The following is a 72089-nucleotide window of genomic DNA, read 5'->3' on the forward strand; positions in this document are numbered from 1 at the left end:
TGATGACATGAATATTCAATCTTTTGTTATAGTCCTGCATGTGTCTGAGGCTCTCTTTATTTTATTTTATTTTTTCAGTTTATTTCCTTTCTGTTGTTCAGATGGGTAATTCCTATTCTTCTACCCTCCAGTTCACTGTTACTTTGCTCTGTTCCCATTCTTTTGCGTGTGTGTGTGTGTGTGTGAGGAAGATCAGTCCTGAGCTAACATCCATGCTAATCCTCCTCTTTTTGCTGAGGAAGACTAGCTCTGAGCTAACATCTATTGCCGATCCTCCTCCTTTTTTTCCTCAAAGCCCCAGTAGATAGTTGTATGTCATAGCTGCACATCCTTCTAGTTGCTGTATGTGGGACACAGCCTCAGCATGGCTGGAGAAGTGATGTGTCGGTGCGCGCCCGGGATCCGAACCCGGGCCACCAGTAGCAGAGCGTGAGCACTTAACCGCTAAGCCAGGGTGCCGGCCCTGCTCTGTTCCCATTCTGCTGTTGAGCCCATCACTGCTCTTTCTTATTTCAGTTATTGTATTTTTCTGTTCTAAAATTTTTATTTGGTTCTTCTTCATACCTTCTATGTCTTTGTTGAGGTTTTCAATTTTTTCATCTGTTTCAAGCGTGTGCATAATTGCTCACGGAAGCATTTTAAATCTTTGTCAGATAATCTAACATCTGTGTCATCTCTGTGTTGACATGCATTGATTGTCTTTTTCCATTCAGTTTGAGATTTTCTGGTTCTTGGTACGATGAATGATTTTCTATTGAAACCTGGGCATTTTTGTATTGTTTGGAGATTCTGAATCTTATTTAAATCTTCTGTTATAGCTGGCTTTTTTTTTTTTTTTTTAAACACTGCTCTAACAGGGAAAAGGGGGAGAGCTGCCTGGGTACTGCCAGGTAGAGATAGAAGTCCAGGTTCTCCTCTTGGCCTTCATTGACCACTAAGGTGGGGTCAGTGGGCGAGGGTGAGAGTTTCAGTTTCTACTGACACCACAGTGTGGGTGGTTCTGTTACTACTCTACTATAGTGAAAGTATTGACTCTCTATTACAACTCTTCCTACACCACCTCAGTGGGGAAGGAGAGAACTGCCTCATTACGTCTGGGTTGGGGCAGAAGTCCAGGCTCCCCATGCGGTCTCCACTAACACTGTGGGAGGAGGGAGGTGCTCATTGTCAATTAGTGGGAATAAGATTCTCACTGTCCTTCTCTGACACCACCCTTAGTGGGGTGTTGGAGTACCTAGCTACAGCCTTGTGAGGGTGGAATTCTTGGGCCCCACTCAGACTTTGCTGGCATGGGTGGAAGTGGAGCCATGGTTTTATCTGTTGTGTTTGGCCAGAGTAGAGTGGTTATTGTCTGAAACTTTTCTGCCTTGTTAGGCTGTACCTTTCCTAGTCTTTTAGCTATGGAGAGTGGACTTTTGGTGGGCTTTTTTTTGTGTGTCTGGACCCAATGGCATTTCTGGCTTGCCATTCTTTAGCACCCAATTTGGGATTTATAAGGCAAAAAGAAAACCCAGGAAACTCACCACCATGCTGTTCCTTGGTTTCAGAAGTCCCTAACCAGTTTGTCTTCTTCTCTCTTCCTATCAGAATCTTCTTATGATTCTTTTATATATAATGCCTAGAGTTTTTAGTTGCACTAAGTGGGAAGAATAGGAAAAAGTACATCTACTCCATATTCCCCACTATTATTTATTTTGTTGCTCAAATTGTCTCACTGGAAGCCCCCTCAAATTGGCTTCTGTATACTTTTGACACATTACCATCATTCTTTAAGCATCTTTACTCTGGATTAACAAACTATTCCAGGCTCATCTTGTACTTTCCTTGTCCAATCCTGTAATCAGTCATTTCTCCAAGAAACTCGAGTTTCTTTTAGTGGAGAAAAGAAATTAGATATGGGTAGTAGATGTGCTTATTATTGGGGTTGCTGCTCCCAGGCCAGGACTTCTCAGTGGACAGAGCACACAAACACACATATTTATATCTGTGATGGTTAATTTTATGCGTCAGCTTGGCTGGGCCACAGTGCCCAGATATTTGGTCAAACATTATTCTGGATGTTTCTGTGAGAGTGTTTTTGTAAGATTTACATTTAAATCAGTGGACTTTGAGTAATGCAGATTGCCCCCCATAATGTAGGTGGGCCTCACCCTGTCAATTGAAGGTCTGACTAGAACAAAAGGCTCACCTCCCTTAAGAAAGAGGGAATTCTCTGGACTTTGGACTTGAATAAAACATCAGCTCTTCCTGTGTCTCCACCTGATGGCCTTTGGATTTGAACTGCAATATCAGCTCTTCCCTGGGTTTCCAGTCCGATGGTTCACCCTGCAGATTTTGGATTTGCCACCCTCCATAGTTGCATGAGCTAATTCCTTAAAATGAACCTCTCTCTCTACATATACACATCCTATTGGTTCTGTTTCTCTAGAGAACCCTAACTAATACAATATCTATAATTTTTCTATGTCTATCTCTATGTATTGAAAATCATGAGTTTACACTATTACTTAATTCCAATTGAGAGAAAATTCTAACTTTCTCTCTTTCCATATTTTAACTCCCTTCTTTGATAGAAACTTGGCTCCCACTATTCTTAATATATTTATTTATTTGCTCAATTCCCCTTATAACAACTTTTTGAGAGATGGTAGAATATGTTTTGTCAATTTCCCAACAGACAGAAGTAAGTGTCTTGAGGTTGGAGTCACTTCCCTTTCTAATTCTCATAAGGGGCTGTATAGACTTGGGGTGGTGCTGAGTCTGCCTCAAGGGAGATGTTCTAGGAGAGCAGATGGAAAGCTGCCAGGGCTGCCAGGGGCACAGCACATGTCATTGGGGTTTTAAAAGCTGAGTCATGGAAAGTGACAATAATGATTATAGCTTGCATTTGCATAACATTTTAAGGTGCTTTCACATATGTATTTTACTTATTCCTAACTCTAACCCTGTCAGATGATCAGGACATTAATTATTAGCCTATTGTGGTAACCTCGTTAATGGTCCTCTTAAAGATATCCAGGTCCTAATCCCCGGAGCCTGTGAATGTCACCTTATATGGCAAAAAGTACTTTGAAGATGTGATTAAACTAAGGATTTTAAGATGAGGAGATTATCTTGGATTATGGTGGACCCTAAATGTATATGCATCCTTATAAGAGAAAAGCAGAGATTTTTTTTTTAAAGGTCTTTATCTTCTTTATTTTTTTATTTTTTTTATTTTTTATTTTTCCCCAAAGCCCCAGTAGATAGTTGTATGTCATAGTTGCACATCCTTCTAGTTGCTGTATGTGGGACGCAGCCTCAGCATGGCTGGAGAAGCGGTGCGTTGGTGCGCGCCTGGGATCCGAACGCAGGCTGCCAGTAGTGGAACGCACGCACTTAACCACTAAGCCACGGGGCCCGCAGACAGAGATTTGACGCAGATAGAAGAGAAGGAGGCAGAGATTGGAATGAAGCAGCCCAGGCGAAGGATCTCCAGTAGCAACTAGAAGCTGGAAACGGCAAGGAACAGATTTTCCTCTAAAGCTTCCAGATGGAGCATGGCCTTGCTAACACCTTGAATTTGGCCCAGTGCTAACGATTTTGGACTTGTGGACTCCAGAACTGAAAGAGAGAATAAATTTCTGTTGTTTTAAAGCCACCAAGTTTGTGACAATTTATTACAGCAGCTATTGGAAATGAATACACTCATTATTACAAACGTGGAACCTGAAACTCAGATAGTACAAGCGACTTGCTTAAGACCATACAGCTGGCAGGTGGCGGAGCTGGAATTCAAATCTAGGTCTATTGACGTTAAATCCATAGTGGCTGCCTCCTCCCCTACTGAGCCCCTCCCCTGCAGAGAAGACAGAGAAGACAGAAGCAGCAAGAGCAAGACGGGGGTGGTTGTCATCCTTAGGTGCTTATTAGAAACACTTGGGGGACTTTTACAAAATACCTTTCTAGGTCCTATCCCAGACAATTGAATTAGACTCTTCAGGGGTGGGGCCCAAGCGAAGATATTTTTAAAAGCTCTCTAGGTGATTCTAGAGTGCAGCCAAGGTTGAGAACCAGTGGTGTAGTGATACCAAGTTCATTCCATGTATACATGTGTACGAGAAATATGACTATTTTTCTACATCTGAACTTGAATTCTCTTATTAACTGTTATTACATCAAATGCCAGAAAGTTAACCTCTGTTAAATCAGGATCTATCTCTCTCCCTCCTCCTTAAATCTAGGAGAAATATGCAGTGACAGATTAGCAGGGAACACCTATTCCTTGGTGTTGTCATCTAACTAAGCTGGCATCTGTTGATACGGCCCTCTTCCCATATGCTCTGAGTCATTGCTCCTTACAAGTCTATCCTTCCTTGTTCCCACCTGCTGGCTCCGTGCTTGTCTACATAACTCTCAAGCCTTCTGGAAATCCTTGCAGGCTTCCACAGCTCTGCTGGCGTGGGTACTAATGCTGGGAATATGATTCTGCTCCCTCTGCAGGGGTGCACTAGCCTGCCAGAGGTTTCCACTCCTGTGCTACCCCTGTGCTCAAGGGATTTTGGATCTCCCTCCAATGCTCCTTGTTTTAGATTCCCAACTCTTTTTGGAGGTGGAATTGTGCTTCACCCTGGACACAATGGCCTTGGAGAGTACACAGCACAGGGACCCTCCTCAAGAAACCACCAGACAGTGTCTGCTTCCCTTCCATTCTCCTCTTTCCATCTTCTCTAGGGACAAAGTAATTTCAATTCTATCTCTGAGGCGTAAACTTTCCTTGAGTCCTTCTGGACTTAGGCTTTTGAAACTCAAAATTCAGTCTCTTGCATTTGGAAGCCCTTGTATTTGGAACTCAAAACCTGTCCTCTGCTGGTCTGCACCATCATTCTTTCCTTTAAGTGATGAATACTAGTAACTAAATGGAGTGAAAGGTAAAGGGTTTGAGAAAATGATAAGAAGATATGAGTCTCAATTTATTATCCTAAATTCTCATCCTGCCACCCAGAATTGGGTTCAAATATTGTGCTGGAGCAACCAAGTAAAAGCTGTGACGCTGGGCAAGTTACTTATTGTTTCTGAGCCTCAGTTTTCTCTTCTATAAAATGAAGTATTATTGTGAGGATTAATAAGAAAATGTATGAGTTTCTCTTTCTCTGTTGCCACTGCCATTCTGTGGTGGTTTAGATGAGTGTTTCTCTTTCTACCATTTCTGAGACTTCAAGAAAACTAAGAGAAATCTTGTGTAAACATTTAGCTGTCCCATGTTGTCTTACTGATCTTCCTTCACTCCTAAACTTTAGTTCAAGAGACTATGGATCTTCTTTGATTTATGATGGGGTAACGTCCTGATAAACCCATTGTAAGTTGAAAATACTGTAAGTTGAAAATGTATTTAAAACACCTAGCCTACCTAACATCATAGCTTAGCCTAGCCTACCTTAAATGTGCTCAGAACACTTACATTAGCTTACAGTTGGGCAAAATCATCTAACACAAAGCTTATTTTATAATAAAGTGTTGAATATTTCATGTAATTTATTGAATACTGTACTGAAAGTGAAAAACTGAATGGTTGTATGGATACACAATGGTTGTAAGTGTATCCGGTTGTTCACCCTCATGATCACATGGCTGACTGGGAGCTGTGGCTCACTGCCTCTGCCCAGCATCACGAAAGAGTATCATACTACATATTGCCCAGGAAAGATCAAAATCCAAAATTGAAGTATGGTTTCTACTGAATGCGTATCACTTTCACACCATGGTAAAGTTGAAAAATTCTAAGTCTAACTATCGTAAGTCGGGGATATCTGTTAACTGTTTCTTTCTCTCGCAGAGGTTGGATGGGTAAAATGGAGTAAGATGAAAACCAGAGAATTCTGAAAATATCTCATGGCAAAATAAAGGATAGGAAAAAAAAAGAAAATGTATGTAAGAATCTGACACTAAAACAAAGTGCTTAGTAAATGGTATTCATCTCAGCCCTCAGCGGAAGTTCTGGGTAAGCAGACATATTGAAAGTTGTTTCTATAGCACTTTGTAATTCTATTAATTCTATAGTTAACAATTGGACAGTTTAGCTAAGGCTTTGCGTGGGGCATCAAAATGTGGACAGTGTAAAAACTTTAATGATTTTAACGGATTGTAAAAAAATTAAAGTGTTCTGCCCCTCAGGAAATTTCTTTCCCCTTTTTTCCTGCATACGACCCTACCTTTAATCTCCTAGTAGAAGGCAGGGATGGACAAAGTGGGAGACTAACGGTCAAGGACAGGAATGCAATTGTACTTGAGGAAGAATTCTTTCTTTCCCTTCTTCCTCAAGTACCCTCCCTCCTACCCCCAGTCCCCAAACCTCAGCACCTATTCTATTTACCATATTCTGTGGTCCTTTACTGCCCACTGCTAGTTTCTAAGATCCTTGTAGCAAAGGATTGCAAAAGTTTTCTTGTGAAAAAAGTAGTTTCTTGGTAAAGCAATTTCATTTTTATTTTTTTATTTTATTTACTTTTTTTGGTGAGGAAGATTAGCCCTGAGCTAACATCTGTTGCCAATCTTCCTCTTTTTGCTGAGGAAGATTGGCCCTGGGCTAACATCCATGCCCATCTTCCTCTACTTTATATGTAGAATGCCTGCCACAGCATGGCTTGACAAGCTGTGCATAGGTCCGTGCCTGGGATCTGAACCTGTGAACCCTGGGCTGCGGAAGCAGAGTGCACAAACTTAACCACTACAACATTGGGCCGGCCCAATTTCATTTTTAAAGGCTGATTGTGTAATGATGAAACACTTAAGCAGGTAGGAGGCCCATCTTCATTTTACCTCACTCAGTTCTTTAATGAGGTATCAGGAGGTACAGAGCTCTGAACACAATCAAGAAGCGCCGTGGGAGGAGTATACCTTCCCCCTTGCTTAGGCTTCCATAGAAGCTGGGCCCCACAGACCTGCATGTTCTCTTGCTCACTCCGTGCTCTTATTCCACATTTCTGCTTCTGCTGTGCCTGCTTTTCAGCCAGGATTGCAGAGGACATAGCAGTGGAGTTGTTTCCTTTAATGGATCACCTGTGACCCGGACTTGGAGTGTGAAGCAAAGTTAACCCAGTTAGGCTCCTAGCAGGGTTATAGCCTTACATCTTATTTTAGCACATTGACTTATTCTGGGTTTACCCATGTGCCCTTTAAATAACTGGCCTTGGACTCAGATGGTTGGTTGCATGTGGCAGCTCAACTACTGTGTTTACTATCAGTTAAAAAGAGCTGGCTTGAAAATAAGTACACCGTATTCATATCTGACAGGTCTCAGCGCAGCTTTTTGGACAGAGTCTCCAGATTTTATGATTGGCTATGATGGGCAGTAGAAGGGTGGAGCAAAAGACATCTGAACTACCAATGTCTGTTTCCCCCTCCCTTTTTCTAACTGCACAGAACATCTTAGTGATGAAAGGAGCCTTGAGGTCAGTCCCCCATGAGTGCCAATGGAAAGAAAAAGTCCTTAAGTCCTGCCTTTAAGAACTCAAGAGATTTTGGGGGCTGCAAAAAGCCCCTTTCCATTCCCTAAGTCGATAGACTGCTTTTTTTAGATTCACTTTTTCTTTATATGGTGCTAGTCGGTGGATCTCGTCATTGGGCATCAGAAGTAGGTGCCAGAGCCTGGCTAAGCCTTGTCAGCAATGTCCACCTATTCCTAGGTTAAGATCTTGCCCACTGAAATTACTTGGACATGTTTTCAAGCTTAATGTCCAGAGCAGAATAGGTAACCAGTCATTTGTCGAGTGGTCACTTCCTTGATGGGGCACATATCATCTCAGGGTTTTCATGCACAATGCATGCATCTGATTCATCTACAGAACTCTAAGAAATACAGTTGTCCTGACTCCATTCCTCTGATGAGGTCTGGCGAAGGTATTTTTTTTTAAAAAAAACTTCTCAGGTGATTCTGGTGTGCCGTCTGGATTGGTAACTAGTGGCTGGCCATCTTCTCTTTGAGCGCCGGAATCGCTCTGTTTTATTCTCTGCTGTATCCCAAAGGCTCAATGCAGTGTTTGGCACAAAGCAGACATTCAGTACGTAGTTTTTGAATGAACCCCATTTTACAGATCAGGCAACTGAGGTTCAGAGAAGTTAAGATCACGTAGGTGCCGGTGTGGTCGTCTTTCCACTATATTTCCCCAGGTCATGTTTAGGTTGCTTTCTGGCCCTAAGTCGGATATTGAGGCTGCGGTGTCCAGTTCCAAAGCTCAGTTTGCTCTACGCCCAACAGGCCCAGCTTCTTAGTCAGGCAATTTCTGCCTTGTCCGGTGCCGGGAGTCCGGCCACAGCAGAGTTAAACGAAGGCCCCGCCCCAGTGGGTGGGGCCAGGAGCGTGAGCGCGCCAGGAGCAGCAGCTTCCCCGGCCGGCTAGCGCTTCTGCGCCTGCGCGCGGCGCCCAGGGGACGGGGTCGGACTCAGAAATGGCGGCCTCCATGTTTTACAGCCGGCTGTTGGCCGCCGCCACCCTTAGGAGCCACCAGCCCCGGACGGCGCTGCGGGCCGCCGCCCAGGTATTGCGGCCCCGCCTGCCCTCGCTTCGAGGGTCGGTAGGAGAAAGGGCGAGGTGGGAGACCTGGTTCCTGTGGGCGAGGTGTGAGGGGACCCGAGGCCCGGCTCGGGGTCACTTGGAGTCGGTGACATTGGGTGACATGGGGTGCCCCGCCGGGCCCGCGGGCGGCTTGCCCAGGAGTGCTCTCCGCCAGGACTGTGAGCGGGCCCATCTTCGCGCCGCTCTGCTCCGGCTCTCAGTCCGCGAGAAGCTCCGGCGCCCCGGGTGCGGCTGCTCACCGGGTTTCCGAGGGGGCGGCGGGGAGCCGGAGTGGGCTCAGTGGAGGAGAGGGGGCCTGGGCAGTTTCTGCTGCCATGTCCTCGTCCGCCGCGGCCTCGGCCCGTCTTGGAGGAGGGGGAAAATGCCCTTCAGCTGTAGTTTTGTGTGCCTTGGGAGCTGTCATGGGTGGGACTGACTTCACAGGACCAGGAGTGCTTGCTTACCGGCCTTTTCTGGGACGAGGCAGGGAAGTTTCCCACCTCCCCGAAGCCTTTGTGTACTGTTCTGTTTGTTAATTGTCTTAATAAGATGCTACTTACTAGCTTACCAATTGAGGAAGTAAGAAAATCATCTCCTGGGTCACTTCATTTCTGGATAGCGTAATAACCACCGTTTTTATTTGTATGTTGTTTGAGTGTTTACTGTGTGCCAGGTACTGTGCTAAGCGTTTTACGTGTAGCCTTTTATTAGGCTTTTCAGCAACACTGTAAAGGAGTCTGTAAGCCGCATCGCTGGTGAAGAAGATGTGGCTAAGAGAACAAGTAGTTTGGGCTAGGTCAGGAAGCAGGTAAGGTCACAGCTGAGGTTTAAGTCCAGAACTGTCTGGCTCCAGAGCCTGTGTGGTTGAATCTGCTCTACAGTTTTTTCCAGAACATAAGAATTGGCCTATTCTTTCCAACGATGACACCAAGAAACTTGTGGAATGGCGTGATTGGCTTCGTAAATCAATTCCAGAGTTTTAGATTATGTTCTTAAGTAACCTCAGGTATGCCATAAATGAATTGATTTAAATCTTTCTTTATCTTTTTAAAGATATTCATGCTTTCAATCTAGAGGTAGTGAATTCTGTGAGTTTGCTTTCTATAGGAGCAAATTGTCATGTCGTGAAAGTTTGTTTTTATTTTTTTCTCTTTTTCTCTCTTCTTTTTCCCCTCTTTTTATTATATTTTTTAAATTCTTTTTTTTTTTTTTTTTTGGTTTTGTATGAGAGAGGTTAAAAAGGTTTAGTTTACAAGCCTTGAACTTCTTCTTTATGGGTCTTAAAGGGTGCTGTCTAGTTTTTAGAAAATGAGAATTTGGTGAACAGATATGTTTTCATCCTAATCATAATCTTTATCCTTTTGGAAATTCCTTTAAAAGTCTCTGCCTCAGGGGCCGGCCTGGTAGCACAAGCGGTTAAGTGTGCGCGCTCCGCTGCGGTGGCCCGCGGTTCACTGGTGTGGATCCCGGGTGCACACCGTCGCACCACTTGGCAAGTCATGCTGTGGCGGCGTCCCATATAAAGTGGAGGAAGATGGGCACGGATGTTAGCCCGGGGCCAGTCTTCCTCAGCAAAAAAAAGAGGAGGATTGGCAGATGTTAGCACAGGGCTGATCTTCCTCACAAAAAATAAAAAAATAAAAGTATTTTCTTAAACATCTTCTATTTTCTCTTCCACCCTCAGGTGGAAGACCTAGGTGGAAGACCTCAGTCTAACCCCTTGGAAGGACCTCAGTCTAATGCCTTGCTTTTGTAGATGGGGACACAGAGTTGCAGGGTCTTCAGAATCTTGTTTGAGGTCACATATTGAGTTTAGCAAATTTTCTTAAACGTTTTGTTCAGTTCTCTGACCCTCGTCTAGTTTCTCTGTATCTTTTGTCCAGTGTATATTTGATAAAAATAGTTTAGGTTAGGAGCAGATTTATACATTTATTACCACAATCAATCTAATAACCATCTGTGACCATGCAAAGTTATTACAATATTATTGACTGTATTCCCTATGCTGTATATTACATTCTCATGACTTATTTATTTTATAACTGGAAGTTTGTGCTCTTAACCCCCTTCACCTAATTTGCCCAACCCCCACCCCTCCTCCCCTCTGGTAGCAACCAGTTTATTCTCTGTATCTATGAGTCTGTTTCTGGTTTGTTTTGTTTGTTCGTTTTGCTTTTTCTAGATTCCACATATAAGTGAAATCATACGATATTTGTCTTTCTCTGACTGACTTATTTCACTTAGCATAATACCCTCTAGGTCCATCCATGTTGTGGCGAATGGCAAGATTTCCTTCTTTTTTATGGCTAATATTCCATTGTATACAGTTGTGTGTTGCTTAAGGACGGGGATATAGTGTGAGAAATTTGTTATTAGGCGATTTCGTGATTGTTCAAACATCATAGAGTGTACTTCCACAAACCTAGATAGTCTAGCCTACTACACACCTAGGCTATATGGTACTAATCTTATGGGACCACCGTTGTATATGTGGTCCATGGTTGACCTAAATGTCATTATGCAGCTCATGACTGTATATTTACCACATCTTTTGGCTGAAGGAAACTTCTAAGTGATAATGTGAAGAAAGATAATACTTAAATGTGGGAATCTTTGTGATTATGCAGGAATTTGTATTACCAACATAAGTCAAAGCTGATGATATTTCAAGTTACAACTTCTAGTGGTGCAAGGAAAGTATTATCAAAATACTTTGAATATTAAAAAATCTTTAAAGTAGTATAAAGCTATCAGCAATACCTTATGAGTACTACTAATGAAAGAAATCATAAAAATATACTTAGAATTTTCCACCATGGGTTTATCCTCAACTCTTTTTGGAAAAATTTCAAACTGATAGAAATGTTCCAACAAGTACATGAACACCTGTATTGCCGTTACCTAAATTTAACCTTTTGCAACATTTGCTTTATCTTTAAAAAATTATATGCATGTATCTTTATATACATATGTATGTATAAAATTACATTCGTTTATTTTTGCTGAACCATTTGAGAGTAAGTTGCAGGTATCATGGCACTTCACCCCTAGATATTTCAGCATACGCCTCTTGAGACTAAGGATATTCCCCTAAATAACCACAATATAGTTATCACATTTAGGAAATTTGACATTGCTATAACACTAATATCTAATATATAGTTCAGATTCATATTTCCCCAGTTGTCCCCAAAGTATGCTTTATAGCTGTTAGATTTTTTTTTTTAGACTGAGATCAGGCCTCTATGTTGTATTTTCTGGTCTACCCAGCTATTAGGTGCCACCTAGTGACTCTCTGATTGTTCTTATATGTGTTGGAGCTGTTTGTACCTGTCTGTGAACTCTGTGGCTGGGACTAAGTCGGCCTTATTCTTTTACTGTCCCTAGCACAGTGTCTAGTATATAGGCATTGAAAAATGTTTGAGTGTATGACTATTTTTGCAAAGCTTATGCTAGGTACTTCCCTCCCCTTGTTTTTGTTATTATTTTGAGGTATAATTTATGTATATTAAAGTGCACAGTTTATGTACAATTTATGTACAACTTAAGTGGGTGGCTAGATTAATTTTTATGTATGTATACATCTGTATAGCCACCAGTCAGATCAAGATATACAATGTTTTCAGCCCTCAGAAGGCTGAAACCCATGTTCTCTCTCCTTGTCAGTATTCCCCAACAGAAGATAACTACTAATTCTGACTTCTGTCACCATATGTTAATTTTAACTGGTTTGGAACTATATTAAAAAAAAATCATGTAAGTATGCTTGTGCTGGCTTCCTTTCTTTAAAGTTATGTATATGAGATTAATCCATTGTTGTGTGAGCAATAATTCTTTTTTTTTATTGCTCTGTAGTATCCTATTATATTAGTATACTACAGTTTATCCATTCTCCTGTTGATGGGCAATTGGGTCATTTCCATTTGTTGTCTATTATGAAAAGGCTGTTATGAACATTCTTATATTTGCCTTTTCTAGACTAAGCACTCGTTTCTGTTGGGATTTCAGAAGGTAGATGATTACTGAAGTTTGGGACATTGCTGGCTTTTAATATTAAAGTGACACTAAGTCAGGGAATTGAGCTACCCAGGTGAAATGTTATCCAGGATTTTAGTTTACCAGATGAGTCAGAAATAAGTTGCTATTATATGTGATTGACTTGTTAGACTAGTGGTTCTCAAACTGTAGAGTGCCGAAGAATCAACTGAATGACTTGTCACAAATGCTGCAGATTTCCTGAGGCCCAGTCCAGAGATTCTGATTTTGTAGATGAGATGGGGTCCTGGCATCTGCGTTTTTAGAAGCATCCTAGGTAATTTTGATACGAATGGTTCAGGATCCCCCTTTAAGAAACAGACTGTTTATATTAAGACTCCTTTAAATTCAGTTCTTATGATACTGTGTGTTTCATATGAACCATGTTTCAGTATTCTGCATTCTGTGTGGAGATAATGGAAATGTATGGATAACACCTAAATGTGTGATTCCAATGCAATCTTCCAAGGCTTTCATAGCACTTAATTTGTTCTACATATTGCCATATAAAGTTGATAGGATTGAGGAGTTTGGGAAAAGGGAGGGAGGTGTTTCTCCGTGTTTTGTGGGTTAAGACTAGGCTCTAACTTAGTGAAGCTTTGGGACTAATAGATGCTGGATATCTTACTGATGTACATCTTTCCTTCAACACTTCTCATTGTTGTGGCCCTGCCGCAGGAAGCTGAAAAGCCAGATCTCATACTCCTTTCTGTTTCAGCTATGACTTCAAAACTGGCAGAGGGACATCTTATTTCTGTTTCCTTTTTATTTCTTTTTGAAAGAATATTTCTTACTCAGCCCTACTGAGGGACGTTTTAGTGGAGAAAAGTCCACTGTGTGAAGTAGCACTTCCTCTTATCCTTTATTTTCTGTCTCCTCACTCTTCTTACCACAGTCTGGCATGTTACGTTTCTTTATTGCCTATGTCCTCTCCCCCACCCACTCCCCCAAACAAACAAACCCTAGAATGTAAGCTTTAGGTGTAAGGATTTTATTGGGTTCACTGCTCTATTTCCATTGCCTCGGTGCTCAATAAATATTTAATTGAATGAATGAATATTGTACATAGATTGAAAAAGGGAGGAGTTTGTAGTTGGCAACGCTTTCTTGGAAGCTTTTGCAGTTCAGTCATGAAGGACAAACGGCTGAACTGGGTTAGTAAAGGAGGTACCAGTTAAGGGAATCTTTTAGAAGGAATGTGTTAAAGATGGTGTTGCAAATCAGTTCTCTGAGATGTTATTTGCAGGCTATTAGATGGAGAGTTTCATGGAGGAAGTTTACTGGAAAGTGATCTCTGGATCAGTACCTGTGGGAGAGTGAAGGAAGGAGGATTGAGTAGAGGGAGAAGTACAACTGTGGTGCAGTTGTGGTAGGACCTCTGCCATTCCTTTGGGAGATCTGCAATTAGGATGGTCTTTCTGAATTGTCCCAAATTGGAGTAAGGTGCCAGCTCTTTATATTCCTCCCTTAACCCCTATTGACCAGTGATTGGATGCAGGCTGACAATGGGAAGGAGGTGTGACTTTGGGGAAGGAGCCCCAATGAGAGGACACAGCTGAGAGCTGTGCGCAGCCAACACTCCTAGCAGCTGCGGCTATTTCTGCCTTGGTCCTGAAGGGAGGATCTGGACAGCACAGCATCCACTACAGATGAAGCAGGGTTTCAAGTCTGGAGTGTATGAAATAGTAATGGTACCACCTCATTCAATTATCACATATCTAGTGCCAGGCAATTTGTTAGGTGCTGGAGGAAAGGTGGAGAGAAGGAAGCTGGGAAGGATTTTTGGTCTGTTGGAAAAGATGAGATTGATTTCAGATCTGCTGAATTTGGCACTGAGGTAGAAATGCTCTATAGGTCATTAGAGACATGGTAGTAAAGCTCAAATGAAAGATAAGACTAGAGATGATGAGGAAATAGTTAAAACCACAAGGGTAACAGTTGATATTTAGCTGGTAGATTAACTTTTAGTTTTATGTTGTAATTTAGGTACTCTGAATATTATATTTGATGATTTAATATAACACGTATTATAGTTATGAAGACCCAAGTACTCTATATAAACAAAGTATTTTGAGAAGGTGTTTTTAACAAGAATAACTGCCAAATCGCTGTTGTATAAATATGTCCCCAATTTCTCTAGGTTCTGGGAAGTTCTGGATTGTTTAACAACCATGGACTCCAAGTACAGCAGCAACAGCAAAGAAGTCTTTCACTACATGAATACATGAGTATGGAATTGTTGCAAGAAGCTGGCGTCTCCATTCCCAAAGGACACGTGGCTAAGTCACCAGATGAAGCTTATGCAATTGCCAAAAAATTAGGTACTAAATTAAAAAAAACTTGTGCCACCTTGACACAGGAACTCTGATGAGATGTGAACTTTACTTTCGGGTTAATAACAACTTTTAGCTATTTTATTTTATTTTTTAAAAAATAAATTTTACTTAAAAGAGAAGGTGGAACTTTATGGTTGTTGACTTTCTAAAATTATAATAGTGCTAGTAACTTAAGAATCACTTATTGGCATTAGGAAGCTGAAGTCCTATATTTTGTTGGAATACAATAATGAGGAAGGAAGTTATGTTTTACTATTCTGTAGCTTAAAAGGGTGGTGACTGTGATGATTCTTCAGGGAGCTGGTGAAGGAAAATCTTAGCTGTTTATGTGGTTGTAAAGAGAGGTCTAGTATCTCTGTTTTTTTTTTTTTTTTTTTTTTTGACATGAAAAATATGGAACCAAAAGGGGAAAAAAGAATTGAGTGCTAGACTGTAAGCTCCATGTGAGCAGGGTTTCTTTGTCTTCTTTTGTTTGCTGGTATATCCCAAACTTTTAGAAGAGTGCCTGCACTGTGGAAGAGTACCTAGACACTTAGGTAATCAATAAATATTAATATTTATTAAGTGAATTAAGTAGTTGCCCTTGTTTACTGTAGATTCTTTTATTGATAACAGAAACCTTAATAGCTTTTGTTAATGTGAATTTATATTAATCTCTTAATTAAAATATAAATTTTGTCTTTAGAAAATATGCTTCAATTTACATTTTTAAGGATTTAATATGAGAACATAAAAAAATGAGTAATATGGGGGCTGGCCCCAGGGTGTAGTGGTAGGGTTCATGCGTTTTGCTTCAGCGGCCCGGGGTTCGAGGGTTCCGCTCCCAGGTGTGGACCTACACAATGCTCATCAAGCCAAGCTGAGGTGGTGTCCCACGTACAAAATAGAGGAAGATTGGCACAGATGTTAGCTCAGGGACAGTCTTCCTCAAGCAAAAGAGGAAGATTGGCAATAGATGCTAGCTCAGGGCCAATCTTCCTCACCAAAAAAAAAAAAAAGTAATGTACTAGCTGTACACTGCATTTTCTTTTTAGCAGTATTTAAATCTCACTAATTTTATGTAGGTTAGCACAATGTTGTATGCACATTTGAATACTATGTGCATTTATTTTAATGCACATGTGCTTTGGTGAAGACTAATTTTTCAAGTAAGATGTGGAACATTTTAAAAATATTTAAAAATTTTAAGGTTTCATCTTGGTTTATATATATTTGTTTCTAGAATGGGTTTTTCTTTCAAAAGTAGGGGCATGGACAAGTTCAGAAAATTGTCGTTTATTATCATATACTCTGTTTTTGAACGAGATGGCCATGATTTCCTTGACTTGGAGCATGATTTTTCATTTACAGTTTTTTTAATTAATCAGAAAAAATTTCTTTTTATTCAGATCACAAGCAAACTTCTTTTTATTCAGCAAAAGCCTTTTGTGTGTTCATACTAATTTCGGTGAGATTTTTGTTAATTAATGGTGACCTGTAGTTTGAACTTGTACATGGTAAAAGAGGTACATCATTTTTACTTTTGAAACACCATATATATTAGAGGCTCTTAAGGGTCAAGGTTTAAAGAAAACTCATGTTTGTGCTTTGTATTTCTGTAGTATTTCTTGCAGAGGCTACTTTTTAATAAACACCTCCTTGAAATTCAGTCTTATATATATGACCTAAAGGTTAATTTCTAAAGAAGACCCAGCTATAAGTAGGAAGGAAGACTTGGATATGTAATTGAGAAAGTATGTTTTTCTTATTCTACCTTTCTTTCCTTAAGGATGAATTTCTGACTGTTTGACATCTGACTGTTTGACTTTGTTCTTTTATTTTTGTTACTCTCATCTCTCGAGTGATGAGAGTAACTTTTGTTTACTCTCATCAAGCTTTTCTTTTGTTTACCAATTCTTTCCGTCATAATGCTGAAGATATAAAATGTTTCCCATACCACTGTTAATAGGGCCTGGTTTATGTATAATTTCTTTTTTATTCCCAAATTATTATAACTGGTTTTCTTTAGTTTTTCATATATTTTCTCATTTAGTTAAATTTCATTGTTTTGTCAGAAAAAATAATTTGTGTAGAAACTTTCATAAAAGGAGTAGAATTTATTAGGATGCCAATTTCTTGATTTCTTTACTCTTTGTAAAAATCTTTAATGATTCTTAGCTTTGGAAGAAAGAATAGTTATGTGCAAGGTATACTATAACTATGGGTATTTCTGGCAAGTTCTCTGGGACCAGGACTTATAAGTAGTAAGGAGCAAGTAGGAAGCTCTGATTTTGAGCCCACTGGAACAGAAGGCATCTTGTTCAAGAACACTGCAAATGATGATTATAGTATGGGAGCAGGATTAGTGATTAATGAGGACCTTTAAATGTAGAGGAGCAGAAATCTACTCTTTAAAAGATATATTTAGTAACTACTATGAAGACGGGGACAATTTTATCTTTTGCAGCAAGTCATTAATATCAGAAGATATTGATTATGGGCTCTAATTGCAGAAGGTGTGGTATGAGGTGCTTGAGAAATACACCTGGTTCTATCTATTTAGCTAGCAATTCCCAGTGCTAATTTTGGCTACCTCAGGGTGATTTTTGCTTCTTGAGTTACTACAAAATTCACAAAATCCTAATTCCCATTTATAAAAAACTCTTACCTTACCAACCAATATACTAGGGCATAAATGCATTACAGGTGTGCCAAACTATTGCTTCCCCTCAGTCCTGTGGGTGGTAGTAGAAGCTGGGTTAGCATGGGGTCCGGGGCCACTGAGCCCTACAGCTTGTGACCTCCTGAAATGGCCCTGGCCTCTTGCCCGGTATTCCCTACAGATTCTATCATTATCTATATGTGTCTTGATGTGAAAAAAGTTGGGAAGTACTGTCCTGGAGGCAAGTGTTATCTCTTATAAATAGCTGAAATTAGAGATGGAAGAAAGGTTGGAAAGAAATATAATTCTAAAATTTTTAAAGACTATATGAATCCATAAAATGAAGGTTGGTGAGTTTGGCGATCACAGAGAAATTTCTGGAATGGATTATCAAAGAGTTGGTTGTTAAGCACAGAGAAATGAAGTAGTTATAATTCAGGGTCAGCTCTAGGAGCAGATTGCCATCTCTTTCTTACAGTTACTAGTTCAACGAAATATACTTTGAGTAAGGCATTTGGCAGGGTTCTTGTAATTTCCCTATTGATTGTAGGAATATAGTTTGGATTCTAGTATAATTAAGGTGGAATTTCTATCTGGTTGAATAAACATGCAAAGGGTGCCAATTGATGAATGTCAGCCTGGAGGGAGATTTCTGATGGCATACAATGGGGCTTTGCCTTCTTTTTTCTTGTTCCCAATATTTTATTAGATGACTATATGTGAAGAATACTTAAAACATTTGTGAATTACGAGAGCTAGGAGGGATGGTGAATATATTTTAAAGACAGTCTTGGGATCCATAAAAGATGTTGTCTGACCAGACCAAAGGGCCAAATCTCATAAGACTGTAAGCTCTATGAGGGCAAGTTCAGTGTCCTTTGCTCATTGTTGTATCTGCAGCTGCAGCATGGTGTCTGGTGTACAGATGTAACTGTTGAATGAATTAATGGAATTGAATAAAATCTTTATTTCAATCAATTGTCCTCAGACTTATCTTCTAATCTTTCTCCCTGTCTTGATAGTTGATGAGCCTGTATGTCATTAATTTTTTTTGGCTTTTCTTTTGTTGTGAAGGGCTTTTTATGAGAAAGAACTTTTGAAGAATCATCTCTGCCCTTAAGGAGTTTATATTCCTAAAGAGAGGAAATTGATACTTTGGGGGGATAGCCTTCTGTCTTGTAAAATGTTTTTGAAGAAGTAGAGCTTCATTATTCTTACTCACTAGGTCAGTATGTTAAATTCCCAGTTTAATGAGTACAAATGTTGGAATTTAGCCCTGCAAAGCACCAGTTTAACTATTGACCATTTTTACATTACATTTACACTGTGTGCATTACAGTTACCCTCTTTAGATATAAATGAATATTTCTGAAGTACTGGAAAGTCATGACTTGGCAGGTAACCACAAATGGGTACAATGACTAGTGGCTGCTCATTTTAGTTTGGGCACGAACTCTCTAGTTTGCCACAGTCCCTTAGGCCACCTGTTTTATTCTTAATAAGAAAATTATTGTTAGTTTTAAGGAAATTTCTAATTTCTGAGTTTTCCCTAATTTTCATCTAATGTTAGTTGTTATACTTGGGAATGGTGGGGACTATGGCAAATTGAAAAGGGTCTGTCTGGTGGAAACAAGGCACTTCTAATCAGCTGTAGTTGCGGGGCCCAATATTTCCAGTTCTGAGTTTTTTTAAGAGCAGCAGAAAATCTAGATTTATAAGAATTCTCTCCGTTTTTAAATATTCTTTTATTCAGCTTTCAGAAAATATATGCTAGGAACCCTCCCAGGAGCTTGTAAACATCAATGAACACAACAAAGATTCTGCTCTCCTGGAACTGTATTCTGGTGGGGGAGCAAAATAAATATAAACATGAGAAATTGTATATTGTGTTTGAAGGTGTTGACTTCTATGGGAAAAAAAAGTAGAGCAGGCTAAGGGGGTATTGGTCACAGGTGGGCAGGTTGTAGCAGTAAATAGGGTGATCAGAGTAAGCCTCATGGGCAATGTGAGATTTAGAGAAAGACTTGAAGGGAATGAAGACCTTTCCCAAATGAATACCTGGATGAAGAGGATCCAGGCAGAGGGAGGATTAGAGCCAAGTCCTGAAGGCGGGAGCATGCCCAGGAACAGTGGAGACTAGTGTGGCTGGAGTGGAGTGAGCCGTGAGGAGGGTTTAGGAGACACAAGGGTAAGGGTGCTGGGGGGATTATATAGGGCCTTGTCGGCCATTGTAAGGACTGTGGCTTTTATTCTGAGTGAAATGGGCATCCAGTGCAAAGTTTTAAGTAGAGGAGTGATGTGCTCACTTTGGCTGCTGCTTTGAGAATGTTCTGTCAGGGGCAAGGATAATCTAGGTGAGATATAATGGTGGCTGGGATCAGGGTCCAAACGGGGGGTGGTGAGGAACGGTCAAGCTTCTGCATTAATTTCGAAGATAGAACTAGTATGATTTCCTGATTGAATGAATGTGGGGTATGAGGAAGAGGTTTTTTTTTTTTTTTTTTTTTGGTGAGGAAGATCAGCCGTGAGCTAACATCCGATGCCAATCCTCCTCTTTTTGCTGAGGAAGATTGGCCCTGGGCACGAATGTCAGCCCATACTTTATATGGGACACCGCCACAGCATGGCTTGACAAGCTGTGGCCGGTGCACGCCCACGATCCGAACCAGCGAACCCTGGGCCGCCGCAGTGGAGCTTGCGCACTTAACCGCTTGTGCCGCTGGGCCAGCCCCAGGAAGAGGTTTTTTTTAACATGACCTTGACTGACTTATAAGGCCATTTTCTGACTTAAGTGGAGGTCTACATTTCCAATGTAGACTCATTTACATCATTAATTTTATAAACGTTCTTTGTAATTAAGTGTAAACTTGAGGTTATTTCTTATTTGTTTGATCACAAACTACATCTGTTACCTCCTTCGTTAGGTGGGAGTCCCCTCTCATTCAGCTTGGTATGTGCATTAGGGGATGACTGTTCCCCAATAGTAGAGCGCCCATCTTCAGCCCGTTCAAACATGTTTGTGGAGTGGTTGTTATATCCCATGGACTGCTTTGTGCTAGGGGTACAACGAATAAGATGAAGCCCTTAACCCTGAACTCAAAGGTTAATTATTTTGCCATAATGTAATATTGGCATTGCGCTGCTGGTATGGGCAAAATGCCATGAGAAGCAAAAGGAGGAGGCTCTGAAATTCTGCCTGTCTGGGGAGACAGAGAATGCCCCTCTAAGAGGTATTGCCCTGGATCATGAACGATGAGTAGTAACTAGGCTAAACAGCTAGTTTGCTGATTTTTTGGAGCAAATTAGAAAGAGGAGGAAGAGAGAGATCAGTCTTCCTGTTAAAGAAGAAAATTTCAGATTCCTTATTAAAAAATTATTTTTAAGACTTATAAGCATAACATTCTGGAATCTTTTGATAAACATACCTTAACTCCTGATAGTATTCCTCACAACAGCTCAACAATGTATGGTAACAGGGCTTTCTGTCAGTGGGTCACTGTAAATTGGTATCAATATTGGCACTTTCCCCTTAAGTCACGGTATGTTTCTGCTCAAAGTAGTATTTATGACAAATTTTCACAGAATAGGAAGTTTACATGTCAATAGAAAGGAAGGAAAGTGTTAGAAAAACATTTGACTCTCAGTTTTGTACTTTTAATACCTTCCAAAGTACTAGATAAAGTGTCAAGGAAAGGTAAAGGTATTTTTAGTATACTTTAAGAAATAGTTTAATATGAGTGACTAATTTTTTTGAGTTGTGGATCTTTAGATGGTGAATGTTTTATTAGTGTTCTAATCTAGAAAATCTGTATACGTGCAATGCTTCATTTTTTAACATTGTGGATAAATGAAACTTGAATAACACTGCTTAATATGTATGCTTAATAACCAAGTATTGTGTCTTGCTTCTTGCTCTGCTCCGTGCTTCTTATCTAATAGCAGTGTTTTTCTTCTAGGTTCGAAAGATGTTGTGATAAAGGCACAGGTTTTAGCTGGTGGTAGAGGAAAAGGAACATTTGAAAGTGGCCTCAAAGGAGGGGTGAAGATAGTTTTCTCGTAAGTCATGTTTTTTAAATAAAAAAACATATTGTAAAAGATGCCCCTTATTATTGATGAAAATACTGAGACTAATATTAGATGAGATCAGATTTTGTCTATCATGTGCTTTTGTTTTTTTTAGTTGGAGGAGAAAAGAATTTTGAGTTCTTTTTTTTATTTTAGTCCAGAAGAAGCAAAAGCTGTTTCCTCACAAATGATTGGGAAAAAGTTGTTTACCAAGCAAACAGGAGAAAAGGGCAGAATATGCAATCAAGTATTGGTTTGTGAGCGAAGATATCCCAGGAGAGAATACTACTTTGCAATAACAATGGAAAGGTCATTTCAAGTGAGTAATTGTAGACATGGTACATTTAGGATGAATTTATTACATTCAGTTTCAAAAGTTGATTATTATTTGTTTGTATGAGAAAGATTAAAAAGGTATGATCCATAAGGTGTGATCCATAATCTATTTGTATATGTCGTGAACACAATAGTTATTTTTGTTTCATTTTAAAAAACAGCATGTTAATGCCGTAAAATTTGAAATATAATATTATTATAAAAAAAAACTGTCTGCAAAATCCTGCTGAAGTAAAATCCACAGGATTTCCAAATAGTTAATTTGCTAAGAGCAGCTTAAATCATCTCTGATTCATCTCTAGATTCTATAGACTGAGAAAAAATTTCTAGCAGAATAAAATATTCTAACCAGAGTAAATCTCTGAACCCACTAAGAGAATTTGTGTCCCTGGCTTCATCTTTTTCTTTTTCAACCTCTTGGTATTTTCTATAGTTTGGAGTTTGTTTTGCTAGATAATTTGGTACTTGGCAAGTCGAAGGGTGATGTTCTGTTGCGAACAGTATGATTCTAAGGAGCGTAACCCTAGCTCTGCTCTCCTCTGTGGAACCTAAAATGCTAGCAGTGGACTAAAGGCATCAGGTAAAGAGAAAATCTTTCATAGACCTGGTGCTTGGAGAAACCGTTGATAATCATTTTATACTATAATTATCTGGCTTTTTGAGTGCATTGGTTAAGTTTTATGAGCTGAACCTGTGTGGTAACTAGATTTTCTTTTGAAGCAAACTGGATACATATTTTGAAGCCCTGGTAAGGATTTGATGTAGAATATTACTAATTACACAATTAGTAATATAACAAAAATTTTAAGGGTCGTGAAAATAGTTTTCTTATGTAAAACAGCTTTTTAAAAATTAGCTACTTTCTGTATTGTGATTTGTTTTCCCCTACAGTTAATTAAATCTTCTAGTAATATTTGAGTGATAATATAAAAAGTGTGTTTTGTAACTTTTAATTTTTATAAGAAAGTATTTCTTAAGGTATAACACTAGATGGTAGTAAAAACCCACTCAAGATATAAGTTTAAAAAAGCATTGTTTTATTCCTAAGTGATATTTTTACCTCTTTAGGTTTGTCTGTATGGTAGAATTCAGTAGGTTACTTTAGCAATCCCATGACAGTTTGCAAAAATTATATTTTACAAATTCATTTATTTTCACTACATTTTCTCTTCCTTTTCATTGATATTATATATCAGCATCTATCATTTTGTTAGTTATTATGTTTTTACTTTTTATTATAGCCAGAAACAAGGTTTATATGCCTGGACGATTTGAGATATGAGTCCTATAATGTTGCACATTCAGAGTAGCTCATCTGGATTGGAGTAAATGTTACAAACTGGATATGTGTTATTAAAGATATGACTGTAACACACTGAATGTATTTTATTAAAGATATGTCAAAGCATTAGGGAAAAGGATCAAATTTTGAGTTCATTTTAAGAACTCTAATTTTCAGAGAACTATTTGATTCTCATTAAGGAAAAAATGTTTTTATTTCGTTTGCAAAAGTAATACATAGTTGTAATAATTCACACGAAAAATTCTATAGTACTAGTAAAACCATTTGGCCAAAGACATTATAATGTTCTTTGATGTTATTACATTAGACCAGTGTGGAGTTGGTCAGTGTTACTTTTTGGGGTATAGCGAACTTTTTTGGGAATACCTGTGGAAACGTCCCTATTAAACAATAAAAAATTTAGTCAGCTATTTAAACTAAAAAGAAAAGAGCATTTTTGATTGAATTAAAGTCCTATGCATAGGAGTTAATTGATCATTAAAAATTGCTTTTGTTGCTTGCTTTTAGGAGATAAATTATAGGCTCTACTAGTCTTCTTTAGTAAGTATCATATCAGGAAGCCTGGGCAGATATCTACCATAGGGTTGGTGTCCCAGAAAATCGATTAAAGTATTACTCTCTGTTTTGGCACTTTTTAAAAATCAGATTTCTTGACATTTGCCCAGTGCCTGTTGGGTACTTTTGGGCTGAGATAAATCTAATTTAACAAATCACATTTGCTACTTTAATTTATTTTTCTAGTAAAACATTACATTCTGCTGTAAATGAATGGTACATTTAGCTGTCAATTTTTTACTTTGCCTGGAATAGATATAAAATGTGCTGTAAGAATTCCAAATTTTATTTTCCATACTTTTTTTTTTTTAAAGAGGTCTTATATTAAGTGGCTGCTTTGTCATATAATTTTAAATTCAAATCTATTTTAAGGCAAAAACCTTTTGCAAGACCAACAAGACAAGAGGAATTTGGGTTTAGAAAGTGAAAATAGCATTATTAGTTTATTTGAAATTACAGCTATTTGCTGGAACTTAATTGTTCTGAAAGTTTATTACTAAAATGTAAAAGTTAAAACCAAACAGAAACAATAGTCAAGACCAAATGCAAAACTGTAGTCATTGTTTTAACTGATCTCTGTTTACTCATGTAAGTTTTCTTCTTACCTGCTAGCTATAGATTTTAGGGTTCCTTTCTAATTGGTCAGGAAATTAGTGCAAAAAGAGGCTATTCACTTTCTTTTATGTATTATCATTTCGTATGTATTTTTTCTAACCTTTTCTCTAACTTACAGCCAACTTTTGAAGACTTAATCATAACTTCAGTGATAATTTAATATTATCTTTTTTCCCTCCAGTTAGTGCTGCCTTCATGTGCCTCTTCATTTCTCTTATCAGAAGATCTAAAAAGAAAAGGAAAGTAAAACTAAAATAAAAAGTTTAAATACTTTAAAAGTTTGTTAGTTTCTACCTCTTATGTTGAATAAAATTATATTTGGGGTTATCTATAGATTAATTTATCTGTATTCTAATTCAGTAGAATGACAGAGGCTCTTCTTAAATCTGAGTTTTTCTCCTCTCTTTAAATCTTTGTAAAAGCTTATAATTATGAACTGCCTTGCTAGAGAGGAAATGAAGAATACCTTTTCATTTGAAGTTTATAGAAGAACTAAAAATTAGACTATAATTTCAAACATTTCTCTTTACTTAGGCTTGCTACTGTTCTCTTCTTTAGTCTCAAAAGGCACAATGAGTTCCTTTTTATTCAAAAAATTTGTATGTGTGTTGCAGTGAGTTCTGCAACCAAGTACTCAGAACTGGGCCAAACTCACAGGTTAAGAGCACAGTCCTCTGTATGACTGCCCTCACTCCAGACACCGGCCTCAAGTTTGGAGTCCCCAGGTCACCCCTACCTCTGACCAACCTCACTTCTGACCACGAGACAAATTTGGGTGTTGCTAGTTCTCCCTCAGGTTTCATAATTTGCTAGAATGACTCACAGAACTTAGGAAAGCACCATACATATGATTACAGTTTGTTATGGCCAAAGGATACAAATCAGAACCAGCCAAATGGGAGAGATGCATAGGGCAGGGTCTGGGAGTGTCCCAAACATAAAGTTTCCGTTGTCCTCAGGGATGTCATCCTTCTGGCATATTGATATGTGACAATATGCAGAATATTGCCAACCACAGAAGCTCATCAATTTTCTGGTCTAGAGTTTTTTTTTTTTTTTTAAATTAGTCAAAAACACATAACATAAAATTTGCTATCTTAACCATTTTTAAGCATATAGTACAATAGTGTTAGCTTTATGCATATTGTTGTGCAGCAAATCTCTAGAACTTATCTTGCAAAATTGAAACTCTATATCCATTGAACAACTTGCCTTTTACCTCTTTCTCCAGCTCCTAGCAGCCACCATTCTACTTTCTGTTTTTAAGAGTTTGACTATTTGAGATACCTCAAATAAATGGAATCATGCAATATTTGTCTTTTTGTGACTGGCTTGTTTTACTTAGCATAATGTCCTCAAGGACATTCATGTTGTAGCATATGTCAGGATTTCTTTCCTTTTTTTTTTTGGTGAGGAGGATTAGCCCTGAGCTAACATCTGTGCCCATCGTCCTCTATTTTTGTATGTGAGATGCCACCACAGCATGGCTTGTTGAGTGGTGCATAGGTCCGTGCCCCGGATCTGAACCTGCGAACCCTGGGCCGCCGAAGTGTAGCTCATGAACTTAACCACCACACCACCAGGCCGGCCCAGAATTTCCTTCTTTTTAAAGGCTGAATAATATTCTTTTGTGTTTATATACCACATTTTCTTTATCTTTCATCTGTTAATGGACATTCAGATTTCTTCTGCCTTTTGGCTGTTGTGAATAATGTTGCAGTTAACATGAGTGTGCAAATATCTATCTGAGATCTGATTTTCAATTCTTTTGGATATATATCCAGAAGTAGGATTGCTGGATCATATGGTAATTCTATGTTTAATTTTTTGAGGAACCTCTATACTGTTTTCTCAGTGGCTCCACTATTTTAGATTTCTACCAACAGAGCATAAGAGTTCCAATTTGTCCACATCCTCAGCAGTGCTTTTTATTTTCTGTTTTTTTTTTTTTTTTTAAATAGACGCTGTCCTAAGGAGTGTGAGGTAATATCTTGTGGTTTTGATTTGCATTTCCCTAATGATTGATGATATTGAGAACCTTTTCAAATGCTTATTGGCCATTTGCGTATTGTTATGGAATGAATGCAAATTGTTATGGAATGAATGTTCCTGCCAAAATTGATATGTTGAAGCTCTGACCCCCAATGTGATGCTATTTGTACCCCCATAATGGGAAGTAGCTTTAGAACTGGGTAATGGGTAGAGGCTAGAAGAGTTTTGATATGCATGCTAGAAAAGCCAAGATTGCTGTGAAGGGGCTTTTAAAGGTGATTCTGGTGAGGGCTCAGAAAAAAGGAGAGCTATAGAGAAAGCTTCCATCTTCTTAGAGAATACATAATCATGATCAGAATGTTGGTAGAAATATGGATAGTGAAGACCATTCTGAGGAAGTCTCAGTTGGAAACAAAGAACATGTTATTGGACAATGGAAAAAAAGGTGATCTTTGTTATAAAGTGGCAAAGAACTTGACTGAACTGTGTTTATGTTCTAGTATGTTGTGGAAGGTAGAACTTGCGAGGGATGATATTGAATATTTAGCTGAGGAGATTTCTAAGCAAAGTATTGAGGGAACAGCTTGGTTCCTCCTGAATGCGTATAGTAAAATTGGAAAAGAGAAATGAATTGAAGAAGGAATTGTTATGCAAAAAGGAATCGAGGGCCGGCCCCGTGACTTAGCGGTTAAGTGCCCGCGCTCCGCTACTGGCGACCCGGGTTCGGATCCCGGGCGCGCACCGATGCACCGCTTCTCTGGCCATGCTGAGGCCAGGTCCCACGTACACCAACTAGAAGGATGTGCAGCTATAACATACAACTATCTACTGGGGCTTTGGGGGAAAAAAAAAAAAAAAAAAGGCATCAAAACTTAAAGATTTGGAAAATTCTCAGCCTGCCTCTATTGCAAAAAATAAGAAAGCTATTTGGAAAAGAATATGAAGGTTATGGCCAAACAACCATTTGATAAGGAGATTAGTATGGGTGCGAACCATGAACGGTGAGAAATAAATGTCTGTTGTTGAAGCCATCCAGTCTATGGATTTTGTTACAGCATTGAAAACTAAGACATAGATCTTCTTTGGAGAAATGTCTAAGTCCTTTGCCCATTTTTAAATTGGAGTTTTTGTTGTTGTTGAGTTGTAGTTTTATATATATATATATATATATATATATATATATATATATATAATTTATACAGTCATGTGTTGCTTAACAATGGGGATGCATTCTGAGAAATGTGTCGTTAGGTGATTTTATTGTTGCGCGAACATCATAGAGTACTTCCATAAACTTAGATGATATAGCCTACTACATACCTGGGCTATATGGTACTAATCTTATGGGGCCACCATCGTATATGCAGTCTGTCGTCAGCTGAAACGTCATTATGTGGCACATATGTGTGTGTATGTATATATGTATGTGTATATATATATGTGTGTGTATATATATTATTTTGAATTAATCCCTTATCAGATATATGGTTTGCAAATATTTCCTTCCACTCTTGTAGGTGGCCTTTTCACTTTGTTGATTGTTTCTTCTGTTGTGTAGAAGTTTTTAAGTTTGATACAGTCCCATTTGTCTATTTTTGCCTTTGTTGTATGTGATTTGTTGTTTATCCAAGAAATTATTGCCAAATCCAATGTTTTGAAGCTTTTCCTGTATGTTTTCTTTTGGCAATTTATAGTTTCAGGTTTTATGTTAGGTCTTTAATCCATTTTGAGTTAATTTTTGTATATGATGTAAAGTAAGGTCCAACCTCATTATTCTGCATGTGGATATCCAGTTTCTCCAAGACCATTTATTGAAGAGACAGACTATCCTTTCCCTATTGTTTACCTTGGCATCTTTGTCAAAGACCATTTGACCATATACATGAGCGTTTATTTCTCGGTTTGCTATTCTGTTCCATTGGTCTGTGTGTCTGTTTTTATGCCATAACAATACTGTTTTAATTACTATAGCTTTGTAATATTTTTTGAAACCAGGAAGTATGAGGCCTCCAGCTTTGTTTTGCTTTCTCAAGATTATTTTGGCTATTCAGGGTCCTTTGAGATTCCATATGAGTTTTAGGATTTTTTTCCTATTTCAGCAAAAAATAGACAATTGGAAAAAAGATATTTTATTGTGAAAAAATGCGATTGAGATTTTAAAAGGGATTGCATTGAATCTATCTATTGCTTTAGATAGTATTGGACATTTTCACAATATTAAGTCTTCCAATTCATGAACATGAGCTGTCTTTCTGCTTATTTGTGTTGTTTTTAATTTCATTCAGCAGTGTTTTGTAGTATTCAGCATCCTAGTGTTTCATCTCCTTGGTTAAATTCATTCCTAAGTATTTTATTTTTTTTGATGCTATTGTAAATGGGATCATTTTCTTAATTTCCTTTTTGGATTGTTCATTGTTAGTGTATAGAAATGCAGGACATATTTGTGTGTTGATTTGTGTCCTGTAAGTTTGCTGAACTTGTTTAGTAGTTCCTACAGTTTTTTGTGGATTGTTCAGGGTTTTCTATATACAAGATCATGTCATCTGTGAACTGGGATAATTTTACTTCTTCATTTCCTATTTTGATACCTTTTATTTCTTTTTCTTGTCTGCTTGCTCTGGCTAGGACTTCCATTACTATGTTGAATAAAGTGATGAGAGTGAGCCTCCTTGCCTTTTTCCTGATCTTAGAAGGCAAGCTTTAAGTTGTTCACCATTGAGTATATTGTTGGTTGTAGGCCTTTCATCTATGGCTTTTATCATGTTGTGGTAGTTTCCTTCTATTCCTAGTTTGTTGAGTGTTTTTATGAAAGGGTTTTGAATTTTTTCAAATGCTTTTTCTGCATCAGTTGAGATGATCATGTAATTTTTGACCTTGATTCTGTTAATGTGGTGTATAAATTGATTGATTTTTATATGTTGAACCATCCTTGCATTCTAGGAATAAATCCCTTTTGATTATGTTGTATAATCCTTATAATGTGTTGTTGAATTTGATTGGCTAATATTTTGTTGAGAATTTTTGTATCAGTAATCAGGGATATTGGTCAGTAGTTTTCTGGTAATATCTTTGTCTGATTTTGGTATCAGGGTAATGCTGGCCTCTTAGAATGAGTTTAGACGTGTTCCCTCCTCTTCAATTTTTTGGAAAATTTGAGAAGGATTAGTGTAAGTTCTTATTTAAATATTTGGTGGAATTGTTCAGTGAAGCCATCTCGTCCTGGGCTTTTCTTTGTTGGGAGGTTTTGGATTACTAATTCAGTCTCCTTACTTGTTATAGGTCTGTTCAGATTTAATTTCTTCATGATTCACTCTTGGTAGGTTGTTTCTAGAATTTATCCATTTCTTGGAGGTATCCAGTTTGTTGGTGTGTAATTATTCATAGTAGTTTCTTATGATCCTTTTTATTTCTGTGGCATCAGTTGTAATGTCTCTTTCATTTCTGATGTGTTATTTGAGTCTTTTCTCTTTTTTTCTTAGTTTAGCTAAAGATTTGTTGATTTTGTTGTTCTTTTCAACAAACCAACTCGTAGTTTTGTTAATTCTTTTCTATTGTTTTTCTATTTTGTATTTCATCTATTTTTGCTCTAATGTTTATTATTTCCCTCCTTCTGCTAACTTTGGGTTTAGTTTGTTCTTCTTTTTTCTAGTTCCTTGACATGTTAAAAAAAAAAGCGCCTTGAGCCTAGATGCTTTTTCCCAACTTGGCAAGCTGTGTCAGCTTCTGTCTGTAGTATTACAAGATCTCTGGTGCTGTCACATGCTGCTGAGCTCTCTTTTTTCTCAGTGGCCCCCGAGGCATCCAGAGCATGCAGGTTCTCAGTCAACCCTCCAAGTCAGGCAAGACAGCAACAGTTCCTTGGACAGCCCCCTGGACAGCTGGAATGTTGGATGCACATTCCACTCTTTTCTTTCCCTTCCAGAAGAGAAGCTCAGCATAGGCCTATTTCTCCTGATTTCCAGCTGTGTCAGGTTGTGGGCGGAGTTTTTACCCATTTCATTGCAGTTGAGCTTGCCTGGGGTCCTACAACTTCCTCACTGGTTTCTGGCATTCTCATAAAGGCTGTTTAGACCATATATTTTTGTTTAGTCAGTGTTTCTGTGGGAGAGTGAGGTGTTTCCTATTCCATCATCTTGCTGACCCTGAAGTCCATATTTTTTTTTTTTTTTAATAAAATAGGCGTGATTGATTGAACTTAGTCTCCAGGCTGCCTTCCCTCCCAGAGAGTGGGCTGATATCACGTGGCTCGAAGTTCCAACCCAATGTGTATTCACATTGCTGGTGTTTTTGGCTTGGCCGGCATCCACCTGAGTCATCTTCTTTGTATTAACTATCTAGCCATGAGTCACCTCGTTAGCCTGAACTCTTAGATGCAGTGGAGGATTTAGAGGTTGCCTCCCAGACATTGGGGACAAAGGCCAGCCAAAGTCTTTATTACACATGCATATTGAAATCTCATCACATAGTACAAAATTTAAAAGGTACAAATGTGTACAGGGAAATATAAATCTCCCACCTACCCCTGTTTGTCAGCCACTCAATTTTTCTCCTTGGAGGTTGGTGCTTTTTTTTTAAGTCATTTTTTGCCTAAATGACAGTTAACGCTCTTAAAAAGTAATAGATTTTTTTTCCTTTGGCCTTTGCTTTATTTTGAGGATTTGAAGGACTATTTTTGTTCTGCAAACAGAGTGAATACTACTCCTTTACATTATACCTTGAAATGAGTTTGTTACTGAAACACTAGGTGCTGGGATAGAAAAGTGAAATTAGTCTTTTGGGTTTTTTTTTTTCCCCATGAAAGTCACACCGTTTTTTTGGATTAAGAATAATATGTTCATTGTAAGAAATTTTTTTTGGAAAATAGTGACACATAAAATAACAAAAGTCTTATCATTTAATGTTTTATTTCCCATCTTTTTTCTGTTTGAATAGTGGGTGGGTACACATTTAATCATCCTTTATAAAAAACAAACAATTTGGAATAGAATCTAGGGTTTTGTATCATTGTTTTCCCACATAACACTACTGAGATCGCTTTCTTATGTCATTAAATAATCTTTAGTAATATGGTCTTACCATTTCTTTGTTTTTGCATGTTACGATTGTTTCCAGGTTTGTGCATAAATTAGCAGATCTATTAGATAATTTGCTTTAATGTTTTTTTCTTGATTGATTTTAGGGGACTTAAAAGTTAATGACTTAATTATTTAGTGTTTATATCTTACCTTCTTACATTGTTCACGATAATAGCCAGAGCTATTCTTTCAAGGTAGGTAGCTTTCTTTTTTACTGACTTGCTGTAGAGTGAGAGCTTATAAAATCTGCTTTTATTCATTAGACTTTCCCTTTTAAATATGAGTAATCTGTTTTTATGATTTTTCTAAGGTTCTTTAAACAATCCTTTAATGTCCCTTCAGTTCTTATGAAAAATGCATAGGTTATATTTCATATATGTGTATATATATATGCTTATGTTAACTTATTTGGTATAAGTTTTATGTATATTTTAAATCTTTTTTCTTCACAGATGGGCCATTGTCTTCCTCTTCCTTTTCACTTCTTTTCTGTTATTTCAGCTCAACATTTTTAAGGGAGCACTGTGCAGGAGATGCAAGAATAAATTCTCGAGGAAATTTTAAAATAGGAACGGGGAGCACTAGATGCATAAGTCTAATAGTGTGCACAAATAGGTTTCAAAATTTTATTGATGGGTCCAAAATAAAATCTAGATGTTTTGGCTGTTTCCCTATCTGCTAGGGTCCTGTGTTAATAGGAAGTTCTCAAGGTGGTGTCAACATTGAAGATGTTGCTGCTGAGACTCCTGAGGCCATAGTTAAAGAACCTATTGATATTGTAGAAGGCATCAAAAAGGAACAAGCTGTCTGGGTATGTTGTATTCTGAAAAATTTCTAGCTTTTGATTGGAGAATTATAGTACTTAAAGAAAGAGAATTAACTTTGTAAAAGTGATTGATAAAACTTAAAAACATTTTTTTTGAGTGTCAAGGCATGTTAATATCTCTTTGAAATGGAAACCTTTAGAAGTATCTACAATATATTTCTTCATATCCTCCATAAATATTTCAGTATGTATCTTTAAAAGATAAGGATTCTTTTAAAATAGCCACTATACCATTGCCATACCTGGTAATATTAACAATAATTCCTTAATGTCATTACTTACCCAGTCATTCAAAATCCCTAATGGTCTCAAGTTTTTTTCTTTTACAGTTTGTTTGAGTTGGGATCCATATAAGGTCCTTCATTACCATTGGTTAATATGTCTCATGGCTCTTTTTCTAATTTATAGGTTTCCTTTCCCTCACTCTCCATCCTTTTTCTTTTAATTTGTTGAAGAAACTGGGGTGATTAGTGTTTTTTGTAGTCAGAATTTTCCATCCCCGTAATGCTATTCTATTTAGCATCTTCCTATCTCCCCTTTATTTCCTGTAGATTATATTGAATGGTAGGGACACTGTCTTATATATTCCTATAATAGATAAGTGATTTTAGTTTTTTGGGGGGGTTTATGGACGCTTTTAAGGATCTGGTGAAAGTTATGGACTTTCAGTGTGTGCACATACAGAGTAAATTTTGCCTGCAATTTCCCTAGTTTTCTGTACTGTCCTTCTTGTGTGCTGCTTCTTCTCCTTTCATTTCTACCTGCCTCTGCCTCCAAAAAACAACCCACCAAGCCTGTGAGAGTTGCTTGGTAATGTTTGTAATACTGCTATTGAATCAAATTGTTTAGTTTGAATATAAAAAATAAGTGACCCATCTTAAAAGAAAAGTTTCAATATTAAACTTCAAATGGAATTAACCTCTGTTAGTTGGAAACCATGTCAAAGTAAGCTTATGGTATTGAAGTCCAGTAGAGCAGGAATTTTGACTGGCACAAAGATCTAAAGGAGATAGAGAAATTTCCCTGATAAAGCGTGAAGGAAGTCATTTAGGCAAGTGAATGGTATAAATATTTAAAAGAGACAGAGACTTGACTCATTAGGTACTTATGTGAGAGTGATGACTGGAGAGTTAAATTTAGATGAGAAAGAAAATACTTGATTTTCGAGAGTACTTACTTAAAGGAATAATCTAAGATTATAGCTCTTTGAGCCATGAACAGAAATAGTACCTAGCACAGTGCTTGGCAAATTAATGTCATATGGGGTTGATCAGAATTATGTTGCAATTCTCAAATGTTTAAATCTAAAACAGGATTAAATCTAAATTAGGATTGTGACCTAATGAAAATCTTTCTTAATGAAATAGTACTTTATTTCTTATTATTCTTTGTTTGAAATAAGTCTTAACCAAAAAGGACAGTTCTTAGCTTAATTATCCACTTGATTTATTAGCATTTGACTTTGCAAAAATCACGTTCACCCTCAAAAAATTTAAGATTTCTGTTATTGAAAGTCAAATGTATTACAGCCTTAGATAGCAATTGAAAAAGAGGAAAATAACTCCTCTGTAGTGCTCCAGAGCAGTGGCAGCAGTTAGAATACACACATAGACATGTCATTTCTGTACCAGTGGTTCAGAATTGCTTATGGAACTTTAAAAATTATGGTTGCTTGGTCCACTATGGAACTTGTGTACCAGAACTTCTGCATTGGGACCTTGGTGTATATATATTTTAAAAAACTCTACAGGTATAGCTAGTTAGGAATCTCTGCTCAAGACTGTAAACTCCTCTACTAGATTAGAAGCTTAAATACCTGTATCTTTTGGGCCTAGCACAGTGCCTAGCATATATTAGGTGCTCAGTAGATTTTTGAATGAATAGGGTAATACTTGTTAACTTGATGTGTCCTCACTGCTTGCTAGACACTCTTTATAAATTACCTAAAAGGTAAAATAGTGTGGTTTAATATTTTGCCATTGTTTGGACCATGGGATTGTCAGTCCACCTTTTATATGTAGTTTTAAAATATAAGCCTCTTCTTTGAGTTTAGATTGGCGATAAGGTTTAGAGGCAGTGTGGAGGCTAGGGAAAAAGTACTAGAACTGGAATCTAGGCGAATGGCAAGTCTCCTGACCTCTCTGAATCTCTTTCTTGTTTGTAAAACGGGCATACTACCTGCCTTGTGAGAATTTTGAATAAAAAGTTTTATTTAACCATTTAGTAATAGTAGCTGCTACTTCAATGATTGATTGACTACAAATGATTCATGCTTATTATTTAAATGATAAACTACAAGGTTTTTTATTTACAATAATTCAGTGTTAATGGGACGTATACAACATACTCGTAATAAAGAAACAAATTGCTTTCAGCTTGCACAGAAGATGGGATTTCCACCTAATATTGTGGATTCTGCGGCAGAAAACATGGTCAAGCTTTACAACCTTTTTCTGAAATATGATGCAACCATGGTAGAAATAAATCCAATGGTAGAGGATTCAGATGGAGCTGGTAAAGTATCTTCTTTTATCAAGCATTGATTATGTATTTATCCACCTATTGTATGCTTCATTAAGGAAGTTGAACTCATGAGGAAGTGAACTTATTCCTATTAGAAGCTTATTTTATAATAAATGGAATGTATGTGAACAAATATTAAAGAGACCCATTAAAACAAACACCTTAATATGTATTTAGGTACACACAGAGGGGTTAAAGCTTCACTGTCTAATATGGTAGCCACCAGCCACATGTGGCAATTAAAAATAATTAAAATGATATAAGATTAAAATATTCAGTTCCTCAGTTGCACTAATCACATTTCAAGTGCTCAGTAGCCACATGTGGTTACTGTATTGGACAGCACACATATAGAACATTTCCATCACTGCAGAAAGTTCTGTTGGGCAGTGCTGGATTACAGCATCCAGTGGGTAGTGAATAAATGGCTGTGATTTGGGGGAATTAGCAGTCTTAGTCTCCACAAGTTTCAGACTTTAGAAACATCGTGAATCTTTATTGTACTAAGGGTATACTCTGATGCTAGAGCCACTAGAGAAGTAAGATTGTCACTTTGACAGCTCTTCTTTTGCATATGCTTAAGAGGTAAATCAGATTCTGAATGATCATGCCTTCCATGTATAGTTTTTTAAAAAAAGTATAAGTTGCTCTATTGTAGCCTAAATTTTTCTTGATATTTTATATTAACTACTTCTATTGCTCTAATTTATTTGATTTTGTTTCAAGTCTCTTTGGACATTTCTAATCTTCTTAAGCATTTGTAGATCATCTTTCACTTTTACACTTGTAATTAGTTATATTCTTTATTATAGAAATCAATTTTTGGTTGGTCATTTATATGATTATATAAAGAAGAATGAGTAAATTCTCTTGTGATAATAGAGGTAGTTTATAAAACTAAAAATAATGAAATTTTTTGAAGAGTGAGGGCTGATGCACATTTTAAAAATGAAATGTTCAAGGCTGGTCCCGTGGGGTAGTGGTTAAGTTTGGCGGCCCGGGTTCACGAGTTTAGATCCTGGGCGTGGACCTACCCTGCTTGTCAGGCACACTGTGGCGGCAACCCACATATGAAGTAGAGGAAGACTGGCACAGATGTTAGCTCAGGGTTAATCTTCCTCAAGCGAAAAAAGAGGAAGATGGGCAACAGACGTTAGATCTGGACCAATCTTCCTCAGCAAAAAAAAAAAAAAAGGGAAATGTTCGGTGAAGGAGAATTAGCTATATAAAACAGATATTTCTTGTATTATTTTTTGATTATGTAACTTAATAACATTGAAGGCAGGACCCCTGAATTCTTTCCAACTACGATACAATACTATAGCTCTATTCTATTGCTAAGGGAATGTCTTCATTCTCTTATTTTAATAACTAATTTTTTTCTTTTTTTGTATTCAGTTTTTCTTTGTATGCATTTATATATATTTCACAGGAGTTTTTAATTTTTTTCCTGATTGAGGCCTTGTATATTTATTATAGAAAATTTGCACAGTGCCAAGAACTATAGATAGATAGGAAAAAGGAACTCCTAGAACCTCATTACCTAATACCCTTTTAATATTTTATGTTGGTCATTTCAGTCTTTTCTGTAATTAGAATCATACTCTCTATTCAATTTGTATCTTTCCCTTTTTTAACTTAAAACTATATAATACAAATTTTTGTTAAATATTTTTCAAAGATATAACTTTTAAAGGCTCGCATTTTATTTATATATAAATCTTCACAGCCTTGATTATCTTTCATACATTCTCAGAAGTAGAATTTTAGGGTCAAAGTGTAGTAAGATTTTTAATATTTGTTTTGATTATTGGGTCAGAATAAAATAACATTTAGAGATGTATTTTGCCAGATTGTTGTCTGGAAAAGTTGTTCTAATATATGAAGTGTCCATTTCATTGCTTATTTCTGCCAGAAGTGTTTAATCTCTGTCAAACTGATAGCCAGGAAATGGTGTCTTATTTTATTTTTTAATTCTTTGATTACTAGTAATGTTGAGAACTTTTCATGTTTCCTGGGCATATGTTTTCCTTAGTAGACTGAGAATTTTCTGTTGACGTCCTTTGGTACCTGTGTTTAGTTTCCTATGGTTGCTGTAACAAATTACTACAAACCAGGTGGCTTAAAACAACAGAAATTTATTTTCTCACAATTTTGGAAGCCAGAAGTCCAAAATCAGTATCATATGAATTCAAGGTGTCCGCAGCTCTGCACCCTCCAGAGGCTCTAGGGAAGAATCCATTCCTTGCCTTTTCTAGCTTCTTGTGGCATTCCTGGATTTGTGGCCACCTCATTCCAGTCTTGCCTCTGTGGTCACATTGCCTTCTCCTCTTCTGTGTATCCAGTCTCCCTCTACCTTTCTCTTATAAAGACACTTCTCTTATAAAGTGGTGTCATTTAGGGCCCACTCAGATAATCCAGGATAATCTCCTCCTTTCAAGATCCTTATTTTAATCACATCTGTAAAAATTTTAGCATATAAGGTAACATTCATAGGTTCTATGTATTAGGACCTATTTTCTTTGGGGTGGCCATTATTCAGCCCACTAGAGTACCCAAAAAACGTGGATAGTTTTTCTTATTAATTTGATGAGGTCTTTGTTTACTTTTTGAAAATTTATTTACGTGGTTCAAAAATCAGAACAATATAACAAAGTATATTTCCACCAATCGCTTCCCTTTATCCTGAAATTTTGCTTTCTCTTCATCCTTATCTACTTCCATTCCCTCTCTCCTCATTTTTTAGTTTCTTGTGTTTTTTTCCGGTGTTTCTTTTGCAAATAAAAACAAATGAGAAAATGTGTTCTTTACTACCCGCTTACAGAAAAGATTGCATACTATATACATTTTTCATTTTGTTTTATTCACCTAATAATATATCCTGCTGGTCTGTCCATGTGCATGGACTCTATATATTAAGGATGTTAATCTCTTGTCTGACATTTGATAGGAATATTTTTCCAAGTTTGTCCATTGTCGTTTAGTTTTGTTTGATATTTTTGGACACATTGAAGCTTTATTTTTTATTTTTTGTGAGGAAGATTAGCCCTGAGCTAACGTCTGTTGCCAATCCTCCTCTTTTTGCTGAGGAAGATTGGCCCTGAGCTAACATCTGTGCCCATCTTCCTCTATTTTATATGTGGGATCCCTGCCACAGCATGGCTTGATAAGTGGTGTGTAGGTCTGCGCCTGGGATCTGAACCTGCAAACCCTGGGTCACCAAAGCGGAGCATATGAACTTAACCACTACGCCACTGGGCTGCCCCCAAGCTTTATGTGTTTTCGTGTAGTCAGATGTCATTTTGGCTTGCACTACTTTCATGCTGAAAAGTTTTTTTCCCCCTAAGAAAAAATAAGACTGTTTTCTTTACATAGGTATTATAGTTCTTCTTAGATTTATTTGTAGAAATAAATTTTTGGGTGCTATTTTGAATGAGCTCTTTTCTCCCATTATGTAAGATCAGTAAATATTCATCTACAATTTTTTTTTTGTTTCACTTTTTACTTTTAAATCTTTAATCAATCAAGATTTTACTTCTTTTTTTCCAAATAGTCAGTTTTCCTAAAATCATTAAATAAAACATCCTTCCCTAGTGCTTTTGATATTTCTCCTTATCATATTCAAGTGTCTGATTCCATGGATCTGATTGTTCTTTTTTGTATCAGTAATTGTAAGTTTTAATAATGGATGAGGTAAGTCTTCCCTCGTCTGCTTATTTAAAAATACTTTTTTCAGGGAGGCAATTCTTACGTATTTATTCTTTTAGATTTGTGTTACTTAACCCTTTGTGGGTCAAGGGCATTTTGAGAAATAACAGCGAAAATTGCATGAAAGCAAGTTATAACCCTCACCCGAGGACACTGCAGTGGTGTTCCCATGAGAGCATGTGCACATGCACTATTCATCGCGCAGTTGAGAGGTTCGCAAACTCCCTGAAGTCTTTGCTCCTAGTGTTGGTACTTGGATATCAAATTACTAATTCCTATTGCTAGGTAACCTTTAGAATTCTTTTGTCAGATTTCAAGACAAATCATCCTTGAATTTTACTGGACTTGCATTAATCCTATAAATTGCTGGGGAAAAATTAACATCTCCCTAGTAGTCAGTTTTTCTAACTGGAAATACATTATTTTTCCATTTATGTAAGTCTTTATTTATGTCTTTTTAAGTAAGACTTATTTTTTTAAGTAGGTATTATATTTCTTCTTAGATTTATTTGTAGAAATATATTTTGGGTTGCTATTTTGAATGGGATCTTTTCTGCCATTATATTTTCGTACTGTTTATTGCTAGTATACAGACTATTGATTTTGTTCTTCATTCGCAGATTTTAATTCTATTGTTGTATTTGTTTTCCTTAGTCTTAAAAATATCTCCACTGCATTTTAGCTTGTCTTCCATGTTTTGGTTTATTTTCATTTCTTCTTTCATAGTACGTAGTTTTGAATTTTGACCATGCAAAAGAGACATTCTGAGTATGCTTTGGTTTCCTTTAGTAAATTTTTGAAAAGTATATATTTTTTCTGTGACTGTTTAATAAAAATATAACAAATACTGTGTGCCAGACGTTGTTGCAAGCACTTTACAAATATGAACCCCTTTAGTTCATTTAATGTTTATAACAGTCCTGTGAGGTAGGTACTGCTACTGTCCTTATTTTATAGGGTAGGAGACTGAGTTACCATGAGGTTAGGTGACTTGCCCAGGGACACAGGGCTAGTGGTGGAGATGAGCTGTACCCAAACAGTCAGCTGCAGAATTTGTGCTCTTAAATATGATACAGTTGTATGACAGGGATATTTGGTAGAGAGTAGTAAAAAGGCAGTATTAGAGTTGGAAGAGATAAGCAGTAGGTAGCCTTTTAGGTTAGGAAGCTGTAGCAGTAGTCCAAGCAAAAGAGAACAAAGGCAGTGGGAATGGAGAAGAGAGGACTTTATTTTATAGAAGAGTCTAAGCTCAGGCTCTGTTAGCAAATCTACATTTCTCACAGTAAATTCTTTATATATTTTGAATGGAGGCTTTGGACCAATGTAGACCATGTAGTTATAAACATCTGCAGATTGATAGGTTTCATATTTAAGATACATACTGAGTTTCAAAAAATATAGATATTCATCTCCTTTGGTACTAAGTTGCCATATGACAAGATAGAATATAAATTTGGGGAAATTACCATACTATTCCTTAAAATAGTAGTTTAGGACATTTTGAACAACTAAATTTGGAGTTATTTTCTTTGTGCACAATTTTTTTTGGAGCATATCTACTGCATAGAATACCTCTTAATTTGTACTGGTTTAATTGTTTGAATAATTGTAAGGTGAAGGCTTATAGACTCTAGACTTATTTTCCTAGTAATGCTCTGAAAACATAGGGTAATACAAAAATAATATATTTGAATAGAATTGCCTAAATAGCTTATTATATCATTGCTATCATTGGGGTTTCTAAGAAGTCCTCTGATTACCCCTCTTCCCCGCCAGAGTTCTAATCAAATGGATCTGACAAATAAATTGCAGAATTAGACAGACTTCATATACATGTTCAAATACTAGCTGTAACAGGGCAGTCCCTTCAGGACAGAATATGCCCTGGAAATAGTGGTTGGAAATGCTTGCTCCCTGCAGGAAGCTCACTCCCAAGAAGAAAGATTGTGCTGAATTATGCGTGCCTGGTTTTATAGTATCCATATTAACCAGACAGATAATTTGCTTCCCTTCCTCTGGGAAGAAGTGAGTAAAGAGACAGTGAGAGGCCAGATATTATACTAAATGAATCCTTTGAATGTTAAAAGAAACATCAGAAGTAGGGAAGATTTTCTCTCCCCAACATCCCTCAGTGTTTTCTTTTCTTGACCCGTTGAGCTTAACCATTAAGCATATTATCTATCAGGGTGGACGTGAAGCTCTTGAGGGAGGAGATATTAGCTGTTTGGGTAGTTCTGTTCTTTTTTTTTTTTTTTTTGGTGAGGAAGATTGGCCCTGAGCTAACGTCCATGCCCATCCTCCTCTATTTTTTATATGTGGGCTGCCGCCACAGCATGGCCTGATGAGCAATGCACTGGTCCGCGCCCGGGATGTGAACCTGCGAACCACAGGCCGCTGAAGCAGTGTGTGCGAGCTTAACCACTACACCACCTGGCTGGCCCCTGGGTAGTTCTGTACTGACTTTCAGGCTGCCATCCCAATTCCAACCATTGTTCCTTTGGATATTCTAGAGCACCTGTGAGTAGTTTGGATTTTTGCCCCCAGCAGCTTCTAAAATGGATCAAAATAGTACGCTAATATCAGCTCTAAGAAAGTGTTATGCTCAATTCTGAAAGTTCATTCTTTTCTGTTTCTGACACCAGATTATGCCCAGTCATGTTGTCTGCTGGAGTATCAGAGGTTCTTCAGTGAGCTTAAATTATGGCATTAAGACACTCTAAAATACCCACGTGTAATCTCTTAAAAATTTCCTCCATTTTGAGCATCATGATTTTGGCACTCCAGTATGAATTGAGTATGGACTCTGTTTACTGATATTACACCTACCCTTACTTGTTAGCAGGTGTTGTCAGTGGATGTTTCTACTGAGCTCATGCCTAAGAAATCTGCTTCCTAGGGATTCACCCCAAATATGTTTCCATTGGAGAATCACTTCTTCAGCTAGTTCCTGAGTGAACCTGTCTTGATCTTCTGGAGTCTTTACATCACAGGCCTGCTGAGGACTAGTGCCTTTGCTGTGTGCTTCTCATTTTTTTTTGAACAACACATTAAATTTTTTAATTTAATGGATATATATGCAACCCTGCACCCTACATTTAGAAAAACTTTTTTTTTTCAAATACCAATTAAAAAATGAAGTACTGAGCCACAAATTAAAAGTCTCAACAAATATCTAAGAATTAATAACATAGATCGTAGTCTTTAAGCACAAAGCAAAAGCATTATTCATCGTGTCATGTTTTTTAAAATTTAAAGAAAGTACTTTAAAATAATTCATGACTTAATGAAGAAATCATAATGGAAATGAGAAAATATTTAGAACTGAACAACTGCAAGATATGTAGTGCTCCTCGGGAGGAAGAATTATCAAAAGTGGTCAGTTGTTTCTTAGTTAATATGTAACTTAAATGTAATTATCCAAGAATTTGGAACATGAAAAATGGATTATTGTACAATTCATATGGAAAATAAAAGGATAAGAATTCCGATACATTTTTTTCTTTTCCATAGCATTAATTTAATATGATGGGTGATGTTTTGCTGAACTAAATCACTGCTTACTGTGACTGTGGTATGGTGTGGGCTTTTTCCCCCTAACTTTTTATTTTGATACAGAAATAAAATAGTACAAGGAACTCCCATATATCCTTTATTCAGAATCATCAGTTGTTTACATTTTGCCTTATTTGTTTTAACATTCTCTTTCTCTCTGTGCTGTGTGTGTGTAAAAATATGTATTTTTGGAACCATTTGAGAGTAAGCTGGATACACTGTTCTTTTTTACTCCTAAATATTTCAATGTCTAAAAACAAGAATATTCTCTTATATAAACTCAATACATTTATTAAAACTATGAAATTGGGGCCAGCCCTGTGGCATAGTAGTTATGTTTGTGCACGCCACTTCAACAGTCCAGGGTTTGCTGGTTCGGATCCTGGGCGTGGACCTACGCACCTCTCATCAAGCTATGCTGTGGCGGCATCCCACATACAAAATAGAGGAAGATTGGCACAGATGTTAGCTCAGTGACAATCTTCCTCAAGCAAAAAAAAAAAAAAAAAGAGGAAGATCGGCAACAGATGTTAGGTCAGGGCCGATCTTCCTCACCAAAAAAAAAAAAAACCCATGAAATTTAACATTGATAAAATATTATTTTGCATAATACATACTCAAATGTATGTTATGTGTCCCAGTTTTGACCTTTATACCTTTTCCCGCTTCCCCTTCCAGTCTAAGATTCTGCTCTAGGATCACACATTAAATTTAGTTATCAAGTCTATTGGACTTTAAACAGTTCCTCACTTTTGCTTTGTTTCTTGCCCTTGACACACACACACACACACACACACACACACACACACATTTGGTTTTGTAGATACGGGGTCATTTATTTTGTAGAATGTTCTTCAGTTTGGGTTTCTCTGTCTGAGTTTCCTCATGGTGTTTTTTCCTTCATAGTGCATCATATCAAGAGGCACATTATGTCAATTTGTTTCAATATTGATCACATTAACTTGGATCACTTGGTTAAGGTAGTGTCCATCAGATTTCTTGATTATAGAATCACTGTTTTTTCCTTTGTAATTATTAGGAAATTTGTGGGAAAATATTTTGAGACTATGTTCCTCATCAAACTTTTACTCATTAGTTCTGGCATCTACTGATGATTTGCTAACTCGATTCCTTCTGTATTTACTAGTTGGCATTGTATTGTCAAGAAGAGCTTTCCTGTCTTCCTCATTTGTTTATTCATTTATGTGTAGCAGAATGGGCTTGTGGATTCTTATTTTATTCAGTGAGTTATAACCCATTTTTATCATCATTTTGTTGCTCAGATTGTCCCACATTTGGCCAGTAGAGGCCCCTTCAAACTGACTCCTGTGGCCTCTTTTTTTTTTTTTAAACTTTTAGTCTTGAAATAAATATAGAGCATAGGAAGTTGTAAAAATCATGCAAAGAGTCTCATTTCCCCTTCACCCAGCTTCACCCAGTGGTGACATCTTATATAGCTGTATATATCCAAGCAGTTAACTGAAATTGGTATATTACTGTTAATCAGACTAAATACCTTATTCAGTTTTCACCATTTTTCAAAAAAACCTGCAATCATTTGTGCATTCATGTGTATGTATGTGTATGTATAAGTTTATCCCATATATAGATTTGTGTAACCACCACCACAATCAGGATACAGAAGTGTTCCATCACCACAAAAGAACTCTCTCGTGTACTTCTCTGTATTCACATCCTCCACACTGTTCTCCCCTACCCTGTCCCTTTGCTCTGGAAACCAATGGTCTGTTCTCTATCATTCTGTGATTTTGAAGATGTATATAAATGGAATCATATAGACTTTTACTAGGCATAATGCTTGTGAGCTCCATCCAGGTTATTGTGTGTACCAATGGTTCATTCATTTTTGTTGCTGAATAGTATTCCGTTGTCTGGATGTACCAGAATTCATTCAACCATTCATCCTTTGAAGGACATTGGGTTGTTTCCAGTATTTTGTTGTTACTAATAAAGCTGCTGTGACCATTTGTATATAGGTTTCCAGTGACCATAAGTTCTCCCTTTGTCTTTTCATATGTCCCTTTTAATGTGTCAGAGAAGTGTTCTTTGAGCATTTCTTTAATTTTTGTGCAACAGAATGTTCCAGAATTATCTTTTCTTTCTCGCAGTTCTGGAATCAGCTTTTTCTCTGAGGGACCCTGGTTCCTTTTGTGGAAAATGGTCTTTTGTAACCAAGATGTGCATGCTACCTATGCTTGTTGCTATTGATGTGTCATTGCATCTAAGCCTTTTCAGCAAGGAGAGCCTAGAAAAAAGAGAGAGAGAGAAAGAATACACATACATAAAATACACATCTTTATATCTGTATCTATCTCTGTTTTTAAAAATCTCTGAATTTATACTGATGCCTCTAATTCCACTCCAGTACCACAGAATTCATTTTAGTTCTACCCCTTTCTGTATTTTTAGTTCTTTTAGCCAACGTTTAGAAACCTGGCTCTCATTATCCTCAATATATTTATTCACTTACTCATATATTTCTAATGTTCTTTCCCTTTCTGTGCATCAAAGTTTCTTAACCTTGGCACTATTGACATTTTGGGACCAGATCATTTTTGTTTTGAGGAGGCTGTCCTGTGCATTGTAGGATGTTTAACAGAGTGTTTACCCAATAGCACTCAGATGCCAGTAGCAACCTCCAGTTGTGACAGCTAAGAATGCCTCCAGATGTTGCCAAATATGCCCTGTGGGATAGACTGACCCTGGTTGAGAACCACTGCTGTAGATCCAAGTTTCCGTGTGTTATGTTCCTTGAGCCTGAAGAACTTCCTTTAGTATTTCTTCTTGGTGTAGGTCTGCTAGTGATGAATTTTGCTTCCATTTGTCTGAAAATATCTTTATTTTCTATTCCGTTTAGAAGTATATTTTCACTGGATATAGAAATCTGGCTTGATAAATTTTTTTTTGTCACTTCAAATATTTTTTCCTACTTCGTTATTCTCCCTTTCTCCTTCCAGTATCACGTATATGAGGTGACATGATATTGTCCAGCAGGTCACTGAGGTACAGTTTTTGTTTTTTTCCAGATTGGATCACTGCTATTATTTGTCTTTAGGTTTACTGACCCATCTTCAATATACAATTAAGCCCATCTGGTGAATTTTTCGTTTCAGATATTGTACTTTTTAGTTGTAGATTTTCCATTTGGTTCTTCTTTATAGTTGTATTTTCTGCTGAGGTGACCTATCTGGTTCTTTATTAAGGCCATATTTTCCTTTAAATCCTTAAACATATTTAAAATAGCTGTTTCAGGGGGCCGGCCTGGTGGCACAAGCGGTTAAGTGTGTGTGCTCCGTTGCAGCGGCCCGAGGTTCGCCGGTTTGGATCCTGAGCGCACACCGATATGCTACTTGGCAAGCCATGCTGTGGCGGCGTCCCATATAAAGTAGAGGAAGATGGGCATGGATGTTAGCCCAGGGCCAGTCTTCCTCAGCAAAAAAAAAAAAGAGGAGGATTGGCAGATGTTAGCACAGGGCTGATCTCCTCACACACACAAAAAATAAATAAAATAAAATAAAATAGCTGTTTCACAGTCCTCTGGTAATTCCAGATCTGGGTCATCTTGGGTTTGGTTTCTTTTGATTGCTTTTTCTCTTTACTATTGCTTAGGATAGATGTAGAACCAGTACCTTTGCTGGGGCAGTTTTAATTCCCAAATATTCTTTTTCAATAAACAGTTTGAATTCATTGCGAACATAAATTGAAATACTTTCAATAAGTAACACAATATTTTTCCCCTAAACTAAAGAACATTTGGTTATTGAATATTTTATTGTGTCTGTCTTGAAATTAAGATCACTTTCTTTTTTTCCTTCAAAGTACTGTGCATGGATGCAAAGATCAATTTTGATTCTAATTCAGCTTATCGCCAGAAGAAAATCTTTGACTTACAGGACTGGACCCAGGAAGATGAAAGGGACAAAGATGCAGCTAAAGCAGATCTCAACTATATTGGCCTAGATGGAAATATAGGCTGTCTAGGTACCATGTGTTTTTATGTTAAGAGTTGGGTTGGCTAAGCTTAATTTATTTTCTTTGTGTTTGTTGCTTATACAAATCATTTTCCTCTCTTGATAGTAAACGGTGCTGGTTTGGCTATGGCCACAATGGATATAATAAAACTTCATGGAGGAACTCCAGCCAACTTTCTTGATGTTGGTGGTGGTGCCACAGTCCATCAAGTAACAGAAGCATTTAAGCTTATCACTTCAGATAAAAAGGTAAGGACAGGGCTTGTGTTTTAGAATTTGAAATAAATTGAGTTATGATTGGGAATTGAGGGAGTAGAGACATCCAGGAGAGATTACTCTTTCAGGGTTTTTTTAATGAAGGCACAAAAGGATATAGGGCTAGCAGTTGAATGGAGGAAGGGTTGAGGTGAGCTGTGCAGTGTATGTTTGCTTGCTTGTTTGTTTAGAAGACCAAGAAGATGAGCTATTTCTAGGTGGAAGGAGAGAAGAGATTTGAAGGTAGAGAGTGAGTATAGCTAAAGGAGTGAAGACCTGGAGGAGATACAATACAGTAATTGGGTGATAGAGTTAGCTTTGGAGAAGTTACTACTTCCTTGAGGTGTCGTTAGAGAAAGGAAGATCATATGCTGAAATTAGAGGGCTTGAAGTGGGAGGGGAGGCTTATGACGAGAGTGAAAGATTTGAGGCAGACTGCTAAGGAAAGAATTGCTGATGAAGAATCATTTTACTGCTCTTTACGTTATGCTAGTGTTTCTGGTTTTTGTCTTGTTTTTTACTTTTCCTTGAAGTTGGAATGGATAAACTAATTGGCTGGAATCACCCAAGAATGCATTATTTGAATCGAATGGCAGAGGTAGACTGGGTATGAGAGAGGAATGGGTATGAGAGAATTAGCATGCAGGTGACAGTATCAGTGAATTGCTCAGCTGTAGGTTCCAGGCTCTATAGTGAAGAAAGTCAGATCTCTTGAGAGCTCATAGACTGGGAGATTAGAACAAGGTTGAGGAACTAGAGGCTTTTAAGAGGAAAAGATTGGGTTTAATGGAGTTAGAGATGAAAGGTGTTAAAGGTAAAAGGAGAGGAGGTCGAGCTGAGAGAGATTTACACATTTAATATTCTAGAAACATTCATTCTGGTCAAGTCAAGGATTTGTCCTTGGTAGTAATCAGTTGAAGTGGACTGAAGGTAAAAGTGACATGGTAGAGATCCAGTAACTTTGAGGCTCGAGTGTTAAATGATGTCTTGTGGTGCATATTGAAGCTATCTAGAATGAGGTGAGAGGGAGGGAGATAAGAGGGTGCTAAGGTCCACTATGAATTCTAGTTTATTATAAATTCTAGACCTTCATTTCTTGAAGGGAGCATAGGAGGTAGATGGAGAAGGTTGCTTGTAGTCAGAGGCCACTGGCCCAGAGGCACCAGCTGTTCCAGAACCTTCCTAGCTGCTTTATTGAGGGGAACAGTATCTTGGTGTGTCTGCAAACCATTTGTAGTTTGCAGTCTATAATCTCACTGGTTGAGAAGCTCTAGTGTAGCTAAACAAACTAAGCCTCTTTTTTAAAAATAAAATAGATTTTTTTGTGTAGCTAAACAAACTAAGCCTCTTTTTTAAAAATAAAATAGATTTTTTTGTAAAGGATAGAAAAACAGTGATTCAGACTATCAGTGTGATGATGTAAGAATGGTAACCCAGACAGGCCCAGAGGTTTGGATGTGAAGCCTAGCCAGGAGTAGGTATATCTAGGGCCTGGTTTGTGTGAAAAGTTGGTTGAGTTGAAGATGATAAATGAAGAAAAGATGATAGTTAATGAACACTAAATTGGAGATCTTGCATGTGACATTGTCATGTTATAAACCTGATCTAGAATAAGTCATGTTGGTGAATGGCTATGTTTAAGAGGAAACAAGTAAATGGAATCAGGAGGTCTTACTCATATGGGATAGGAGAGAAGACAATATGAGCCAAGTGTTGAAATTACTCAGGGAGGGGAAAATAAGTTCTGGTGGGTGGTGGACTGCACAAACTTCAGTGATGAGAGCTACAGAGGGTAGGGTGGTTTGGTCTGAAAATGTTTCCATGGAATTAATTTTTATCATAAGGCATAGATACTAGTATTTTCTTGGGGAGGAAGGACTAATTACTCATTCTTTTAAAATTTTAATCTACCAAAAACGTTTAATTCACAGGTACAGGCTATTCTGGTCAACATTTTTGGAGGAATCATGCGGTGTGATGTTATTGCACAGGGTATAGTCATGGCAGTAAAGGATTTGGAAATTAAAATACCTATTGTGGTACGGTTACAAGGTGAGTGTAAAAGATATCTTGTAATTGTTCCGTAAACTCTAAATTGTTTAAAAGTTCGTAATTCCAAGGAGTTCAGTTCATTTAAAATATAATTTTCAAATAGCTGTATCTTTTAAATGACAGTATTATATAATAGGAAATTTAAAAAACATGGGTTTAAAAAATTTTCTAACATTAGGGCAAAATTGTTCATAGTTTTGCTTGGTATAATTTGATACATTATTTTTTTGTTGTGCTTTGTCTTGAATTCTGACTTGCCTCAGTTACCATTGATATGATAAGGCAGAGTATTCATGAGGTAATTCCAGGCTTTTACAGTATTTTCTTTGGTTTAGAAGCATTTATATTAAATGATGGCAGTACTCCAATGCTGAAATTTCATGCTTGTAGCGTATTGTGACAAATATTTTAAATGATTTTGTGTAGGTATTTAAAACATCTTTATATTTGCATAAATTATTTCCAGGTACACGAGTTGATGATGCTAAGGCACTGATAACGGACAGTGGACTTAAAATCCTTGCTTGTGATGACTTGGATGAAGCTGCTAAAATGGTAAACAGTCTGTGTTGATCTAAGGACAAATTTGCAAATTGTATAAAGGATTTATAAACACTTAGATTCTAAAATGAACCAGCTAATATCGCTAATAATTAGTGTTTCAGCTAAATACTAGCAGTATTGAAGGGGTTCATTACTCCTATTATCAACTCATGCCCTATCTGTCTCATCTGTATTCTTACCTACTTCCTTCTAAGCCTGCGATTATTTTGAAACAAACCTCAGACATTACAGGCATACGTTGTTTTCCTGTGCTTCACTTTATTGCGCTACACAGATACTGCATTTTTTACAAGATCTTCCACCAGCAGAAAGATTACTACTTGCTGACAGCTCAGATGATAGTTAGCATTTTTTAGCAATACAGTATTTTTTAATTAAGGTATGTACATTCTTTTTTTTAGACATAATGCTGTTACACACTTAATAGACTAGAGTATAGTGTAAACATAACTTTTATATGCACTGGGAAACCAAAAAATTCATGTGACTGGCTTTATTGCAGTGATGTGGAACCGAACTCGCACTGTCTCCTAGGTATACCTGTATATCATTTCATACATATCATCATGTGTCTATAAAAGATAAAGATATTGATAATGATATAAAGGAATTATTGTTATTTGTTTCAGGTGGGATGGTGGTATTATGTTTATATCTTATGAAAAAAGAATCTAGTCAGCATTGAAATTTCCCTGATCCTCTCAAATATTTTTTGTCTAGGTTCTTTGTTAGAATTTGGATGCAAATAAGCCTCTGCATTGCAGTTGGTTAATATGTCATTAAGTTTCTCTTAATCTATAGATTCTTCCTTGCTTTTTCTTTTTCTTTTCAGAAATTTATTTATTTAAAAAACCAGATTGGTGGTCTTATGGTGTTTCCCATAGTCTAGATTTTAATGATTGTATCCGGGGTTCATTTAACATGTTCCTCTCTCCCCTGTATTTCCTGTAAACTGGTAGTTCAGTCTGTAGGCTTGATCAGATTTGGATTTGATTTTGGGGAGTAGGGAGCAAGAATATTTTATAGTTGGTGTTGTATAATTCCAGGATATAATTAATGTCAGATTATTTCTCTTTTTGTGATATTAGTAGTCACTGACAATCATAGCTTAGATCCAATATTTTGTTTATGCAAAGTAGTGATATTCTAATTATGTCATTCTTTTATTTATTGGATAGAATACTTATAAAAAGTGGAACTTTCTTGTATCAACTATGTGTTATCATGAAGTACATTGTGCATAGGAAAAGCAGGATAATTACTTGATTCTTTGCTTTTATTGATCAGTTTTCAAAATAATAAGTTTGTTCCATTTTGTCCTGCAAAGGTGACTCAGGGCTCATTTCCTTTAGGTGTGTGTATGTGCACGCATACAAATACTATTTTGAACTCATGGATTTAAACATATTTGATGTGGTTCAATCCATTTCAGTTATTTTTGTTGATGCTCAAATTGTCCCAGCTTTGGTCAGTGGGAACCTCTTCAAGTTGACTGCTGAGTCCTTCTCACATGCCCTGTGATGTGCTCTCTGGTATGGTGAGATGTTTCAGGCTCATCTTTACATTTCTTGCTCCAGACCTGGAATCAGCCAAATGTTATTTAGAGACCGCAATTTGGACTCTAAGGGTACTTATGGCTACTGGGTTGTTCATTGTTTCTAGGCTTTTTAAGTGGCAAATCTAGGAAAATATGTATTTTTTTAGAGATAAAAACATAAGTATGTACTGATATTTCCAATGCAAATCCAGGAGTACAGGTTTTTTCTTATCTGATATGTGTTTCTCCTTTCTCCCATGCCATACTAGCATAAATATTCATTTGCCTTTTCCCTTAGTACAGAAATGACAGTTTTACAATGATAATACTAACAGTATGATTACTGAAAGCAGTTTAAGAGTTGTATGTGCAGCTCTTTCTGTCCTTTGGAGTATTTTCCACAACTGATTAGATTTTAAAATTCATGTGAAATAGGTATCTGTGTGTTTTATCTGAGCTAGATATACAGTTTCATTTATTTTTTAAGGAATTGCGTTTTTTTAAAACTATTGTTGTTTCATATTATATAAATATTTACATGGTTCCAAAGTCAAAACTATAAAACAAGGTATATTCAGAGAATCTAGCTTTTATACCTATTCCCGTTTCTTCCTTCCCCATATGTAACCAGTTTCTTTATTTTAAGAAGTTCTTGGTTCATCCTTCTACTTTTTTTAAAACACAAGAAAATAATGTGTATATATATATATATGTATATGTGTGTGTGTGTATATATGCATATATCTCTCCACTTTCCCATTTTATATGATGGTAGTGTGTATTTTACCTTGATTCTTTTACTTAATAGTATATCTTGGAGCACAGTTCATAGTAGACATAGAGATGTTTTTCAATGAGAAGTTTGATTCTTTCCCACCTAAGTTTATAGACATTTTGTGAAATATTGTTTGGTTTAATCAGTAGTAGGCTCTTGAGATTTGCTGAGTTAATGCGATATCGTTTCTTAACAATTATAGAAGACTTATGTCCTTCTTTGGGACATACTTTGGGAAGGTACCTACTAGTAAATAAAATTCAACTGTAGTTTAGGGACAGAAGAACTTACATTCAGTCCTGAGTTTGAATTAAGATTTTGAGCAAGGGAATGGTAGAGAGAAAGTGTTTCAGAAAGCCTGTTCTGACTTTGAGATATGGAATAAATTGTTGAAGGAAGAGAGTGAGGAATAGTAGGAATCTGGCTAGTGCAATAATTAGATGTGAGGTGAGATGAAAGTAATGGATAGGTTGTAACTCGTCTCTGAAAATATGCGTGTTTGCGATGAGAGCGTGAATTAAGAACAGCTTTGTGGACATGGAAAGAAAGGAGAAGAATCAGTGTGACCTTGATCAAATGGACCATGAAGATGAAAATGAACAGTTGGTTCATGTTGTGACTGCAGTGTTTTTCTACTGACTAGGAGATGATAGAAGTCATGACAATATTAATAATGTGATGATGATGATATTAGGAACTGCTCCCATTTATTAAGCATTTATTGTATATGCAGTGCTAAGCTTTTTTCTTTAAGTATTATTTCATCTTATACAAGTTTGGTGATATAATCTCCATTTTTATAGATGAAGAAGCAGAGTAAATAAATTAACTTGTTCAAGATCACATGTCATAAGCATCAGAGTGGGATTTGAACCCAAGCTGCCTAAAACTTTAAAACCTTCTCTTAACTATTCTACTGGGGAGGAGAGAAGCTGAATTTGTTTTTGGTTTTGGACATGTTTAATTTGTATGATATTTTGTGTGGTACCAGCTGAATATTCTCAGACAGATTATAGAGAGAACATTGGAATTCGGATTGATAATTGTTAATTTACTGATAGAAAATGAAATACTATCTCCTAGACCCAAACTATTGTAAGTTAAGATTGTATACTTTTTTTTAAACAAACTTTTATTTACATGTGCTTTGCGTTGTGTAGCATCCAACTAAGATATTCATTGTTTCTGTCTTTAAGGTAGATAAAATTTAGGCAATAAAAAAGAGGTATATACATATATCATTCTTATATATTATATATATAAAATCAGAAGATATTCATTTGAAGTGTGGGTTATGAAGAGTGTCAGATTTGACTATCCTTTGAGAGTGGCAAAAGCTTTTAAGAGTGTGGAGTGATTTATAATAATGTCAGAATAGCCCTAATGTTTTGAATGAAAAAAATTGAATGTGCATTAATTTCACATTGACCAATAGTTCTGATTTTATGTTTTTGTGAAAATAGAGACAAAGATGCTTTGTTTTTTCCTTTCAGGTTGTAAAGCTCTCTGAGATAGTGACCTTAGCCAAGCAAGCCCAAGTGGATGTGAAATTTCAGTTGCCAATCTGATCTGAGAACCCAGTGGATGGCTGAAGGTGTTAAATGTGCTATAATCGTTAAAAATACTGTGTTCTGTATTATTATTGTTCCTTTTCTCTTCAGTGTGTGGAATTGTAATTACCATCTAGGCAGAAAAACTTTTAAAAGCATTTGGTCTGTGTTTAATTCTACTGTTCAGAATGGGCTGTTTGTATAAAGAATGTATAATGCAGTTACCTAGTTTCTCTTGTTGCAGCCTTCTTTTTCACTTCTACAGAATGTCACTTGCATTATGCCAGTTTATTATTGTAGATACAACATTATTCCTTGATGAGTCTTATGAAATAAAATAAATATGAATATAAAGCTTTATTCTTTAGTGTTAGAAATATATCTAATAACTAGCCACATTAGTAGAGCAAGGTATTAAAACAATGTTTTATAAGAAGTGTTCATCTTCAATACCAAATACCTAACTAAATATATCAGTCACTATTTATAAACAGAACTTTCAAACACTCCCCAGAATATTGTTTTAAATATTTCAGTGAAGTAACTTGTTAATTATTTGAACATTGTTGTAATTATTACAAAACACTGTTAACTGCAAGTCTTCATGATCCTGTGGTATTGAGAAGAAACTGTAGGTTTGTATCAAATAAAGGTATATTTACTAAGGACTTGGCAGGCAAAATTAACAATGCCAATTTAAGTTAATAAAAATCTCCCTATGTGATTTGGATTAATGTTTTTTTTTTTCTTTTTTAAGTAAACACAGTAGAAGATGATGTGTTCATCATTGCACTAAATACCGCTAAGGAACTAATTGGTAGATCATGTACTGGGGTATGACATTACATATTGTAAAGCTACCTATAGATATTTCACTTGAATTCAGTTTATGTGTGTGCTATCTGGTGCCTTCTCTAAAGAAACCATGTCATCCTTTGTGTCCCTATATTTATGTGTGTGTATATATGTATGTATATATTGATCTTTTGTTCACTGCATAGAACAGTTGATATTTAACTATTAATGGTGTTAATATCATGTGATATTAACAGTGTAAATACCATGGAAGAAAATATCAGCCAACCAGTAGACTACATACCCATATTGGTGAATTTGAGAATTTCTACCTATTTTGATGTTCTTTAAGTATGAGCAGATATATATACTCTGAGAGGCAGCATAGCATAGTGATTATGAACACAGAATTTGAAAGTAGACTATCTGGTTTGAATCTTAGCTCCACTACTTACTAGCTGTATGAGTTTGGGCAAGTGTCTAAGTTTCAGTGTACCTCAGTTTCTTTAGCTCCTGTCTCATCCTCACTAGAATTATTTAGTGGGGAGAGGGAGAGGGAGACAGAGACGGAGAGAGGGGGAGAGAAATGATGTACAGGGAACATATAAAAATATATATTCAAACCAACTATACATTTATCATTATCTATCTATCAATCAATCTGTCTTTCCTGCCTATACATTAAAAGACTAAATCAGAGCCATTAAACCATTTAAAAGCCTTTAGCTTTTAATTTAAAAAAATTCATTGCAAAGAATGCCAGCCAATAATTAGCTCAGAAAAGATTGGCATTTGTAGATAGTTCGAGTCTAGTCAGGAATTAAAAACAATTGGTATTTTGGAGAGAACATAATATAGGCTATTGCTAATACTAGTGTTTTAGTTATCTAATCTTGCATAAAACTTAGTGATTTCAAACAACATTTATCACCTCATAGTTTCTGTGTGTCAGAAATTTGGAAGCAATTTAGGTGGATGTTGGTTCTGGTGCTACAGTCATTTGAAGGTTTGACTGGGGCTGGAGGACCTACTTCTAACATGGCTCACTCACATGGCTGCTGGCCAAAGGGCTCAGTTTCTCCCCCTGTGAGCCTATCTACAGGCTACTAGAGTGTCCTTGTGATGTGGCGGCTGGCTTCCCCCAGAGCAAGTGATCCAAGGGAACGAGGAGGAAGCCACAATGTCTTCTGTATTCTAATCTCGGATATTTGTGTTCTCATCTCATTGTCACTTCTGCCGTCCTCTTTATTAGAAGTGAGTCACTAAGTACAGCCCACAAGAACAGAGGAATTCAGCTGCGTTCTTGAAGGGAGAAGTATCGAAGAGTTTGTTGACGTATTTTAAAACCATCACAGCTCGTGCTGGGAAGCTGAAAGAGCAAACAGCTGATGCTGAGTTAACTCAGAGGTTAGTAACTGCTAGGACTGAGGTGGCAGCGAGAATCTAGGAGCTTGGAAGATTTCTGATGCGTGGGAGTCTGAGAGGGAGAGTGCCTTGGCTGTTGATGTTCAAACCCTGCTTAAGTGATGGACTGGGAAAAACCACAAGAACATAGTATTAGCAAGGCAAGGTAAGAATATTTGGAGGATAGAGTGATCAACAGTATCAATTACAGCTGAGAAGTAACATGAGGACCGAAAAGTATCCAGTGTAATTGAAACAGGATGTAACTAATTTTGGTAAGAATGATTATAGAGTAATGGTGGGGGAGGAAGTCAGAGTTTTGTGCAGATGGACAGTTGAAACAACTGGCTGGTAGCTACTTATACATCCTCCTACCTCATCCCCCAAGCACACATATACCCACGGATACTCTATACAGGCTTGATACTTCCTTCCCTACAGCCCTATCTGCTTCGTGTGAAAAAAGCCTGCTTTGGCATTTGAATTCTCTAAGTTACACTTGGGTAAATGCATATAAACTACTCTAGTTTCTATGTAGAATATAACCAATTTTGACTGTTATACCAACTTTGCAGAGCCTAGGTCAGTAGGCCTGATACATACTGGTACTTTGTAGCAGATAGGATTTTAAAAATCCACACTAGTTAAGGGAGAAAACAAGCATAAACCAAAAAAGAGAAGCCAATACTCTCAACCCCAGCGGGACGTTGAAGCTGTTAATATTTTGGTGAGTTGTTTCTGTCTGGCAAAGAATTCTATTTAAAGAAATTTTAAAATCATGGGAGTAAATGTTAGTAGGCCATGGGTCGGGTGTGCAGAGCTGTAATTAGAATCATGCTCTTTGGTCCTGTTGAAACCTAAAAGGGTGAGAAAAGTCCTGTGGAGAAATCAATTTTCAGATTTATGTAATTTATCGTGTGGTGATAAAAAACTGAAACAAGATTTAGAGGTTAGTGATATAAAATGAGAGAAGGTAAAAGGTTGGTAAATCAATTTTTGTTTGATTTAAAATGAAAAGGTAAAGTGAAGGGATAAAATAATAATGATTTAGAAGTTGGTGTCCAGGTTACATCCTGAGGAGGCGAACCCTGGGCAATGAAGGAGTGCCCGTGATAGTGCAGAAGAAACTTGAGCTGGTAAAGCCACGTGTCCTTGAGCACCAGGATATGACCTCCTGTCTGCATGTTCTCGGAATTGAGGCTATGGCAGTCTTGGTTCTTCTTTTCAAAAAGCTAGCTCTGTCCGTTTCTTTTTCCTCTGAAGAAATTTAAGGGCCTTTGTTATTCATGACTTTGCCTCACAAGGAGATAAGACCATGGGCAACTTTTTATTCCTTCACAAGTAACCAGCTTCTTTCTATTTTTCATTTCTTTCAATCTTGTGTGTATGTTGCTGTTTTCCTGTATATGGCCTCCCTGTCATGGTTCATGGGGAGGGAGCCCTGCCATACATGCCACCCCCACTTGCCTTCTTTCACTTGACTTTCTCACTGCTGGTGCAGTCAGCAGCGAACTTTTATTCAGTAAGCACCCATCCTGGAACACTGATACTGGAAGGGCCTCACCAGGATCAGTCAGCTTTCTGTGGGAGTTGATTTGCCCTCCACGTCACCTCCACCATCTGTCATTCCATCATTACAGCCTTCATTCCTTTGGCTTGAGCCTTTAGGTTTCCTACAGGAAGAAGGAAATGTGTGGGGACTCCTGGACTTCACCTTACCCTATCTGTTGTGGGCAGAATAATGGCCCCTTCACAGATGTCCACCCACACCCTCACCCCTGGAATCTGCATGTGTTACATTACACGGGAAAGGGACTTTGCAGATGTGATTAAGGCTGCGGACCTTAAAATAAGAAGATTATCTTGGATTATCCCTGTAGGCCTGTTTTAGGCCTTTTAGGCTTCTGTAACAAATTACCATAAACTAGGTGGTTTATAAACAACAGAAGTTTATTTCTCACAGTTCTGGAGGCTGGGACGTCTAAGATCAAGGCACCGGCAGGTTCAGTGTCTGGTGAGAACCCACTTTCTGGTTCATAGAGGATGCCTTCTCGCTGTGTCCTCACATGGTGGAAGGGAGTAGGGAACTCTGTGGGGTCTCTTATAAAAGCACTAGTCCCATTCACGAGGGCTGCACCCTCAAGATCTAAGCATATCCCAAAGGCCCCACCTCCTAATACCATCACGTTGGGCATTAGGTTTCAACATATGCGTTTTGGAGGAACAGTCTATAGCAAGGCGCAGTCTACTCACATGAGCCCTTAAAAGCAGAGAACATTCTCCAGCTGGAGGCGAGAGAGATGTGGGCGAAGGGGAAGTTGAGAAATTCCAAGCATGAGAGGAATTCAGTATACCATTACTGCTTCTGAGATGTAGGAGTCCTCGTGCAAGGACCAAAGAGAAGCCTTTAGCTGAGGGCAGCCCTCAGCTGACAGCCAGCAAAGAAATGGGGGTCTCTGTCCTGCAGGTGAAAGGAACTGGATTTTGCCAACAATTGGAATGAATTTGAAAGCAGATTCTTCCCAGAGCCTCCTGATGAAAGCATAACTGGCTGATACCTTGATTTTGGTTTTGTGAGACTGAGCAGAGAAGCCAGACAAACCCACCCAGACCTCTGACCTACAGAACTGTGAGATAAATTTGTGTTGCTTTAAGCTGCTAAATTGGTGGTAATTTGTTATGGCAACAATTGGAAACTTAATACACTAACATTGCTATATATTAGTTATATAAGCCACTCCTCTGAAACTGAGGTGAAGGGCTATTTTTTAAAAATTAGAAATTTGAAAATTTGTCATGTCAGGGCGGGCCCCGTGGCGTAGCGGTTAAGTGCACGCACTCCGCTGCTGGCAGCCCAGGTTCGGATCCCGGGTGCGTGCTGACACACCGCTTGTCAGGCCGTGCTGTGGCGGCGTCCCATATAAAGTGGAGGAAGATGGGCATGGATGTTAGCCCAGGGCCAGTCTTCCTCAGCAAAAAGAGGAGGATTGGCATGGGTGTTAGCTCACGGCTGATCTTCCTCACAAAAAAAAGAAAAAAAAAATTTGTAATGTAGTGATTCTTTATAAAATACAATAAAAGCAATTACTAGAAAGTGCAATTTTTAAAAAGCATATAAAATATAAGCTTCAATTCTTTTATTTTTTTGATTCAACAGGATAAAACTCCTTCACGTCGCTATAAAAGTGTCTCAATGCTTACTCTTAAATATCTGCTTATCTGTTGCAGGTTTGTGAACTGTCTGTGGATCAACATCCATCCACAGAACACATTTTGGGTACGACTGAGAAAAGCCCCATCACATCCAATTTGTGAAGATGTAAACACACAAATTGGAAGTAGGATGTAAGCAAACATCTAGGGTTGAGAGACTCAGCAATGAATAGTTTCTAGTCACATTATGGTACTTACAGCTTTGTAAATTTGTGGAGCAATTGCTGTTAATTAAAAAAAAGCCACATGACTGCTGTGTGCGCTAGAGTCTTGTCAGCGCTAACACAGAAATCAATCGATTTAGCAAGTTGGGGGATGCACTGAAAGGGCCGGGGCGGCCTGAGCTTCATGTCTGGGTTGTCTGTTGCTAATTGAACACTAACATCGTTGGTGTCTTTGGTAGGAGTTAACTGACCACCAGTTGAGACCTTGCAGTCAGGCAGTTCAGGGTGACAGTTCCAGGGTGATGGGATGGACATTTCATCTGATAGAAACCGGAGACAAACCTTGAATAATTCATGATCATTCCTATGATCAGTTCTAAAAGCAGAAAGGCATCTTTTTATTCTGTTTTTGATATATGTGTTGGATGGAACTGGCATCATTTTAGAAAAAGAGACATTTGTTTTAGTGAAAATGATACATACTCATTGTAAAAACAAATAAAAAACTCCAACGATACAGAAAGTGCAAAGACAAGTAAAAATCAGCTGCAACACCAGAGATGACTACTGTTTAGCAGTTTGGTAAACATACTTCTGGTCTTTACATATGAGCATATGTGCAGAGATATATGAATATACTTTTATATAAATAGGATCAAATTATATATAATGTTCTACAATATGCTTTTCTTCAGTAAACATGTAGGCCTCTTTCCATGGCATTCAATGTAGGTCTACATCATTTTTTAAAAATTATTTATTTATTTATTTATTTTAATGAGGAAGATTAGCCCTGAACTAACATCCAATGCCAATCCTCCTCTTTTTTTTTTTTTTTCTGAGGAAGATTGGCCCTGGGCTAACATCCGTGCCCATCTCCCTCTACTTTATATGGGACGCCGCCACAGCGTGGCTTGACAAGTGGTGCATTGGTGCGTGCCTGGGATCCGAACCTGCGAACCCTGGGCCGCCAAAGCAGAGCATGTGCGCTTAACTGCTACGCCACCGGGCTGGCCCCTACATCATTTTTAATGGCTGCACACACAAGAGAATGTATGTGCCATCATTTTACATAACCCAGTTTTGCATTATTGACATTTGGTGTCTACGTTTTTAACATTATAAATAACAGGGGTGAATGCTCTGGTGCATATGTTCAGCATGTGGTTAATTTCTCCTTTGGATAAAAACCTGTAAGTGGAATAGCTGTGTAAAAACATGACTAAACATTTTCATGGCAGTTGAACTGCTTTGCAGAAAGTCTGTACTGGTTACTCTCCCCTTCACAGTGCATGACAGTTTTTTCGTACCTTTGTCAACAGTGTACTGCTTAATTCCAACGGGCAAAAAAGCATGTCCTTACTGCTTAATGTTGATTAGGCTTTCATCCCTTTACTAGTCCTTTGTGGAGGAGCATGTATGTGTGCCTTCTATTTCATGTTCTTTGACTATTTTTCTATTGACTGTTCATTCTTATTGATACTTAAGAACTTTTTTTTGCATATTTGAGATTAACTATTTGTCTATTCTGTGTGACATGTTTTATCATATGTAATTTTTTTTTACTGTGGTAAGAACACTTAATATGTGATCAACCCTCTTAACAAATTTTATTTTATTTTATTTTTTATTTCTGTGTTGACTACATCGTGTTCACCACCCAAGTCTAATTATCATCCGTCGCCACACACATGTGCCCTTTTACCCCTTTTGCCCTCCCCCCTTCCCCTCTGGTAACCACCAGTCTGTTCTCTATATCTATGTGTTTGTTGTTGTTTTTTTATCTTCCACGTGTGAGTGAAATCATATATTCATTTGGCTGTCTCTGACTTATTTCACTTAGCATAATGCTCTCAAGGCCCATCCATGTTGTCACAAATGGCAATATTTCATCTTTTTATATGACTGAGTAGTATTCCATTGTGTATATATACCACATCTTCTTTATCCATTTGTCCCTTGATGGGCACCTAGGTTGTTTCCAAGTCTTGGTTATTGTGAATAATGCTGCAATGAACATAGGGGTACATATATCTTTATGCATTCATGTTTTTGTGTTCTTTGGATAAATACCTAGAAATGGAATAGCTGGATCATATGGTACTTCTATTCTTAATTTTTTGAGTAATCTCCATACTGTTTTCCATAGTGACTGCACCAGTTTGCATTCCCATCAGCAGTGTATGAGGATTCTCTTTTCTCCACATCCTCTCCAACACTTGTTATTTCTTGTCTTTTTAATAATAGCCATTCTGATGGGCATGAGGTGATATCTCATTGTAGTTTTTTTTTTTTTTTTGTGAGGAAGATCAGCCCTGAGCTAACATCTGATGCCAATCCTCCTCTTTTTTCTGAGGAAGACTGGCCCTAGGCTAACATCTGTGCCCATCTTCCTCTACTTTATATGGGATGCCGCCACAGCATGGCTTGACAAGCAGTGTGTCAGTGCGTGCCCGGGATCTGAACCGGCGAACCCTGGGCCACCGCAGCAGAGCATGCACACTTAACTGCTTGCGCCACCAGGCCGGCCCCGCTCTCATTGTAGTTTTGATTTGTATTTCCCTAATAATTAGTGATGTTGAATGTCTTTTCATGTGCCTGTTGCCCATCTGTATATCTTCTTTGGAAAAATGTCTGTTCAGATCCTTTGCTCATTTTTTAATTGGGTTGTTTGTTTTTTTCTTGAGTTATTTGAGTTCTTTATATATTTTGGATATTAACCCCTTATCAGATATATGATTTGCAAATATTTTTTTCCAGTTGTTAGGTTGTCTTTTCATTTTGTTGATGGTTTCCTTTGCTTTGCAGAAGCTTTTTAGTTTGATGTAGTCCCATTTGTTTATTTTTTTCTTTTGTTTCCCTTGCCTGGGGAGACATGATACTCAAAAAGATAGTGCTAATACCGATGTTAAAGAGTGTACTGCCTATGTTTTCTTCTAGGTGTTTTATGGTTTGAGGTCTTACATTCAAGTCTTTAATCCATTTTTAGTTAATTTTTGTGTATGGTGTAAGATAATGGTCTACTTTCATTTTTTTTGCACGTGGGTGTTCAGTTTTCCCAACACTATTTATTGAAGAGACTTTCCTTTCTCCATTGTATGTTCTTGACTCCTTTGTTGAAAATTAGCTGTCCATAGATGTGTCGGTTTATTTCTGGGCTCTTAATTCTGTTCCATTGATGTGTGTGTATATTTTTTTTGCCAGTATCATGCTGTTTTGATTGCTATAGCTGTGTAGTATATTTTGAAATCAGAGAGTGTGATACCTCCAGCTTGTTCTTTTTTATCAGGATTGCTTTGGCTGTTTGGGGTCTTCTATTGTTCCATATAAATTTTAGGATTCTTTGTTCTATTTCCATGAAAAATCTCATTGGAATTTTGATAAAGATTGCATTGAATATGCAGATTGCTTTAGGTGGTAGGGACATTTTAACTGTGTTAGCAAATTTTTAAGTGCACATACAGTATTGTTAACTATAGGCATAGTGATGTACAGCAGATCTCTAGAACTTATTCATCTTACATAACTGAAACTTTATACCCGTTGAATAGCAACTCCTCATTTTCTCCACCCCTCAGCCCCTGGCAACAACCATTCTACCCTCTGTTTCTATGAGTTTGACTATTTTAGATACCTCATATCAGTGGAATCATACAATATTTATCTTTCTTATGTGTGATTTTTAACATAAGCAAATGTACCAGTCTTTGTGGTTTCTGGTTTTCATGACATACTTTGAAAGGCTTAATTTATTTTGATATAAGATCTGAACTTGAGTTAGGAATGCAGATTTTTATTTCCCCCAAATGGCCAATTTTCCAAACGCCATTTACTTACTATTTCACCCATGCCCCACTGATTTTGGAATGCCATCTTTATTATATACCAACTTCCAGTATGTTCTTGGGTGTATTTGAAACTGGCATTTACAGGGGCACTCTTTATTTAACTTTTACTTGGGGTAGGAGGTAGGAAAGTATTGAAACCATGAAAGATAGTATCACAGGTGAAACACTGTTTCCCCTTTCAGTCATTTAGCTATCAAAGTTATCACTGTTTATTTGTGAAAAATTGAACTTTTCTCTTTCTGATGATTCATATTCTACTAGAGGAAAAATGAGCTATAATATTTGACACCAGATATAAGACAATGTGGGCTGATAAGGAAGAAATGGAAATACTGGTTTGAGTGATGATCTACTTTGTGTCTGGTATGCCATGACCCTTGTGAAGAGGGAAGGCATAGGTCTGAATCTTTTTATCTAAACCCTTTTCTCACTGTTGGAGGAGGTCCTTGAGAGGATGTGACCGCTGGTTGACCCTCGAGATGGACCAGGCCATCAGAGGCTCCCCTGTCCCTGGAATGTATGTTCTGCACCCCGTTCCCACAGTGGGAGCTGTTTCCAAGGACTCATACTTGAGGGAGCAATGTGTTGTTGAGACCATCTGGGCTGTAAGTATGACTAAACCCAGTTAAAGCCTCTATATAAACTTTTAAGATTCTGTAGGTGGGTATGGGGATCTACTCATCTTGAGGCTGCCCAAGACAATCCTTATAAGTAAATTTCTTTGCTTATTAAGCCTGCCACCTACCAATGTGGAGTGGTCTGCCTCTTTCCTCGGTCTCTCCTTGTCCTCTGTGTATGGGGGCCAGTTTGCAAACCAACACATACTCTGGGAGGGATACTGAAGACTGACAGCCAAAGGAGCAGTTTAAACAAATTGGTCAGGGCTTTCTTAAAAATCGTGATTCAACTAATATGGACCATTTTTCAGCTTGTGAGAGCCTTTTCATTATGGGTTAACTTTTTTAAAACCATAGACTTACTTTGCCCAGGCTGTTAGTTCTCATGTGTTCAGTATCACAGGTCAGTGTGAAACATTCGGCCTTACAGAGACTGTTGAACAGATATGGAGCCGTATTTGACTCCTCTGCTGGTAGACCCAGCATTCTGTACGTTTGGTGCCTGTTACAGTTCCTTTCCATGGTGTTCGCCCTGTGGTTAGATTCTGCCCTTCGATGCCTGTTTTGTGTACTTGACTGTGTACTGAGATCAGTTGCTTGGCTGAGCATTAGTGCCACAACACACAAAGGCTATTTTTTGTGGTCCAACACTTGGCCTAGTACCCACCTTATAGAGGTGACATTGTTGACAAGGCAGTGTAGTGAGGGGATTTTAAAATCTACATTCCATTTCACATGGTCACTACAATGCCGCATGACTTAACTCCTAGAAGTGCCACTCGGCCTGCTAACTTGAGCAGGGTTTGGCCAGCCAGTCATTTAGGGGACTTGTGAGAGAAATGCCATTTGAAAGAAGTCATTGTTTCAAAATTTCTTAGTGAGAAAAAGGCTGATTGAATTCCAGGCTGTTTCTGAGGTGAGGAATTTCCATGAAAAAAACCAAAATATCAAAACCAAAGGATCGGACAGAAGTCAAGACGGTGGCATAGGCAGACTCTGAACTCACCTCCTCCCGTGGACACAGCCAATTTACAACTACTCGTGGAAAAATTACCCCTGAGACAGAACTGAAAACTGGGTAAGAGGAACTCCTGCAACAACGGACAATCCTAACTGAGGTAGAAGAGGCAGAAACTCCCTTCTGGAGAGGAAAAACGCTGCCTTCACAAGCCGCCAGCTTCATGGCCGCCGGGAGCAGCTCACAGGTACGCAGCCCCCCTGGAGGCACCGGGCCCTGAGCCGGGGAGTGCCCCGCTGTGGGCATTTTGTGGACCCAGCACAATCGAAACCAGCGGCATAATATCTGACTTTGCCTGCTACTAAAACATTGGGGAGTACCCCCAGAAAAGCTGGTTCACAAAGACATTAAAACCGGCTCTTAAAGGGCCCACGCGCAAACTCACCCGTTTCAGAAAGCAAACTAAAATCACCAGAAAGAAAGGTGCACAGTGCTTTGGTGAAAAGAGACTCACCTAATAGGCCCTGTGTGCATCTCGGTGAGAGGTGAGACCTCTCCAGGGACTGGGACATTGGCGGTGGCCATTGTTGTGGCCTGGTGTGGGCGTGCTGACAGAGACGCCATTGGAGTTCTCCCTGGGGCCTGCTAGCCCAGGGTCTGCCCCACCCGCTAGAGCACCGATTTAATCCAGCTCAGCCAGGGCAGGCAGCCCACCCCAGAGAAAGGCCCCACACAACAACAAGCCCTCAGGCAAATTGTGGGCATGCATAGATTGGTCACTGGATTCTCTGCAGCCTGGCAATGGAGCCGATTCAGTGGGGCAGGGCGTGCACAAGGAGCGGGTGGTGAGTGTGGGGCAGTGGTGGAGTGTGTGGGGCTCCCGCCGTGGAGAGCCTGGGCCTACCTCAGGGGGACGGGGCGTGCACACAGGGCTGGACTGTGTTGACTGTGTGTGTGGACCTGTGGGTGGCAGGGCTTGTCAGCTGCAGAAGACTTGTGCTTCTCAAAGACCCACATAGGGGGTTTGCCCCACCTTCCAAAGCCTGAAAGAATTGGTTGCTCCCGTGTCTGAGGCCAGTCCCACCCAGCTGCAATCCTCAGAGAACTGACAAGAGACCTAAAGGCTGGAGGCTTATAGCAATTGTAAGCTCCTGAGCCTAACAACCAGCCAGGCTGGGGGCCTACTCACTTAAAAGAAGTACTGCAACACAAATGTGGTATTAGAACTTGCAGCCAACTGTGCTGGGGCTCCCCACACCTCATAAAGAGACTGAAGGGCCCACAACAACTACAAGCAGCTGAGCATTACAACAGCTGGCCAGGAGCATAACTCGGCCTCCCTGGTGCCTACAGGGAGAGCAAACAGGCCACAACAGAAGGACACATGTAGCCCACATAGGGATCACCCCTGGAACATTGAGAACTGAGGGAAGCACACGGCAGGCCTTCTAAGCCATCACTTACATAAGGTCACCTATCCAAGAGCAGGAGAAGTAGCTGACCTACCTAATACGTAGACACAAGCACAGGGAAAGAGGCAAAATGAGGAGGCAAAGGAATACATTCCAAGTAAGGGAACAGGACAAAACCCCCCCAGAAAAGGAACTAAGTGAAACAGAAATGAGCAACCTACCCAACAGAGAGTTCAAACAAAGAGTGTTAAGGATGCTTACTGATCTGGGGAGAAGAATGAATGATCTCAGTGAGAATGTCAACAAAGAAATGGAAGACATAAAAAAGAACCAATCAGAAATGAAGAATACAATACTGGAAATGAAAAATTCACTAGAGGGACTCAAAAACAGAGTAGAGCATACAGAAGAACGGATCTGTGAGCTGGACGAAAGACTAGAAGAAATTACCCAAGCTGAACAGGTAAAAGAGAGAAGAATTAAAAAGAGTGAGGACAGTCTAAGGGACCTCTAGGACAACATCAAGTGCACTAACATCCGTGTTATAGGTGTCCCGGAAGGAGAAGAGCGAGACAAAGGGGCAGAGAATCTATTTCAAGAAATAATAGATGAAAACTTCCCTAACCTAAGGAAGGAAACAGACATCCAGGTACAGGAACCACAGAGAGCCCCAAACAAGATAAACACAAAGAGGCCCACACCAAGACACATCATAATCAAAATGTCCAGAATTAAAGATAAAGAGAGAATCCTAAAAGCCGCAAGAGAAAGTCAAGTTACATACAAAGGAAACCCCATAAGGCTATCAGCTGACTTCTCAGCAGAAACCTTACAGGCTAGAAGAGAGTGGCATGATATATTTAAAGTGCTAAAAGGAAAAAACTTATAGCCAAGAATACTCTACCCAGCAAAGTTATCATTCAAAATGGAAGGAAAGATCAAAAATTTCCCAGACAAGCAAAAATTAAAGGAGTTTGTCACCAAGAAACCAGTGCTACAAGAAATGTTAAAGGGACTAGTTTAAGGGGAAAAGAGAAGACCACAAATAGGAAACATTATCTATTTCCATGATAAGAGGGTAATGGATACAAATGCACAAAAAAGACGTTAGATATGATATCAAAAACATAAAAGGAGGGAGGAGGGGAGTTAAAGAGTAGAGCTTTCAGAGAGAGGTCAAACTAAAGAGACCATCAATTCTGTATAGAAGAAGGAAGGAACAGAGAAGGACTACTAAAACACTGAGAAAAAAAAAAGTTAAAAAATGGCAGTAAGTACATACTTATCAATAGCTACTTTAAATGTCAATGGACTAAATGCTCCAATTAAAAGGCGTAGGGTGGCTGATTGGATAAAAAAAGAAGACCCATATAAATGCTGCATACAAGAGACACACTTCAGACCTAAAGACACTCACAAACTGAAAGTGAAGGGATGGAAAAGGATATTCCATGCAAATGGCAATGAAAAGAAAGCTGGGGTAGCAAAACTCATATCAGACAAAATTGACTTTAAAACAAAAACTGTAAAAAGAGACAAAGAAGGACACTACATAATGATCAAGGGAACAATCCAACAAGAGGATATAACACTTGTAAATATCTACGCACCCAATGTAGGTGCACCTAAATATATAAAGCAATTATTAACAGACATAAAAAGAGAAATAGACAGTAACACAATAATAGTAGGGGACTTTAACACTCCACTTACACCAACGGATAGATCATCCAAACAGAAGATCAATAAGGAAACATTGGCCTTAAACGATACACTAGAACAGATGGACCTAGTAGATATATACAGAGCATTCCATCCCAAAACCGAAGAATACATGTTCTTTTCAAATGCACATGGAACATTCTCCAGGATTGATCACATATTAGGCCACAAAACAAGTCTACATAAATTTAAGAAGATTGAAATAATACCAAGCATCTTTCCTGACCACAACAGTATGAAACTAGAAATCAACTATAGGAAGAAAATCAGAAAAGCCACAAATACGTGGAGATTAAACAAAATGCTACTGAACAACGACTGGGTCAACGAAGAAATCAAAGAAGAAATCAAAAAATACCTGGAGACAAATGAAAATGAAAATACGACATGCCAGAATTTATGGGATACAGCAAAAGCAGTTCTAAGAGGGAAGTTTACAGCAATACAGGCTTATCTCAACAATCAAGAAAAACCTCAAATAAACAATCTAACCACGCACCTAAAGGCACTGGAAAAAGAAGAACAAACAAAGCCCAAAATCAGTAGAAGAAGGGAAATAATAAAAATCAGAGCAGAAATAAATGAAATAGAGACCAAAAAAACAATAGAAAAAATTAATAAAACCAAGAGCTGGTTCTTTGAAAAGATAAACAAAATTGACAAATCTTTAGCTAGACTCACTAAGAAAAAAAGAGAGAAGGCACAAATAAGTAAAATCAGAAATGAAAGAGGAGAAATTAAAACAGACACCTCAGAAATACAAAAGATTATAAGAGAATACTGTGAAAAGCTATATGCCAACAAATTCGACAATCTGGAAGAAATGGATAAATTCTTAGAATCATACAACCTTCCAAAACTGGATCAAGAAGAAATAGAGAATTTGAATAGACCAATCACCAGTAAGGAGATTGAAACAGTAATCAAAAACCTCCCCCAAAATAAAAGTCCAGGACCAGACAGCTTCCCTGGTGAATTCTACCAAACATTCAAAGAAGACATAATACCTATCCTTCTCAAACTCTTCCAAAAAATTGAGGAGGGCGGGAAGCTCCCTAACTCACTCTATGAAGCTGACATTACCCTGATACCAAAACCAGACAAGGACAACACAAAAAAAAAGAAAACTACATGCCAATATCACTGATAAACATCAATGCAAAAATCCTCAACAAAATACTAGCAAATCGCATACAACAATACTTTAAAAAGATTATACACCATGATCAAGTGGGATTTATTCCAAGTAGGCAGGGATCTTTTAACATTTGCAAATCAATCAACGTGATACACCACATTAATAAAATGAAGAATAAAAATCACATGATCTCTCAATAGATGCAGAGAAAGCATTTGACAAGATACAGCATCCATTTGAGATAAAAACTCTGAATAAAATGGGGATAGAAGGAAAGTACCTTTACATAATAAAGACCATATATGAGAAACCCACAGCTAATATCATCCTCAGTGGTGAAAAACTGAAAGCTATCCCTCTAAGAACAGGAACCAGACAAGGATGCCCACTCTCACCACTCCTATTTAACATAGTACTGGAAGTCCTAGCCAGAGCAATCAGGCAAGAAAAAGCAATAAAAGGGATCCAAATTGGAAAGGAAGAAGTGAAACTCTCACTATTTGCAGGTGACATGATTTTATATACAGAAAACCCTAACGAATCCACCAGAAAAATTTTAGAAGTAATAAACAAATATGGTACAGTTGCAGGATACAAAATCAACATACAAAAATCAGTTGCATTTCTATTCACTAACAACGAAGTAGGAGAAAGAGAAATTAAGAATACAATCCCATTTACAATTGCAACAAAAAGAATAAAATACCTAGGAATAAACTTAACCAAAGAGGTGAAAGAGCTGTACATCGAAAACTATAAAACATTGCGGAAAGAAATTGAAAAAGACACAAAGACATGGAAAGATATTCTGTGCTCTTGGATTGGAAGAATTAACATAGTTAAGATGTCCATACTTCCTAAAGCCATCTATAGATTCAATGCAATCCCTATCAAAGTTCCAACAACATTTTTCACAGAAATAGAACAAAGAATCCTAAAATTTACTTGGAACAACAAAAGACCCCGAATAGCTAAAAGAATCCTGAGAAAAAAGAACAAAGCTGGAGGTATCACACTCCCTGATTTCAAAATATACTACAAAGCTATAGTAACCAAAACAGCATGGTAGTGGCGCAAAAACAGACACACAGATCAATGGAATAGAATTGAAAGCCCAGAAATAAACCCACACATCTATGGACAGCTAATCGTCGACAAAGGAGCCAAGAAAATACAATGGAGAAAAGAAAGTCTCTTCAACAAATGGTGTTGGGAAAACTGGATAGCCACATGCAAAAAAATGAAAGTAGACCCTTACCTTACACCATACGGAAAAATTAACTCCAAGTGGATTAAAGACTTGAATGTAAGACCTGAAACTGTGAAAATTCTAGAAGAAAACATAGGCAGTATGGTCTTTGACATCCGGCTTAGCAACATATTTTCAAGTACCATGTCTGAACAGGCAAGAGAAACAATAGAAAAAATAAACAAATGGGTCTACATCAAACTAAAAAGCTTCTGCACAGCAAAGGAAACCATCAACAAAAGGAAAAGACAACCTAACAATTGGGAGAAGATATTTGCAAACCATACATCTGATAAGGGCTTAATCTCCAAAATATACAGAGAACTGATGCATCTCAACAACAAAAAAACTAACAACCCAATCAAAAAATGTGCAAAAGACCTGAACAGACATTTCTCCAAAGAAGATATACAGATGGCCAACAGGCACATGAAAAGATGTTCAAAATCATTAACTATCAGGGAAATGCAAATCAAAACTACAATGAGATATCACCTCACGCCTGTCAGAATGACTATAATTATCAAGACAGGAAACAACATGTGTTGGAGAGGATGTGGAGACAAGAGAACTCTCATACACTGCTGGTGGGAGTGCAAACTGGTGCAGCCACTGTGGAAAACAGTTTGGAGATTCCTCAAAAAATCAAGGATAGAACTACCATATGATCCAGCTATTCCACTGCTGGATATTTATCCAAAAAACTTGAACACACCAATGCATAAAGATACATGCACCCCTGTGTTCATTGCAGCGTTATTCACAATAGTCAAGACTTGGAAGCAACCTAAGTGCCCATCAAGGGATGAATGGATAAAGAAGATGTGGTATATATACACAATGGAATACTACTCGGCCATAAGAAACAATGAAATCCAGCCGTTTGTGACAACATGGACGGACATTAAGGGTATTATACAAAGTGAAATAAGTCAGAGGGAGAAGGTCAAATACGTTATGATTTCCTTCGTTAAGTAGTAGATAACAACAACAATAAACAAACACATAAAGACTGAGATTGGATTGGTGGTTACCAGAGGGGAAGGGGGGAGAGAGGAGGGCGAAAGGGATAATTCAGCACATGTGTGTGGTGATGGGTTGTAATTAGTATTTAGGTGGTGAACATGATGTAATCTATGCAGAAATAGAAGTATAATGATGTACACCTGAAATTTTTACAATGTTATAAACCAATGTTACTGCAATAAACAAAAAATTAAAAAAAAAAAAACAGAAGCAGCAAAAAGCAGACAACATGAATAAAGCAGGAGAGACATTTCTGAAATAGTATTGTTATGTTCACAATTTTAAATATTTCTACTTTGTGTTCTGAAAAAATGCTGTAGTTTAATAAATGATTTTGAAATTGGAAAAAAAAAAACATCAAAGGATCCATTGTTTTTCAATTCAGTGTAATCAAATATCCAGTATCTTACTGAGAAATGGGCCATCCAGTGTTAAGAATCCTATGAAGTTAATGGCGGTTAAACATGGGCCAAGCAATTACCATACATTTGGTTTGCTTCAACAGTAAATGGTAGGAAAACTATGGGGCAAAACCTATTTATAGTATAAGCAGTGTTTGCATCAGTTGATTGGTTATGCTGTACTCACTTACTTTCTGAAATAAATGTAGTGGGGACAAAAAGTTCCTACTTGACGCCTACTTTTGGCTTTTATTTTTGTTTCTGTTGCAGCTGTTGTGTAAGCAGTAAGATCTTTTCTGCAGTCTCAGCTGACCTAGTCCAGTGTTTGGTGTATGTAAAAAAATCTTTCAGACGCCTGCTAAGCATTCAGTTTCCTAGGTCTCAGAGATTCTAGGTCTAGATTCTAGATTCCAGGTCTCAGAGATTCTAATTCAGTTGACCTGGCAATGTGCATGCTTAATAAACTCCTTAGGTGATTTTAATGCAGATGGCCTTTTGAAAAACACTGCACTGGGGCAGGGGTAGGAAAAAATGAATTGATATTGTTTTATGCACCTACTGTGTACCACACTTGGTCATGCCAGGATACCACATTTCGGTAGTTCCTTCCCAAACCTTAAATACTAGGTCTACTTGCTCTAGAAATAATATTTGCGTGTGTGAGAACCCGCACCTAGGGAATTGTTCCTTTAGTTTAAAGCTTCTTATTTTCGTTTAGATACCCAGGAGGAGATACCATTCTATGCCTTAGCACAATGCTACTTAAAAGTGCTGGTCTCTGAAGATATTTGTTACTGATTTGCAACCAGGTAAGGATCTTCTGCCAGGATGGAAGTCAGTTTTGTCAATAAGCACACTGTTTAGTTCATCCAATGTAAATTTTTGTCTTTGTAGCAGGATTTTTCCTATGAAGGAAGCATCAGTTCTTTCCTTTATATTCTGGTGTAAGTTCCTATCTTGTCACAGATTGGTGACAGATGGATTCAGGGACCACACTTCAAGTAGCACAGACATTTGAGCCTTCAGGGGGTAAAAATAGAAGAGCTTTGAGTGGAAGGATGGAGAAGACTCGGAGAGGAAAACTCCAGAGAGACAATGTTAGAGCCACCAAATACCAACTCTGCTCACCAAGCCTGGCTTATATAAAAGCTGCCAAAATTCATGACCGTAATTGGACTTGGTTTCTTTTCTCTGCCTAGTGTGTCCTCCAGCGGAGGTGATGATGAGAAGAGAAACCCAATTATATTGCCCGGAGAAGAGGAGTAATTTAGTTAATCCGCAGCGCCTGGATTGACTGTGAAATCTGTTTGAAGATGGAAGTG

At 37.8% G+C, this 72089-nt stretch overlaps 1 protein-coding gene across 2 annotated transcripts; it reads left to right on the forward strand.

Annotated features, from left to right (window-relative positions):
- Positions 1-8406: 8406 nt before the first annotated feature.
- On the forward strand, positions 8407-53544 carry SUCLA2 (succinate-CoA ligase ADP-forming subunit beta). Of its 2 annotated transcripts, none has more exons than XM_058548174.1 (11): positions 8407-8516; positions 14709-14889; positions 21502-21601; positions 21767-21929; positions 32169-32297; positions 34688-34826; positions 45936-46097; positions 46194-46336; positions 48274-48394; positions 48861-48949; positions 52764-53544. In XM_058548174.1, the coding sequence occupies exons 1-11, from the start codon at positions 8427-8429 to the stop codon at positions 52836-52838; spliced, it is 1392 nt and encodes a 463-aa protein (XP_058404157.1). In that variant the 5' UTR covers positions 8407-8426; the 3' UTR covers positions 52839-53544. The 2 variants fall into 2 exon arrangements, with proteins under 2 accessions (XP_058404157.1, XP_058404158.1); XM_058548175.1 differs by lacking the exon at positions 8407-8516 and adding an exon at positions 9415-9539.
- Positions 53545-72089: the final 18545 nt, after the last annotated feature.

This window comes from Diceros bicornis, chromosome 9 (genome assembly GCF_020826845.1).
Source record: "Diceros bicornis minor isolate mBicDic1 chromosome 9, mDicBic1.mat.cur, whole genome shotgun sequence".
Taxonomy (NCBI): domain Eukaryota; kingdom Metazoa; phylum Chordata; class Mammalia; order Perissodactyla; family Rhinocerotidae; genus Diceros; species Diceros bicornis.

What these genes read in the sequence shown, in the direction of transcription:
- SUCLA2 (XM_058548174.1), top strand. Translation starts at nt 8,427, where the DNA reads ATGGCGGCCTCCATGTTTTACAGCCGGCTGTTGGCCGCCGCCACCCTT. An exon ending in GGGGTGAAGATAGTTTTCTC is followed by an intron (nt 21,602 to 21,766) that starts GTAAGTCATGTT and finishes TTTTTATTTTAG; the next exon opens with TCCAGAAGAAGCAAAAGCTG. An exon ending in TATTGTGGTACGGTTACAAG is followed by an intron (nt 48,395 to 48,860) that starts GTGAGTGTAAAA and finishes AATTATTTCCAG; the next exon opens with GTACACGAGTTGATGATGCT.